Genomic DNA, 72,089 nt, shown 5'->3' on the forward strand with positions numbered 1-72,089 from the left:
ACCGACCAAACTTTTCCCCAACTGTTGCCAACCACATACTGAAATAGCTAGTTCAACTATATATACTAGCTAATTTTAAGTACGTTGTACAGTTCCACCACATCTATAGTCAGATGAACTGAACAAAATAGCCCCTAAATACTACTACTACTGCGTAGGGGCTTTGTACTACTTCTGGCTTCCTCTCCTCTGCCGAGCACGCTCAGTAAGAGGCGGAGGAGGAGGAGCCTACCGATGAGCTGGGCAACCGCAATATGGTGCCTGCCGCTGTTGCAGCTTTAGCGACGCTCACCTCGAATGCCCTCTGCTGCTCCAGACGACCCATGTCGAAGCGGTGGCTCTCCTCGTAGATCTCCTGATCCCTCGCCTCTGAGGCGGCGTGTGCCGCGGCCACGGCGGCAGTAAGGCTCTTTGTGTGCTCGACGAGGCGCTCCTCCTCCTCCCGCAGGAACTCGGTGTAGCGCGCAAGGTCGTTGACGCACGTGCGGGCATCCACCTCCGCCTCCCGCCTTCGGGTGGCGGTGGCGGAGCGGGTGATGACCCCGGCGGTCGACGGTGGCCTGGCGGCCACGGCGGCTGGCGATGGGGTGGCAGCCAAGACCACCACCTCCCGCCTTCGGGCCGCGGCGGCGGAGCGGGTGATAGCCACGGTGGCCGGTAGTGGGGTGGCGGCCACGACGGCCACCTCCCGCCTTTGGGCCGTGGCAGCGGAGCGGGCGATGGCCCTGGCTTCGACGGTGGTGTGGTGGCAACGGCGGCCTGCAACAGCTGCCCACGGGCACCGGCGGCGGAGTGTGTGGTGGGTGTTCCGCGCACACCCAACAGGGACGCCACGCGCACTACACTACGCCGGGGACTGCGCCGCCGCCGCGGTGTAGCCTCCTAGTTGGAGCTATCCTCTGATGACGGCGGAATGGCTGAGCGACGACGACGGACTGGTGCCATTGGCGATTGTGGGAGAAGCATACGAGATAAGCTACAGGGAGGGAGGGAGGGGGAAATGCGACGCAGGACTCATTGGCCGTGAGGGTTTTTATAGCAGGCCGGTAAGCATTGGGATTTTGGGGGATTTCACCGAGTCGGGCGGGAAGCTTGCGCGAGAACCTGTGAGGTTGCACGGGAACAGGCTCACCGACGATTCATTGGCGCCATCGTTCGGCCGAAAGAACGCCCCCGCGCGCTGCGCAAGCTTGCGATGTAAGCCGTCTGTGGCGCGGGGTGACAAGACATGCGAGAGGAGGACGAAAGGCCACGCACACACATGGTTAATAAAAAAACATTTGCGATTTAATTAACTACTAAACCCCCCGTCCTGATTTATAAGTATGATTTAACTAATAAAATACGAATGCATGTCGCCAAAGATTATATAGTTGGATTCGTATTTGAACATAGTTTCCAATTATATAATTTTTATAATATGCATTAACATTTTGTTGGTTAAATTTGAGGGCAAAGTATGGCACAGAATATAAAGGGGACTATAGACTAGACAGAGTTGGTAGCACACGGCCGCTCTCTATGCAGCGAAGCAACTGTCGGCCGGCTTGTAGGCGACCATTTTCTATGTGTTCAACTGCTCTATGCATGTGGTTGCTTGCGGTTCAGGCGGCCACGGTGCGCTCTGCTCGCGTCCCGCCGCACGCGCTCTGCTCTCGCATCCCTTCGGGTGCTCTGCCCTCGTCCCTCCACGTGCGCTGCCAGTGTTTGGGCCGGCGCATGATCGCGCATGTTCATGTGCTTTCGGTTGCGCCGGGCGCGACGCGACGATGCAGTTACCCGCTGCAAAAACTGCCAGGCGAACGCGCAGAGAATCCAGGCCGCCTAGCCCCCATTTATTCCTGCAGCCATTTACCTTATATCTCTCGTGTCACACGACACAATAAGCACACCCACGACGACACATACAGAGAGGACATCCAGCGGTTCCAATGGCACTCCCCGTGGCTCCAATGTCGCTCCCAGCGGCCAACGACGACAACGGCGGGCAGTTCACCACGCATCACGTAGTGGAGACCCACGTGAGGGGGAAGGCCCTCTCGGTGGTGTACATGAACGATCCGGTCTCAGTGGAGAGATCCATCCAAACTATGGAGCAGTTCCTTGCTGAGGACAAGTACCGAGTGGTCGGCTTCGACCTCGAGTACACCATCGGTCGTGCCGGGCACGATCAGAAGGTTGTCATTGCCCAGTTGTGCGTGCGACATGGCGTCCTCTTCTACCACTACCACCTTGCCACAAGGCCTTGCGAGCGTTTCTCCGTGTTTATCAACAGCACCGACTACAGTTTCGCTACGGTGGACACCACCAACGATCTAAAAGTGCTTCAAGGTTTCAGACTAGAAATACCCGAATCTTGTCAACATCCAGCACCACTACAAGGTCTGGGGCAGCGACAAAAACAACCTGAACTCCCTGGTTGACCTCGCCTCGGCCATCACCGACCCCTACTACGTGAAGATGAAGAATGAGAGCAATAAGGGCAAGAACACCTAGCACAGTGTGTGGCATGAGAGACTGGATGAACAACATGTCAAGTACACGGCTATGGAGCATACAGAAGCTACGGGATGTACATGCGGATCGTTGACATGAGGAAGTGTCTTCTTCCTGCCCTAGACAAGGGATCGAGCCATAGAGCAGTGGCAGGAGCGTCACAAGAAGTAGATGACTAGACGATCGTTTCTCCTACTTTTGAATGCATGCAATTGTTTATTGAGGTGTGTGCGAATGATTTGTATAGTCACTTATGTAATTGGATGTTTATTTCAGTTATATATATACATGTTATTCTACTGTAGATAGAGCAAATCACACATTTCAGAGTACAGACCTTTTTACCGCGTATCACACACATCTTGTTCAGTTGAACCCTTTCCATTGTGTTGCCTAATCACAGACAGTTCATCCTAGTGAACCGTATGCTGTATATCGCACACGCCTTCATCTGGCTGCCCGTTTCTTTTGTTCCTCCTCATCCCAAACAGTTAATTGAACTGAACCGTATGCCCTGCATCGCACACGCAACTAAAATCTGAACCGTGTTTGATGCATCCGTCATCGCAAACATTTTGCACCTTTTTTGACGTTTTTTTGCACCACTGTTTGCGATTATGGCATCGCACACAGTTTCGTCGAAGGGTCTCTGATCGTAGTGTCGCATTTGGACCATCCTGCAGTAGTGATTTAGAAAAGGCATATGATAAAGTAAAGTGGCTTTTCCTTCAGCAGGGAATGCTCATGAAGGGTTTTAATGAGACTTGGAGGAATCAGCTGGATTCCCTAATCCAAATAGGTAGTGTCGGAGTAAAGGTTAATGATGATATCGGGCACTATTTTCAAACTCATAAGTGCTTGAGACAAGGTGATTCGATGTCTCCTCTCTTATTCAATATAGTAGCTGATATGCTGACCGTTCTTATAGGCCGGGCAAAGGAGAACGGCCGAGTTGGTGGACTCGTTCCCCATCCGGTCGATGGGGGAGTATTCATCTTATAATATGCCAACGACACTATTGTTTTCATGGAGCATGATCTTGCAAAGGCCCGGAAATATGAAACTGGTGTTGTGTCTTTTTGAACAATTGTCGGGATTTAAAATAAATTTTCACAAGAGCGAATTGTTCTGCTCTAGGAGGGCCAAAGAGGAACATGATGCATATAGACAATTGTTCGGATGTGAATTGGGATCTCTGCCTTTCAGTTATTTGGGCATACCAATTCATCATTGGAAACTTACTAATAAAGAATGAAAATGCATCGAAGATCAATTTGAAAAAAACTAAGCTGTTGGAAGGGCAAGCTAATGTCTTATGGACGTCGGTTGGTGCTCATTAATTCAATATTAACTAGTATGCCGATGTTCCTATTATCATTGTTTGAAGTACCTAAAGGGGTGCGGGAGAGACTTGATTTTTATCGTTCTCGATTTTTTTGGCAGTCAGATGATGTTAAGACAAAATATAGCCTGGCAAGATGGGATATCATTTGCCGGCCCAAGGACTAGGGGGGTCTTGGCATTGAAAACCTAGAGATTAAAAATAAATGCCTAATGAGTAAATGGCTATATATGTTATCAGTAGAGACTGATGGTATGTGGGCTCAGATGTTACGAAATAAATATTTACAATCAAAATCTCTGGCCAAAGTTAACGCAAGACCTGACGATTCGCCATTCTGGAAGGGACTCATGAGAACAAAAGAGATGTTCTTTCGTAGGGCCAAATTCTTTGCTAGCTCCCAATCATGCTCCACTGCTCCATGCTCTCCCCGTCGTGCACCGCTATACTAGAGGACTCCCCGTGCTGCCCACTTGATGCCACTCCTCCCGCCCGAGGGAGGCCCGTCGGGGTGCGTAACCCACACCCGTCGTCTTTGATGAGCCTGGCACCGCCACCACCATCGGCGTCAACGTCGGCGCCGACCTGGGAGCACGGGAGGAGGGTCTTGAGCAGCTAGGGTTGCCCCTCCGGCGCCGCTTGCGCGAGTGATTCGGGAGGGAGATGGGAAAGGGGGTGACTGACTTTTGATTTTCAGTCAGTCAACCCAAATTAAAATCATGAATGTATTTTCACATTTCGAATCTACTCTCTTTGTTCCTTATATATAAGTCTTTTTAGAGATTCCAATAGAGACTATATACGGAGCAAAACAAGTGAATGTATATTGTAAAATATGTGTATATACATCCGTATTTAGTCCGTGTTAAAATCTCTAAAAAGACTTATATATTTAGAAATGAAAGAAGTATATATATTTTTTTGAAACTGAAAGAAGTATATTTTGGATGGTGTATGACATGGCATGTGACACTGACGGGTGGGAGCCAGTTTGGTCTGGGTTGGGACGAACCAGACCACTCCACCACCGGCCATCGCGCTTTCCCCATTCCCTCGCTGCCGCCGCCGCCCCCGCCAATCTCCTTCTCCGCGGGCGGCGCCGCCATGCTCCGGCTCAGGTGCTGCCTCCTCACCCAGCTACTCTCGTCTCCCTCCACCTCTCCCATCTCCCACCTCAGCCGTCTCATCTCCGCCGCCGCGCCCGCCGTCTCCCCGAACCCTAGCTTCGCGGTGGAGGACTACCTCGTCTCCACCTGCGGCCTCATGTCAGGCCTGCTCCTGTTGACAACTCTAGAAATGCCACAGTACCGATTCAATTTGCCAGGACGAATGACAACCGTTGATCTACCATCTAAGGGAGGCTGGTGACTCGTACCGCTTCGCAGCTTAGATCATCTTCACAGCCGTTGATCTTGGGATGGACGGCTGTAGCCGTGTCACTTACTTTTTGAAAGTTACCGCACGTTTGTTGTTTTACTGTACCTGTCGCTGTCTTTCCTTTTTACCTCGCAAGACTCCTTTTAAGCTCACCTCCAGCTTGTGGAGAGGGCATCTTTGATTGTAATTGGGCTTGGCCCTGAAGCCGCCGTGTTCCAGCTGGCGAGAACCCTAGCTACCCTCGCCTGAGTTGAATGAAATTGCTCCCAAAATTGCCCAAAATTCGAGTGATTTCCTCTGTTTGTGTGAGAATTCAGTGTCAGTCCTAGCTAGATCCTGACAATTGGTATCAGATGCGTAGTTGTTGTCCTTGGAGGCGAGATCTGAGTCCCAGATCTGATCTAGGGCAGCGTGAGGCAGCGATTGGCGGCGGTAGATCGATCGGCAGTAGAAAGGTAGGAGTAGTGGTTCCTGGAGAAAACTTCTTCAGTGTAAATTCCCACCCAACCCTCCCTTTCAGTGTTGCTCGCTCCGGCGGTGCGGCGTCTACATCGACCTGAAGGAGAAAATTGGTGCTTGTGTGGGCTGGTTTCCGGGCAACCGGTGCAAAATCCCTTCCCACCACTACCCTAGTAAATCCTCGGGCTGGATCTGCAAGGAATGACCAACAAAAGCCCTGCAGACATGGCTGGCGAAACTCAGGACACTGACATGTTGGAACTCGAATCCTTGCAGTTGGACATCAAAACACTAAGGCAAGATCGAGAAGAGGACAGGAAGGAGTTATATCACTTTACAGAGTCAGTCAATAAGAATTTTGCCAGCATCCAGAGAAACTTCAAGAAAATACAGAGTACTTTGCAGAAGTTGGCCACAGAGCAGTCGGGAGAAGAAGAAGATGAGGATGATGAAAGACCAGATCCTCTTTCTGGACATGGAAGCACTGCTATTCCCCCAGGAAGGCCGAAACAACTACCAAACAACCAACTAGCCACTGACAAACAGGACCCAGCTACGGGTGGATCTGCTATGTTGGTTGACAAAACTACAGGCAGAGAACTGAACTTGGATGGCACTCCAAAAGGACCTTATAGGCACCCAAATCATGCTGCCAACAAGCAGGAATTTCACACGCCGCAACAACAGCAAGTTCAGGGAGTGCAACACTTAAGGACAGTAGAGGAATTTCCTGAAGCAGAGGTCAGAAGGGACAGACACAGACCTTATACTCCTGAAATCAGAAGAAATATCCTTTCTGTCAAGCCTACAAAGTTAAACATTGCTGAATTTGAAGGGTTGGATGCAGATTCATGGATACAAAATATAGAACAGTACTTCTCTACATCTAGAACATCAATTGAGCAAAGAACTGAAATAGCAGTTTCCTATCTGAAGGGAGAAGCTATCCAATGGTGGAGAGGCACTGGGTTTATTGTCAGTAATACCCCTTGGCAGAAATTCTGCTCTGCAATCACACAAAGGTTTGCTGTTACATCTGTGTGTGAAAATGTGAAGGCCTTCCACAAGTTAACTCAACATGCTACTGTTGCTCAATACATTTCTGAATTTGAACAACAAATGAATCTGATGAGGAGGGACAACTCCGCAGTTCCTGACAACTATTACTTGCACAGTTTCATATCAGGGCTAAACCCCTATATTCAAAGCCATCTAGAGTGTTTAGAACGTACTGATATGCAGAAAGCTATGTGGCTAGCAAGAAGGATTGAGAAATCCTGCCCTCCTTCCACTTCTCAGAAGACATATGTTCCAAATTTCAGAAGAGGAACACAAGGAGAAATCCCAAAACCTCCAATGGCCACCAGTACAGCTCCTGCTTCTGTGATACAACAAGCAAGGGAGAAGGGCATTTGCTATAAATGCGGAGAACCTTGGTTCCCTTGTCACAAGCCGGTTTGCAAGATGTCCCAAAAATCTCAGATTCAGGCCCTGCAAGAACAAGCTGGCAATCCTGATATCATATACATAGTTGATGCAGAAGAGGTACAATCTGATGTGGAAGAGGAGCCTCCTGACAGCACAGAACTCAAAATCTCCATGCATGCAGCCACTGGCATACCTGAAGAAAAGAAGAAACATACTTTCACACTGCAAGTCAAAATTGGAAACATTGTAGGCCTGGCCTTAGTAGACAGTGGAAGCACTACTACTTTTATTTCCCCTGCCCTTGCTGCACAATCTGGGTGTTCTGCTACTCCAGTGAAACAAGTTCAAGTGAATGTAGCAAATGGGGGAAAATTATATAGTGATTTCTCCCTCCACAACATTTCCTACAACATTCAAGGAGTTGAACTGGTGTCTGATTTCAGGTTCTTGCAACTCACTGGATATGACATAATTCTTGGAGCAGACTGGATGTACAGACACAGTCCTGTTACCTTTGATTTACCAAACATGTCATTGGGAATTAAACAAGTCACTGGTGAATCAATCACTTTCTTGGATGAGAGTCTGCCCACCAGTCCTTGCACTCCCATCTTACAAGATATGGAGAAAATACTGGATAATATGCTTTCTAGAGCACTCATGTGGATGCAACCAGTGCAACTTGACACACTTTTGGAGACTGTGCAAAAACCTGAAATTACCAAAGTGCTTGAAAACTACAAGGATGTCTTTGAAGAGCCTACTGGCCTACCTCCAAAAAGAGATTGTGACCATGCAATCAACTTAGAGCCTGGAGCTCCTGTTATTAATCAAAGAGGATATAGATTGCCAGATCATCAGAAAAATGCTTTAGAAGAAATTATCAAAGATCTCCTAAAGAAAGGGATTATAAGATTAAGCCATAGTCCTTATTCCTCTCCTACAATTCTGGTAAAGAAAAAGGGCATGGATTGGAGGTTATGCATTGATTATAGAAAACTCAATTCCCACACAATCAAAAACAAATATCCCATACCAATGATAGAAGATCTCCTAGATGAATTAAATGGAGCAAAAATATTTACCAAGCTGGATCTGAGAAGTGGCTATCATCAAATCAGAATGAAAGAGGAAGATATTGGAAAAACTGCTTTTAGCACACACATTGGACTGTTTGAGTTCCTGGTCATGCCCTTTGGAGTAACAAATGGACCCCCTTCATTTACAGAGCTCATGCAGACTGTTTTGGGCCCCTTGTTGAGAGATTGTGTGCTAGTTTTCTTTGATGATATTCTGATCTTCAGTAAATCATATAAGGAACACTTGGAACATGTAGCATTAGTGATGGAAGCACTCAGGAAACATCAGCTGTATGCAAAGCTTTCTAAGTGCATATTTGCACAATCTTAAGTGGAGTATCTTGGTTATGTGATCTCTGACAAGGGAGTTTCAACAGATCCTGCTAAAGTGGAAGCTATTGTGAGCTGGCCCACACCTCAAAATGTGACACACTTGAGGAGCTTCTTGGGACTAGCAGGATATTACAGAAGATTTGTGCAAACTATGGTCTGATTTGCAAACCACTGTTTGATGCACTGAAAAAGGATGCATTTTAGTGGACAGAGAAACAAGCTACTGTTCCAGTTACTGAAGAAAAAAATGACCACTGCACCAATTCTTGCTTTACCAGATTTTTCCTTGCCTTTTATCCTTGAAGCTGATGCATCTGGTTATGGCATTAGGGATGTACTCATGCAAAAAGGGCAGCCTATTGCATTTTTGAGCAAAGCCCGAGGCCCTAAAGCTGCTGGTTGGTCAACCTAGGATAAGGAAGCACTTGCAATCGTTAAAGCAATTAAGAAGTGGAAACATTATTTTGCTTCATCTTCCCTCATAATCAGAACAGATCAACAGAGTTTGAAGTACATCCAAGAGCAAAAAGTAACTGAAGGAGTACAACACAAACTTCTCATCAAGTTAATGGGGTACAAAATTTACAGTGGAATATAAGAAAGGGAAGGAAAACAGAGTAGTTGATGCTCTTTCTGGAGTTAAACATGCCCTCATTGCTCCAGGTTCCAGTACTGCAATTCCCACTTGGATTACTAAAGTGGTCAACAGCTACAAGGATGATGCTAAGTGCTCTGAGTTGATTACTAAACTAGCAATTGATCCCACTGGTCAACCCCCATATACACTTACCAGTGGAGTACTAAGATTGAAGGGCAAAATTGTTATTGGCGCTAACAATGAATTAAGGAACTCATTGCTCACTTCCTTCCACAAATCTGAACTGGGTGGTCACTCTGGAGAGAGAGCCACTTATCACAGACTTAAGATTCTTTTCACATGGTCTGGAATGAGAAAAGCTATACAAGCATTTGTACAATAGTGTCCTGTCTGTCAACTGAACAAAGCACAACATGTTTCCCCTCCTGGCCTGCTACAACCACTTCCAGTCCCTGATTTTGCTTGGACCCATATCAGCATGGATTTTGTGGAAGGATTACCCAAAACTGAGCACAAAAACTTGATTCTGGTTGTTGTGGACAGATTTACTAAGTATGCTCACTTTGTAGCAATGAAACACCCCATAACAGTCAGAACAGTGGCTCAAGCTTTTACTGACAACATTTCAAGTTACATGGATTGCCCACTGTCATAGTGACTGACAGAGACATCATTTTCACAAGCAACCTTTGGCAGAGCCTGTTCAACAAGATGGGGATTAAACTACACATGAGCACCTCATACCACCCTCAGTCTGATGGTCAGACCGAAAGAGTAAATCAATGCTTGGAAAATTACTTAAGGTGCATGGCTTTTGCTCATCCCAGGAAGTGGCACACTTGGCTTTCCATGGCTGAATGGTGGTACAACACCTCTTTCCACACTTCTTTGCAAATGACACCATTCCAGGCTTTGTATGCTAGACCTCCTCCCATGATTGCTGAACTTGTACTCCCACCAGTAGAAGGAGATGATCACCAAGCTCAAGTGGAAAGAGACACAATAGCACAGCAGATCAAAGACAACTTGTTAAAGGCCCAAGAAAGAATGAAATTCTTTGCTGACAGGAAGAGATCAGAAAGACAATTAGCAGTGGGCGACATGGTTTATGTTAAGTTACAACCATACAGACACACCAGTTTAAGTATCCACAGGCACCTGAAACTCCACTCCAAGTATTATGGTCCTTTCAGAGTAAGGGAGAAAATTGGAAATGTGGCTTACAGGTAATAATTACTACCTGAGGGCTGCCAACTCCATCCCAGCTTCCATGTCAGCCAGCTCAAAAAGCACCTCGGTCCAGAAGCAGTACCAAACCCAAAGCTACCATTGTTAGATGAGCAAGGGAACATCCTGATACAACCTGAAGATATACTTGAAAGGAAACTGATTCCTCGAGTACAAGGTGATATCAGCATTCCTATGGTCCAATGGTGTATCAAGTGGCTCAACCTGCCAATGGAGAACGCTACTTGGGAGGATGCAGCTTTCATTCAGAAGGTTTTTCCTGATTTCCATCCTTGAGGGCAAGTCTGTTCTTCGTCGGGGGGAATTGTCAGGCCTGCTCGTGTCGACAACTCTAGAAATGCCACAGTACCGAATCAGTTTGCAGGACGAACGACAACCGTTGATCTACCATCTAAGGGAGGCTGGTGACTCGTACCGCTTCGCAGCTCAGATCATCTTCACAGCCGTTGATCTTGGGATGGACGGCTGTAGCCATGTCACTTACTTTTTAAAAGTTACCGCGCGTTTGTCGTTTTACTGTACCTGTCGCTGTCTTTCCTTTTTACCTCGCAAGACTCCTTTTAAGCTCACCTCCGGCTTGTGGAGAGGGCATCTTTGATTGTAACTCGGCTTGGCCCTGAAGCCGCCGTGTTCCGGCCGGCGAAAACCCTAGCTACCCTCGCTTGAGTTGAATGAAATTGCTCCCAAAATTGCCTAAAATTTGAGTGATTTCCTATGTTTGTGTGAGAATTCAGTGTCAGTCCTAGCTAGATCCTGACACCTCACCCCAGCGCAGGCCCGCAAGGCCTCCCCCAAGATCTCCCACCTCAAGTCCCCAACCAACCCCGACGCCGTCCTCGCCGGCCTCGGCCTCTCCGCCGCCGACGTCGCCGCCCTCGTCGCCAAGGACCCACTGTTCCTCTGCCAAAGTGGAGGGAACCCTGGCCCCCAAGGTGTCTCGCTCACCGGCGCCACTTTCCGCTGTAGATCTGTCGTGTACACCTCTTCGGCTCTTTCGACAACCTCCTCCGGCCGCTCAAGCGCAACTCCTACCTTCTTGGGTCCGACCTCGAGCGGGTGGTCAAGCCCAATGTCGCGGTCCTGCACGAGAGCGGGCTAGGTGATTGCGATATTGCCAAGCTGTGCACCTCTGTGTCATGGATGCTGACCACCACTCTGGAGCGCATTCAGGTGATGGTGGCATGTGCTCAAGGTCTCAGTGTGCCCCGTGGATCCGCGATGTTCAGGCACGCGCTGCATGCCATCGCATTTCTCAGCGAGGAGAAGATCGCCGCCAAAGTGGATTACATGAAGAAGGCGTTTAGGTGGTCAGATGCTCAGGCTGGCACTGCTGTGTCCGAGCTTCCAATGATCCTGGCGTGGTCTAACGACATGATGCAGAACAAGGCGGAGTTCCTCATCTCTGAGGTGGGGCTGGAACCAGGGTACATTGCTTATCGTCCGGCAATGCTTACTTGCAGCCTGGATGGCCGACTCAGGCCCCGGTACTATGTTGTAAAGTTTCTTAAGGAAAATGGATTGCTAGATCGCGATCGGGACTAGTATTCTGCAGTCATGCGGACTGAGAAGGTGTTCATGGAGAAGTACATTTGTCCTCACAAGGTAGCTGCGCCGCACCTCGCTGAAGAATATGCAGCAGCTTGCAGAGGCGAAGTGCCAACTAGATTCAGATTTGCATGAACCAGCAATTACGGTATTAAAGTTTGAAAATGCTTACTGCACCCCAGAGATTTTGATTCTGCGGTAAGCTGCTAGGCTTTTGTTTGCGTGTGCCTGCCTAGCTAACTAGATGTTGGTTGTCTTCCTAGAGTATGCCTATGACATGCTGGTTTGGTCATTGCTACTTGGTATCACTTGATGAAGCTAGTAATTTGTTTCATGAGAGCTGACATGTCCATGTCATCATTCATCTTGCCCATTCTCATGTCATATTGACACACATATTTGAATTAAGAGAGATTGTCAGGTCAGGCCATTGCGCCGATGCATTGAAATATCTGTGATTATATATCTGCATTTATATTTTGTAATACTGATATGGAAGGAGCAGAATATCCTCACCCCCCCCCCCCCCCCCCCCCCCCCCCGGCAGTTTCCACTGCAATTCTCTAATCTAACTTTCAATGAAAGAAGGTCCTCAGTTTGGTCATAGATATGAGAGTTTCCCCTTTTTGATTGAAAATTCTGGACCTTTTTCTTGCAGCGAACAATTTTGGACTTCTTGATGACCACAGTATGTTGATCACTGCCGAGAATGCATGGCATTTTGATATAGTTTGTTGGTTGCTTGCTCTAGTTCTTTTTACCTTAAAATCAATCATCTTCTTGTTCTGCAGTATCTTTGTTTGAAGAGATTAACTGTTGTAAACTAATTTATGGTTTACTAATTTGTATCAGTTTTTTCCTTTATTTTTCTCCTGTATTTCTGAATGGCATACCGACTGATATTCAGTCCCAGGGACAATTGATCTAAAAACTGAATGATGCATATTACAATTTCTGCCTACAGCCTACCAGAAGTACAGTCTTGGTTTTTGAGAATTTTGTAGCTGCATGTTGATTATTATTGTTTATTAGAGCGCAGGAGAAAGAGCTGGGTGTCCTTTTTATTATTATATTGCATGTGATGAAAATCAGCATTTGGATGCCATTGTACAGATAATCCGCCTCTGCCCCTTTCATTGTTTGAAGGTGGAAACAAATTTGCCCTCTCATTTTTTGGGGGGTTTTAACTTTTAAGATAAGAATAGGATATACAGTCTGTCTATTCTTGTGTAAGAAAGGAAAGCTCGGCTGCGTCGTAGAAAGTGTTATTGTTATACTGTCTGTACTTGCTCCATACCATGTTATATTATTCTTTGGAGATGATTCAGTTATTTGCCTCTCTTAAAACACATAAAAGAGCTCATTGCCTCCTCGAGTTAACGATTTGTATTCAGCAAGTTCGTGTTCTGTCTATGAAGTAAGCGATTTGTGATGACTATTGGATGTCGTTCAATCGCTTTTAAGCCATGCCAATCATCTTTTTGTGCTATGAAGTAGGTTGAGGATATTGTCCGTGGAATGATATAGGCTTGCTTGAAGGAGCCTATGTCAGGTACTTCATAATCTAGAGGCATTGTACTTTCTCCTATTTCATGTCCAGCCACAAACTTATGTTTCATCGTCAGAAAAAAAAAAACACCCTGCAGCTACCGAAACAAACTGTGAGCTGCATTAGTTTCAGTTGCACCACTGAATTCATTGGTGCTCTCACTTCCTTTTGTGAATTTTTTTTTGGTCTGGTGAGTTTTGCGTCTGGTGAATTGGTGATTAATTGGCCTAAGCAAGTTAGTACAGAACTAAATATCTGTAAAAGTACATGGCCAGTATCTGAAAAAACTTCCTCCAATGTTATAAACGAGGCAAACTTTTATTCAGGGGCAGGTAAAGAAACTGAGGTGGCGTGTCGTTGTTTTATTGTGCTCAAATTCGTTGATGTGACCTGTCAGCATTGTGCTTCTTTCAGGCAATGGCTCAAAAGTTCATATTGCTGAATGTAATTATAGATCACGTTAAAGCAGTCAAAACGTTGCAGAATGCAGCGTACGCTTTTACAGCATTTATGTTTTATTGGTGTTTGGGTTTATATATTTACTGAATAAATAACAAATATGACTGGTTCCTGCAAAGAGTTCCTTCTTTCCTATTGCGCACCTCCAAAGTGCTAGCTTTGAATTGTAGGCCTATCTCAGAATGTTTATTATACAGGGAGGTGACTGATAGGTGATAGCACAATCTGATCTTCTCAAGAACCGTAGTTCATTCAGCTGCAAGACAAAGCAGATTGCTTTACGTTCTTAGGTGCTATAGTATCGAATAAATATCCTATTAGTTTACAGGATCACATACTTTTAGGTTTTTAATGTGGTTCATGATGAAACAGCTAGAGCTTATCAGCATAATTTTTTGATGTATACTATTACCTCGGTTCGAAAATAACTGACATGCTTTAAGTTCAAATTTGAACTAAAACCATGTCAGTTGTTTCTGAACGGTGGGAGTATCATTTATACTAATTTATACTAATACTGATTTTGGGTGACTGCTCGTCATCCTCTGTATATCACTGATGCTGCATGCCAGAACAAGTTTTTAGATTTCCTTTCTAGAGATAGTTGTGCTTAGAATCAGCATATTGTCACCAGATGTGCACTCCATTTACCCTTTTAAAAGGGAAAGGAGCAGGCATATTTGATAGCGAGAGACTCCTTGACAACATCCCAATTCAAAATATCGATACAGTTATTATTGTTCTTGCAATGAAATGCCTACTTTTCTAAGCACACACGTTTTCAGCATAAGACAAAGTATAAGACAAAGTATAATTTATGTGAAACACACACGATTTTGAAACGGTCGCACACAGTTATTATGGTTTGATTGGCTCCACACTGCATAAGACAAAGTATTTGTTTCAAAATCCTGGCAGGTAATTTCGGAGTTAGGAAATTGGAGTATCTACACCACTTTGTCGAGTTTGTTTAATTTATGTGAAAATCAATGCTAATGTGAGATTCTGTTTATGTTTAGCAGGCAGAGTTAGGTCAACAGAACAAGTATATTACTCTATGCTCCCTAATTTTTAAGCATCACAATCAATTGAGGACTCAATGCAGCTTTGGGGTCCTTCTGGACCCTTAGTTTGTTCAAAAAAATAACAATTGAGGACTCAATTGGGAATTGGGTCATTTGATTTTGACCGGATCAACAATTTCTTAAGAAACTCTTTTATTTAATTCTTTCATTCATTGTGGTCCTTAATTTTTAAGCTTTTTCATTCAGTTGAGGTATCCAATTTCAGATTTGGTTCATGATTTTCACCGGGTCAACGATTTTAAAAATTAATTGGGAGCAACCGGCATATAAAAACATATGAAAAAAGAAGCAACAATATGTGATATTGTAGCCCCAAAATATTGCATGCAGACACCAGTGCACAAAATTCCCCCACATAAGTATGAGTTGATTAGCAGATAACACAAAATTACACCGCAAAAGGCCCACCAAAACACTGTATTATAAATAAAATGAAAAACAAACTCGATCATCTCCCCCTAGCCAAACCAAATACTCCCTCCGTTCCAAAATATAAGGTGTATTTGTTTGTCTGAAAAGTCAAATTTATTTAACTTTGACCAAGTTCGGGGTGAAAAATATTGGCATCCACAATGCTAAATAAAAAATATGTAAATTCATTTCATGATGAATCTAATGATACTAATTTGATATTATGGATATTAATATATTTTCCAATAAATTTAGTGAAACTTAAAGAGGTTTGACTTTAAAAAAAGCTAATACTCCCTCTGTAAAGAAATATAAGAGTGCTTGGATTTTTTTTACAGAGGGAGTACACCTTATATTTTAAAACATGTGCAGTAAAAGAATAATGAAAATCCAACAACACGAATGGTGCAACAAAGTTCGCCCTACCCTTTCTAGTCAAGGATGATTCCTTGACTCCTAGGCAAAATAGGAAACAACTAATGTGGTTGTATAGATTTTTTTTTCTTCTTCCTGAGAATCATGTGATTGTATAGATAATGCACAGATGTCAGTAAAAAAAATGTAGAGTTTGGTCAAAAAACAAACTTCCTCCAGTGAGCTAGATGTCTCCAAGTTCTCGTTTTGGATATTGAGCTAAACAATATTATGATTTGAAGATATTGGGACCAACTTAGATACCCAGGAAAAGAGCAACTAGCACAAGATAATAATACTTTAGGTCTTGAGAGGCAAATAGGAATCATAAGTACCTAGTTGTTGAACACAATGCGGCAAGAACTAGAGGGTGCTCTTGTAAAATTTACAATCAGGTCGAATTCAGGGCAAAGAACACTTAAAATCTTGATCCAATGGATGGAAGTGCATCAGCTTTTGTGTCATTGAAAGAGAAACAAAGAATAAATTCAGTTGTCTTCATTTTTTTTTTTTTTGAGAGAGCTAGTTGTCTTCATTTTGTTTTGAGAGAGCTAGTTGTCTTCATAGGAGAACCAAAAACTCTTCACTGGAGTGCAGTATGTTCGCCCAGCCCAGCCCAGCCTAGCCCATCATCAGCGAGACTGGCTCGTGGGGTCACCTTGTCAGCATCAAGGTCGAACCAGACCAGACCATTCTCTCTCTCCCTCTCTGAAAAAACAAAGAAAAAAAAATAACAGTCCAGTCCAGACCGGGAACGGATCCTCTATCATCACGAAGGGATGTCATGAAGCTACAGTGCAAATCCAATGCAAAACAAAGAAGGGATGTCACGGGTACTGTAGCGATATGTACTGTAGAAAGTTACTGTTCATAGAAAAGAAATCTGAAATTGATTTTATTGCCTCATAATTTTGTTTGTATGTAATTTATGTAAATGTATACAGTACATTTGTAACTTGCAAATTAATTCAAGTCATTTTAGTCTTAATCATATGGATGTGAAGAAGGGATGTTAGGGTACTGTAGCTTCCCTGACATCCCTTCGTGATGTTAGAGGATCTCGTTCCGTCCAGGCCATGCAAATCCTCTCGCACCAGGCCGTCGTTCCCCATTCCCTCGCCGCCGGCGCCACCGCGCCGCCGCAGCGCCATGCTCCGGCTCCGCCACAGCGTCCTTGCCCAGATCCTCCCTTCCACCTCCGCCTCCACCATCTCCCCTCTCCACCGCCTCTTCTCCGCCGCCGCGCCCGCCGTTTCCCCCAACCCTAGCTTCGCCGTGGAGGAGTACCTCGTCTCCACATGTGGCCTCACCCGACCCCAGTGAGGGAGTCCTGGACTAAGGGGTCCTCGGGCGTCCGGCCTGTCATCCATGGGCCGGACTGATGGGCTGTGAAGACATGAAGGCCGAAGACTGTACCCGTGTCCGGATTGGACTTTCCTTGGCGTGGAAGGCAAGCTTGGCGATCAACTATGAAGATTCCTTTCTATATAACCGACTCTATGTAAACCCTATATCTCTCCGGTGTCTATATAAACCGGAGGGCATAGTCCAAATAGAGGATACTCATTACCATATTCACATAGGCTAGACTTCTAGGGTTTAGCCATTACGATCTCATGGTAGCTCAACTCCTGTAACACTCATATTCATCAATATCAATCAAGCAGGAAGTAGGGTATTACCTCCATAGAGAGGGCCCGAACCTGGGTAAACATCGTGTCCCCTGTCTCCTGTTACCATCGATCCTAGACGCACAGTTCGGGACCCCCTACCCGAGATCCACCGGTTTTGACACCGACATTGGTGTTTTCATTGAGAGTTCCACTGTGCCGTCGCCAAGAGGATTGATGGCTCGCCATGTTCTCAAGGATAATATCATCTCCGGAGGAACTCTGGCTCCAGGCCAAACCCTCCGGCTGGGCGGCTTCGTCATGACCGCCGCGTCGGCCCTTAAGCCGACGATGACCTCTCAAGTCATCGAAAATCGCCTCCGCGTCGATCCCGAATATTCTGCCCGGATGGACCCAACGGAGTTATCGTCATTGAACGAACTCCTGGATCGCATGCCCGCCTTGGGGGTCGCCACAGACTACGACCGGGTTGGGCTTAAACCCGACGAGAGAGAAATTAAAACTCCACCGATCACCCACCAGATACCAGTAATCGAGGAGCGGAGCAACTCTTCTACTATATTGAAGACGAACTATGTTCGGATCTCCGATCTTGAAGGGCCGGATATTCTCCGGTAGAAAGGCATGTTCCGTCACCCGAACACGGAGTTGGACGATGAGCCTAAAAAATCAGTCGATATTTCGGAGCCCGAACTGCCAGGGCCGGTAGATCTTCAAATTCTGGATCCAAAATCGGGTCAGGGTTCGGATTTTGTTCCACCCACCCACCCGGACAAAGACGCTCTCATGAGCATCAAACAACAGCCTCAGGAAACGGTCCACCACTTCTGGGCCAGATTCCTCCTTGTCAAAGATAAGGTAAAAGATTGCCGTGACGAAGACGCGATAGCAGCATTCTGCAACAACTACGCGGACGAAGGCATCCTAAATGCCATCAATTGCCGCCGCATACTAAAGTTTGCTGACTTAGCAACTATCGTACTAAAGTACAGCGTAATGGAAAGCACCTGGAAAATTCAGGCAGCTCGTTGGGAACCGTCGGTGCCAACCCAACTCATCCCACAGGCGAAAAGGACGCACCCCCGCGGTACGCCCAGTCGAACAATCAAAAAACATAACCCAATCACGCTGCACGACACTGTTCTGGAGGGATGGCTTAGTGGCCCGTGCAAAATACACACGACGCCGGATACCGCGGCAATCCATAGCCTTAGAGCATGCTTGATACTTCGGCAGGTAGCCAAGAGCGGCGAGGACATCCTTATCAAGGACACCCCAGGACAGCACCCTCCAGCAAACGACGACACTAGAGTATTGACAGTCTTCGAGACATTCGCTTCAAACAATAAGCGTAAAAGGGCACTGCGCGATCTCATCGAAGTTTGCCAGGTCGCCACAATTGACCTCTGGAACGACACGGCCATAACCTTTAACGCCAGTGATGAACCCAAATACAGAACAGTCCGAGCGCCAGCTGCATTAGTCCTCGGTCCCATCGTGGACGGTTTTCGACTCACAAAGGTCCTCATGGACGGCGGCAGCGGACTAAACCTCATCTACGAGGATACGCTCCACAAGATGGAAATAGACATGAGCCGCATCGAGAAAAGCAGCACGACCTTTCGAGGTATCATTCCCAGTCGGGAAGCGTGGTGTGCGGGAAAAATTACACTCGATGTGGTATTCGGCACGCCGGAGAATTATCGATCTGAAGAAATAACCTTCCAGGTGGCCCCTTTCAACAGCGGATACCACGCCCTGTTAGGGCGAGAGGCCTTCATGCACTTTCAAGCCATACCCCATTATGGGTATATGAAGCTAAAAATGCCCGGGCCTAATGGAATAATCACCCTCGTCAGCGATCCGGATATAGCACTCCGCGCCGAGAACAAAACTGCATCCTTGGCCCTCGAGGCATTATCCGAGGCCCTTGCGGCTGAAGAACTAACCGCACTACGCTCCACTGTGGACAGAGAGACAAACGACCCAAATCTACCTCCTTCAAGCCAGCAGAAGAAACGGTCAAATTTCAGGTCCATCCAACAGACCCGAAGAAGACAGCCTCTATCGGAGCGCAACTCAGCCCCTCAGTCGACGCAGCACTGCGAGACTTCCTACGCGAAAATTGGGATATATTCGCCTGGCACCCATCAGATATGCCAGGAATCCCACGCGAGTTGGCCGAACACAGCCTCAACATACTAAAGGGATATAAGCCGGTCAAACAAACCCTGCGGCGCTTTTCCGAACCCAAACGACAAGCTATGGGGGAGGAGCTAGCCAAACTCATCGAGGCCAGATTCATCAAAGATATTAAACATCCGGACTGGCTGGCAAACTTGGTAATGGTACCAAAGAAGGATAAATCCTGGCGCCTATGCGTCGATTTCAAAGACCTTAACAAGGCTTGCCCTAAAGATCCTTTCCCCCTTCCTCGCATTGATCAAATCATTGATGCTACTGCAGGACACGACTCGCTATGCTTCCTCGATGCATATTCCGGATACCATCAAATCAAAATGAAGGAGTCCGATCAAGCTGCAACAGCATTCATTACACCATATGGTCCGTTTTGCTTCAACACCATGCCTTTCGAGCTCAAGAACGCCGGTGCCACCTACCAGCGCATGATCCAAACATGCCTCGAGAAACAGATCGGCAAGACAGTGGAGGCCTACGTGGACGACGTCGTCATCAAAACTAGACACGTCGAAACACTAATAGACGACTTGCGTCTAACATTCGACAACCTCTGCGCATACGACATCAAGCTTAACCCGGAAAAATGCGTCTTCGGCATCCCCGTCGGTAAACTACTGGGCTTCATCGTTTCCATTAGAGGAATTGAGGAAAATCCAGCCAAAATCTGAGCTCTGTCACAATTGGCCACGCCAACCGAACTCAAACAGGTCCAAAAACTCGCCGGGTGCATGGCAGCCTTAAGCCGCTTTATCTCCAGGTTGGGGGAAAAGGCGCTGCCCCTTTATCGCCTTCTACGGCGCACCGATAACTTCGAGTGGACAGATGCGGCGACAGGCGGATTGGAAGAAATAAAAGCCCTTTTGGCAAGCAACCCAATCCTGGCCGCGCCAAACGTCGGCGAACCAATGCTCCTATATATATATATCGGCAACACACCAGGTGGTGAGCGCCGTACTCGTCGTCGAGCGAGAACAGGACGGACACAAATTTCCGCTCCAAAAGCCGGTATACTACGTATCCACCGTCCTCACACCATGCAAATCCCGGTACCCACACTATCAAAAGATAGCATATGCAGTCTTCATGGCATCTCGAAAATTGCAACACTACTTTCAGGAGTGCTCGATCACGGTGGCTTCTGAAGTGCCCCTCAATGATATAATCAACAACCGGGATGCAACGGGCTGGATTGCCAAATGGGCCATTGAGCTCCTGCCATTTGACATCATGTGCAAACCATGTCAAGCCATCAAATCCTAGGTACTGGCTGACTTCGTCGCCGAATGGACAGAGGCCGAACTCCCTAAAGAGTACGGCACGTATTCCAACTGGGTTATGCACTTTGATGGCTCAAAAATGTTGGCAGGACTAGGGGCGGGCGTCATATTAACGTCCCCCACAGGAGATATCGTCCAGTACGTACTCCAAATATTATACACAGACTCCAACAACACAGGCGAATACGAGGCCTTGCTACATGGCCTTCGGATGGCCGTATCAATGGGCATACAGTGCCTGGAGGTGCGCGGGGACTCAAACCTCGCAATATCCCAAATTAATGGAGACTTTGATGCCAAAGATCCAATGATGGCAGCTTATCGCAATGCCGTCTTGAAGATGTCGGCTCGGTTCGAGGGGCTCGAATTTCACCACGTCGCCCGCGAAAGTAATCAGGCGGCAGACGTCCTTGCTCGCATCGGCGCTAAGCGCGACCCCGTCCCACCTAACATCTTCCTTGAAAGGCTCTTTAAGCCATCCATGGTGTGGCAAGGGGGAGATAGCAACGACGGTCCCATTCTGAACACAAACATAGATAGCGAACACGCCGATATCATCGGAGGCTCAGCCACCGAAATAACACCCTCGGCCCACCTCATCATGGTAGTAATTGCCCCGTGAACCGAACCATTCTTGGCCTACCTTCATAGGAAGGAGCTCCCAGAAGATCAGAACGAGGCTCGCCGCATTGTTCGGCGTTCGAAGGCCTATAAAGTTCACGAAGGGGAGCTCTACAAGAAAAGCACTACCGGAGTCCTTCAAAGGTGCATCTCCGAGGAGGAAGGGCGGAAACTCTTGGCTGAAATTCACGCCGGTCTCGGTGGGCACCACGCCGCAGCCCGGGCACTTGTCAGCAAGGCCTTCCGGACAAGATTTTATTGACCTACGGCTCAAGCAGATGCACAGGATCTCGTCCAGCGCTGCGTTGGATGCCAACTCTACGCCAACCAAAGCCATATGCCCCCAACCGCCCTACAAACAATACCCATTACATGGCCCTTTGCAGTCTGGGGCTTGGACATGGTCGGACCCCTTAAAGGGGGAAGCCATAAGAAAAAATATCTGCTGGTCATGATGGACAAATTCACCAAGTGGATAGAGGCTAACCCAGTTAAAACGGCTGAGTCCGGACCGGTGATTGCATTTATATCCGATGTGGTGCACCGTTATGGTGTCCCGCACAGCATCATCACTGATAACGATTCCAATTTCACAGCGGATGAGGTCAAAACCTGGTGTGCTAATCTGGGCATTAAGCTCGATTACGCCTCTATCTACCACCCGCAAACAAACGGTCAAGTCGAGCGAGCCAATGGTCTAATTATGAGCGGCATCAAACCCAGGCTAGTGCGGTCTTTGAAAGAATCAGACAAGCACTGGGTCGAGGAGCTCGACTCCGTACTCTGGGGGCTACGGACCACGCCCAACCGTACTACCGGATACACACCTTTCTTCATGGTATACGGTGCAGAGGCCGTATTGCCCTGCGACATTATACATGACTCACCTCGAGTGCGTATGTACGAAGAGAAAGAGGCCGAGTTGGATCGGCACGACAGCCTAGACGCCCTGGAGGAGGAGCGCGACGTCGCCAAAGCCTGTTCAGCATTTTATCAACAGCAGGCTCGAAGATATCAAAGCAGGGAAGTACGGGCCAAGACTTACAACGTTGGCGAAATTGTTCTACGCTTGCCGGAGAAGAAAAAGGACAAACTCAAGCCCAAATGGGAGGGTCCCTTCATAATTGACGAAGTCCTTACTGGCGGAGCGTACCGTCTTCGTGATGCATCAGATAATCGCCTAGAGCCGAACCCCTGGAACGTGGCCAGACTCCGAAGGTTTTATGCCTAGCGCCGAATTCTTTGTTCGTCCCCTTCTCCCCAGTAGTTTCCATTACTTTTTCTCTCTTTTCCACCTTTATCTTTTTGCTTTAAAGCTCTCATACAGCTCGACCGAACACTGCTGACATACACATCTTTACATATGTACGTCCACTACACCTGGGGGCTTCTTGAATAGAAGCTTGTTAACATTATTTGCCGAGCGTCAAGCTCATCATACATACGCGTTTTTCCCGTGTGTCTTTTCTTCACCATTATATGCATCGATATGACTTAAGTTTTGGCCAAGCTGGGTTGCCTAGCTCCTGTGCTTACCCCTACGTTCCCGATTGTTCGGCTAGGTGGTAAAGGGAGCACCTCTGCGATTGTTACTGTCGGGTCATCCGGATGTGTACCTCAGACTGGGTGAAACCGAAATCTAGCGTTCTTAAGGGAATATTCGGTTGGTGGATGAAAAATACTTTTTGCACTCACTCTATTGTGAACCCCCAGAAGCTGTACACACTGTGATTTTCACATCACAAGTCGGACATGTCTACTAATGCATGCACACCCAGGGAAAGAAAACTTAACGGAACTATTCTCCCTGGAAGATGTTTCTTATAATATAAATGTAATATAACATAACTAGCCGGATACAACTTGTCTGTTCAAGCAATTATGACCCCTACGCTTAGTTCCACGCATACCCCGGCCTATTCGGTTGTGACGGTATTCGGAAACACTCCGCGCCTTCAGGTCCGGAGGTTGAAGAGAAAAGGTCTGCCATGACAAATGATATACAATTCAGCTAGAATTCCACATGGTGAGGAAAGTACATAGTCACTTGAACTCAAACACTTCTTCCTCTGTACCATCTAACAGGCAGCCTAACTTACAATCATGTTGGGAATATTTGGCGGCCACCTCTACTTGGTCATATACTAAACTAACGGGAATTTCTTCCCCATTTGGCCCCAACGGTCCAACCCGGGCCATGTGATTAGGATTCAGCTTGGTATATCGCGTCTTCACCATGGCCCAGGCTTCTCGCGCACCCTCTCGGCAGGCCGATATCTTCCATAATTGGATACGCCGCCGCGCTCCCTTGAACAGCTCTACAAGCTCATCCATACTTCCCGGAGGGGAGGCGGATGGCCATAAGGCCTTGGCAACACTCCGCATGGCCAGCCGAGCATGCTCGTGCACTTCCGATAGTCTTTGCAGCAGATCACTTGCTGATACGGACACCTCCTCTTCAGGACGGCCCGTCAATATACCTGCAAGCATAGCTATATCAGTTCCATTTTTCTCCGAACTACTAAAAAACAACAAGTTCGGAAACATACTGAACATGCCGCCCCGCAGCTTCTTGTTCTCCTTTACGGAGTCGGCTAGCTGGGCCCGCACATCTTTCAACTCTTCACCCAACTTAGTGTTGGAATCCTGTAGCTTGTTTTTCTCGTCCCTGACGTGGGCCAGCACAGGCTCGCCCGTGGCGTGTTGCCTCTTTGCCACTTTTTCTCCCTCTTGGGCGATCTTCAACTTCTTCTCAAGTTGATCAGGCGACCCTATTATGCGATCAGTGGCAGTATTAGCACAATTGGTATACATTTACTGTTCCTCGATGGAGGGGAACGTTACCAATGGACGACTTCTTCAAGTCTCCCAGTTTGGCGGTAGCAGCTTTTAGCTACGCCCGACACTGCTCCAGCTCTTGGGCTAGCAGACTATTCTTCTCCGCGAGGACCTGGTTGTTCAACAATCCATAAATCAGTTGTGCGAACTGCTTTCAGTCTTCGGGGCTACGGGTATATGGTTATCCTTTTTTGACAAAGAAAACTTACCTGCACATCTATCAGATATTGCCTCGTGGCTTTTCTAAGCCCGTCTCCAGCAGCTCGGATGTATGCGTCGCCCGAGCTAAAGGCATTAAATGCCTCGTCTGAGAACTTCGGGTCTCGTAAAACAGCTCTGCAGCGCCGATGATTCATGGCGCTATCTACTTCTGAGTTGGTAATAGACATATTGTCCGAACCCTCGGCCGAAGGGCAGTCCAGCTTTGTTCCTACATCGGCCCCCGTCTCCCCGACTGGATCTAAATCTTAGTTGTTGGGAGCGCGGCCGGCCGGACCCCCGGACACAGTTCGGCGAGCCTTTTTCCTGTAATCAAACAGGCGCATAGGTCACAGTTGGACACGGCCACTGAAAAATATATTTATCCGTACCTCCTCGATGAGGGCCCGGCGGTGCCTTCACCGGCCCTCCTCTTCGAAGGCCTGCCCGGCGCAGGAACCGATTTCCTCGGTATCGTCAAACGCCTCCCCTGTAGAACGCGCGACAATGCGGTGGGTGAGGCAGAGTAAGAGCACCCTTTCGGAGAAGGTGTTTCTTGATTACTTACCTGTGAAGCGGGAAGAAGACCAGGGTAGTCGGCAATGATGGCCACTTCTGTGCCACATAGCTCGTCTGGTAAAACACCCCCTCCGCGAGCACCACAAATATATCCGGATCCTCTTCAAACCAGGGATCAAGCTCCCGGTTGTGGTCCTCCAGCTGTGGGGCAGGACTATAAAATCCCTCGGTGACCTTTCGCTAGTGCTGTCATAAGCAAACAAACTAGAAATTTATCAAAGGCAATTCGGAGATGGAAGGAGTAAAAACAGAGGTGTCGGGCCTTACCCAACTGGAGGGTTATACATAGAGTACCCGTCTATGAGTTTGATGCGAAGAAATTACTTTTCCTCCCCTTTGAACAGCTCGGCTAATATCTTAGCCAAAGCGGCAGGGGTATCCGGAACTTTCCGGCCGCAGCGAGAGGCGTCGTTCTCCCCATTGTAGTGCCACATTGGAAGCCCTCGGTATTGGAGCGGCTGAACCCCTCGCACTAAGCAGATCGCCATAACCTCGATTACTGTGAGTCCGGACTGAGTGAGCTCTTTTATCCTGCTCATCAGCTGATGAACCTCCGCGCCATCTTCCTCTTCAAGACTTCGGGGACGCCAACTATGGCGTTTCTTCAGCGGGACGCGCGCAAATTCAGGAAGACCCTTCCGAACCGGGTCGGGAAGCGCAACGTCCTCTATATAAAACCATTCGAAGGGCCATTCATCAGGTGCCTTCCTTGGTGTGCCGGATGGATATCCGGTATCGGCGACGCGCCATACTTCGGCTCTGCCCACTTCAAATATTGACCCTTCGTGATTGCGCGGGACGAGACAGAACAACTTCCTCCACAACTCGAAATGAGCCTCGACGCCCAGGAATAGTTCGCATAAAGTGACATAACCCGCAATGTGCATAATAGAGGCCAGAGTGAAGTTGTGGAGCTGGAGGCCGTAGTACTCCAGAAGCCCTCGGAGGAACTGATGGATTGGAAATCCAACGCCTCTCAGCAGGTAGGGGACAAAACACACTCGTTCTCCCCCGGACGGATTGGGAAAGTCCTCTGCCTGAGTCCCCTCATTGAAGGAAGCTAACCCCGTTCGAACAGGGACTAGATCTGCATGGGGAAGGAATCCCTGCGTTTGCAACTTCGTCAATCGGCTATGAGACACAGAACACCTCTCCCACTCGCCTTTCTCTGGGTCGGGACGAGCGGAGGAGCTGGGAATACTAGCCATGCTGGAATGATTTCTCCTAAGCAGTCTCTGGGGATTTCTTCTGCGTAGCGCTGAATGGATCTGGGATCCAATCTCTTTAAATAGGCGCTCTTCCTCGCGTGGATGGGATGTTATTCGCAAAAATACCCTGACTTTCCACATTCGCTCGACCCGTGGAGGACGAAGATTATTTAAACGTGCAGAAGCCAAGGAGACGACATTGGATCAATGGCCGAATATATTACTTGGAGATCATCGAAGGAGGAACCCGCCTTGCAATGCCGAAGACAATATGTGTGCCGAACGCCTCGCTATTGAAGACTGGTTTGGGGGCTACTGAGGGAGTCCTGGACTAAGGGGTCCTCGGTCGTCCGGCCTATTATCCATGGGCTGGACTGATGGGCTGTGAAGACATGAAGGCCGAAGACTGTACCCGTGTCCGGATTGGACTTTCCTTGGCTTGGAAGGCAAGCTTGGCGATCAACTATATATGAAGATTCCTTTCTATATAACCGACTCTATGTAAACCCTAGATCTCTCCGGTGTCTATATAAACCGGAGGGCATAGTCCAAATAGAGGATACTCATTACCATATTCACATAGGCTAGACTTCTAGGGTTTAGCCATTACGATCTCGTGGTAGATCAACTCTTGTAACACTCATATTCATCAAGATCAATCAAGCAGGAAGTAGGGTATTATCTCCATAGAGAGAGCCCGAACTTGGGTAACCATCGTGTCCCCCGTCTCCTGTTACCATCGATCCTAGACGCACAGTTCGAGACCCCCTACCCGAGATCCGCCGGTTTTGACACCGACACCCAGGCCCTCAAGGCCTCCGCCAAGTCTCCCACCTCAAATCCCCCACCAATCCCGACGCACGGCTCGCCTTCCTCGCTGGCCTCGGCCTGTCCGGCGCCGACATCGCCTCCATCGTCGCCAAGGACCTGCAGTTGCTCTGCGCCAAACTGGAGAGAACCCTGACCCCCAACGTCGCCGGGCTCACCGGCCTCGGCCTCTCGCATTCTCAGATCGGGCGCCTCATCTCCTACTGCCACGGCAATTTACATCTGACATTCATCGTCTCCAAGCTGCAGTACTACCTGCTCCTCTTCGGTTCCATTGACAACACCCTTCGAGCTCTCAAGCGCAACTTCTACCTTATCTCGTCTGACCTCGAGAGGGTGGTCAAGCCCAACGTGGCCGCCCTGCGGGACTCGGGGCTGGGTGATTGCGACATTGCCAAGGTGTGCCTCTCTAATCCACGGTTGCTCACCACCAATGTAGAATCCATCCGGACAACGGTGGCTTGCGCTGAAAGTCTTGGTGTGCCGTGTGGATCTCGGATGTTCAGACAGGCGTTGCAGGCTGTCACATTCCTCAGCGTTCAGAAGATTGCCGTCAGAGTAGAGTACTTGAAGACCATTTTAAGGTGGTCGGATGCTGAGGTGGGCATTGCTTTGACCAAGTCGCCAGGGGTGCTGAGGCATTCTAATGAAAGGCTACGGCGCACCTCAGAGTTCCTCATCTCCGAGGTGGGGTTGGAACCGGCATATATTGCCCATCGCCCGGCATTGCTCACTTATAGCCTGGAGGGCCGGCTCAGAGCCCGGTACTACCATGTAAAGTTTCTGAAGGCAAATCGATTCCTAGAGCGCGACTTTAGCTACTTTAGTATAGTGCAGAAGAGCGAGAAGGTATTCATGGAGAAGTTCATATGCCCTCACAAGGAAGCTGCACCCCACCTCGCTGATGACTATGTCGATGCTTGCAGAGGGCAAGTACCCACTAGACTCAGATTTGCATGAGCAAAGAACGGGTATGAAAATTGGTATGCATTATGTCAGTCGGTCAAGAAGAAAGCATCGCGCTGCTATGAACTTGTTCGTCATGTCATATTGACACACATATTGCAACCAAGAGAGTGTGAGATTAGAGCATCCCGCAAGTGATTTGAAATATCACTGAGTAGCATTTCTGCACACTCTGCATCTGTATGTTCTGAAATAGCCATTGCAGATTTCAATGCCATCGTCAATCTATCTTTAGATGAAAGAATGTTCTCATTTTGGCCTTGAAGATAATATGAAGTCTCAAACTTCCCTGTGGATGAAATTTTTTTGGGCTTCTTTTTGCACGGGTAACAATTTTGGATTTGTTGATGGCCAGTTGCCCACAATGTGCTGATCAATGCCGAGGGTGCAGTTCTAATCTAGCTTATTGGTTGCTTTCTCTAGTTCTTCTAAGCAGGCCATTTTTTACTAATAGTTTGTATCAGTTTTCGTTTACTTGTCTCTGGTAGTTTTGGATGGCTTCTGGGTGATATTCCCTATGTCCCAAAATAAGTGTCTCAACTTTGTACTAACTTTAGTATAAAGTTGTACTAAGGTTAAGACACTTATTTTGGGACGGAGGGAGTACTTCTCTAGGGGCATCTGATATTGAAACTGAATAGTTGAGCAGTAGGGTAATAGCATTTCTGTTTAAAGCCTACTTGTATATCACTACATAAACAGAAATTTCTAATGCCCTGGTATTTGTACTGGAGAAGCAAATTGTTGCTTGGATTGCATGGTGCTGAAAAACAGAGGACATTTCATACAATAAGGGAACTAAGTTATGGTGAACTTAAAAAGGGTTATGGCATTACCATGTTAATTTCTGCTATATCTTTTAACTAATTTTATTCTACAATAGCATTATCTATATAGATAGTGGGGGCATCATTATCCCTTAAAATATTTGTTTAGTATAGTAATAAAGTGTGTCTTATGTACCATTCTTTTTTTTGCAAATTTTGACCTTGGAAGTCGGAATAGGAAAAGGAAAAAAGTCGGATGGGATGCCATGTAGTATGAATCTTGCAGAATTTCAAACATAGGAATTACTATGTACCTCAGTGTATGAACCAACCTGTGTGAGGATGGTGCACATCTGTTTGTTCCTATGTGAAGCTGTAGAAGTTGGAAGAAATGAGATCTCTGGTGTGTGCTTGCAGTAAGGCAAAGGAGATGGTCCCTTCTCTGGTGCTTGTTGCAATTATAGAAACAGATTAATGAAATGTCAACGAGGGGAACAGGTTGATCAATGAAGCGACTTACCACCAGGTGAGAAGATGTGGTGTTTCTCCTCAAGCAAAAAGTGGCTGGGCAATAGGAGCATGCTGATTTACTGAATGTGGATGGTGCTTTCTTTCTTCCAGGTGAAATGTGTTGAAAGTGCATGTTGATGGTGCTTTTTTCTCTTCTAGGAAACGTGACAAAACGTTGGAGCTATGTCTTTGCTGTATTATACTTGATTCTGAAGGCCCTGTTTGGTGATGATGCCTTGACGCTTCATTGACAAGAATGGACTGACGGTGTCACGAGTTCTATTCAGGGAAGCTTCTACTTCTCCTTTTTGAATTTTGCAAGTTAAGTAATCCTTCTAGTATTGTACTACTATTCATGTGAATAAACTAGCATCTGGTACTTTAATCATTTTTTGTATTTTGTTGGATCTTCACTTGGGTACAAGCAGTTTTAGAGTCACACATGCATGTAAACAGTATGCATTATGCATTTTTTGTACTCTGAACTCTGAATTTGAATCAGATCTGAATGTTAACTGTGAATCTTTCAGACTCCATGTGTGAACTCTGAAACTTATGATACCCAATTCGAGTGTGAAGCATAGTGAGCATTTAGACATCTTTCAGGAGATGAGTTAACTCGAATCAGAGCAGTAAGCTAACAACAATGATGCCAGAAGCTAGCTGTCTAAAATGTTATGTACGATTCACTTCAGACTCTTCTTCAGAGCCACAACAATTATACTCAGAAGAAGAGTATTAACATTTTCAATTATCACAGCAGCATCGGTATGAGAAGAATGTTTTCAGAACATTGGTACTGGGCTTAACTAATTATGATGAGAAATCACTTTCTTATCTTAAATACATTAGTAATTAGAGGATTTTGAGCAAAAAGTTCTCCTGTCCTTTTCATAAATGTCCAATTTAGTATATTAAAATAGGCATATTTTCATAAAGGTTCACCAATAGCGAAATGTCATTTTTATAGTGTCACTGTCAGTGGATAAAACTATTTTACCTTGAAGTGTAGAGCGTGCGTTTAGTATCTAAAAAATGTATTGTAGGCATGTGATGAAATTCAACTGCAAATGCTAGCTGATTTGCATCATTCTTATATCTGGAATCTATTTCTCCAAAATTTATACATACTCATTTACAGTAGATAAATAAATTTGACTAGTGAGCTTACTGTTAGAACAGGGTTGTGCTGTGTGTGTAGTTATCATATTATATAGGGGCTTGTTTGCTTATTTCCCTTCATGTATATGTGTTGGCCTGTTGGCCCGATGGAATATATGCTCACTTCATAACATGGTATAAGAGCTAGGGTTAGGTTCCCCAGCCGCCGCCGCCGCCGCCTCTGGTCGCCGCCGCCGCTGCCGCCGGTCGCCGCTCCTTTCTTCACCGAGCCTCTCCCCTCTTCTTCCTGGTACCCGTTGCCGCTGCCGTTCCAGGCCGCTGCTGCCGCCGTCCTTCCCGGCCAGCGCCGCCGTCTCAACGTGCTGCTGTAGGATCGAAAGTATATCTAGAGGGGGGGGGGGTGTGTGATTAGACTACTTGACCAAATAAAAATCTAGCTTTTTCCCAATTTTAAGTCTTGGCAGATTTTAGCAACTTAGCACTTGTCAAGTAAACAACCTACAAATGCAAGTCTAAGAGTATAGCAGCGGAATGTAAAACATTGCACATGAAGGTAAAGGGAGGAGTTTGGAGGGAGCAAACACAATGTACACACAGAGATTTTTGGCGTGGTTCCGATAGGTGGTGCTATCGTACATCCACGTTGATGGAGACTTCAACCCATGAAGGGTAACAGTTGTGCGAGTCCACAGAGGGCTCCACCCAAGAAGGGTCCACGAAGACGCAACCTTGTCTATCCCACCATGGCCATCGCCCACGAAGGACTTGCCTCACTAGGGTAGATCTTCACGAAGTAGGCGATCTCCTTGCCCGTACAAACTCCTTGGTTCAACTCCACAATCTTGACGGAGGCTCCCAAGTGACACCTAACCAATCTAGGAGACACCACTCTCCAAAAGGTAATAGATGGTGTGTTGATGATGAACTCCTTGCTCTTGTTCTTCATGATAGTCTCCCCAACACTCAACTCTCTCTCATAGATTTGGATTTGGTGGAAAGATGATTTGAGTGGAAAGCAAGTTGGAAAAGGCTAGAGATCAAGATTCATATGGTTGGAATGGAATATCTTGACCTCAACACATGAGTAGGTGGTTCTCTCTCAGAAAATGTATGATGGAAGTGTAGGCATGTTCTGATGGCTCTCTCCATGAATGAAGAGTGGGTGGAGGGGTATTTATAGCCTCCACACAAAATCTAACCGTTACACACAAATGACCAAACTCGATGGGACCGAATAATGAAACTCGGTCAGACTGATTTAGTTCAAAATGTGAACGTTAGGATTTTCGGTGGGACCGACATGTCAACTCGGTGAGACCGATTTCATTAGGGTTAGGGCATAACGTAATCTCGGTGAGATCGATTACACAAACTCGGTGAGACCGACTTTGGTAATAAGCTAACCAGACAGTTGGTCAGGCAAACTCGGTGGGACCGATTCGCTCATCTCGGCGAGACCGAAACGTTACGAAGGGGAAACAGAGAGTTTGCATTGCGAACTCGGTGGGACCGATCGCTCATTTCGGTGAGACCGAAACGTTACGAAGGGAAACAGAGAGTTTGCAATCCTGTCTCAGTGAGACCGAGATCCCTATCGGTGAGACCGAAATGACTAGGGTTTTGTGGCAGTGGCTATGTCAACTGAACTCGGTGGCGCCAGATAGAAAGTTTCGGTGGGGCCGAGTTTGACTTTTGGTTTGGGACATATGTGGATATGAGAAAGTGGTTGAGGGTTTTTGAGGCATATCACTAAGCACTTCGGGCAACTAACCCATTAAGCAACACCTCATTACCTTTTAATAGTATTGGCTTTTCCTATGGACTCAATGTGATCTTGGATCACTAAAAGTAAAATTTAGAGTCTTGAGCTTGAGAGCTTGAGCCAATCTTTTGTCCTTAGCATTTTGAGGGGTCCACATTTCTAATCCATGCCATGCCAATCATTGAGCTTTCCTGAAACATTTATCTTGAAATAGTATTAGCTCAATGAGCTATATGTTTTTAGGAATTACCAAAACCACCCAGGGATAGTTGCACTTTCAATCTCCCCCTTTTTGGTAATTGATGACAACATATAGATCAAAGCTTCGACAAATGATCATAAGATTGAAATACATCGTCACTTTGAGAAGTATGTGATCAGCAAGAGCTCCCCCTAAATTTGTGCATTATTTAAAATTTGCTTTTGAATGCAAATGCACAATCGATTAGGATCATGGGTCACTCTTCCATGTCACATACATCTTGGTGGAGCGCTCAAAATGATAAAAATTAAAAACATGCACTCATCACCAATCAAAGTGAGTGATCATATATGGAATATAAGAGATAACATCTTCCAAGCAATCATTAAGGTAGCATATGATCAATTACATGAACAAACAAGTATCTCACACAGACAAAGACAGAGTATCAACCAAACGCATAAAAAGGTTCAACCAAAAGCAAGAGAGATACAAAGGCAAAACACTCTCTCTCAAAGCCTATGATCTATACATATTTCTCCCCCTTTGGCAACAAGTTGCCAAAAAGTTCGGAAATGCATAGTGATATGCGTCTCTCAGGCTTGGTCTTCGGGAGGTGGTGTAGAGAGAACTCCGAGGACGAAGGCATCTGTTGATGTAGTTGGAGCTGGTGGAGTGGCTGCTGGAGGTGGCACTAATGCTGTAGCTGCTGGTGCAGATGATGTAGCTCTAGAATCAGGTACAGGCACTGCAGCAAACCTCTGTCCTACAGGCACTCGCCAAAAAGCATCAGTAGTTGCCTTCCCTCTCCTCTCTTATGCTTCCTCCTGGAGCTGCTCAACTGTTGTTTGGATCTCAGTTACCTTCACATCAAGATCATAAAATTTTGTCTCAACAATCCTCTCCAAGCTCTCCTGATTCTGAGTCAGGGTGGCCAAGCCCTTCTCAATCCTCAAAGTAGATTCGATCATATATGCAAGCTGATCTTGCTTGCTCTTCAGGAAAACTTGAGATGCTTCCTCTAAACTAGGCATCTTGGCAGCTTTCTTAGCCTTAGCTTTAGCTCTCTTCTCTTGTACTTGAGCTAATGATGGTTCCTCCTCATTCATCACAACTGTATTGTCTTCAGATTCAGGATATAGGGGTAGATGCTCCTTATCCAACAAATATGTACCTGTGCCCATCTTGGAGTTGATGAGCTCCTGAATATGTGGAGCATACCCGCAGCTTCTATTTTGGTCAGCAGTTCTCCTCTTGATTGTCTCTACAATCAGACTCATGACTTTGAACTTTTGAGGGACATCAAAAAGTTGTCGCAGGTTGATGGAATGTCCTCTGATCATCTTGTGATCTCCTAACTTGGGTAGCAGAGTGTTCCTTAGGATGGTGTTGATGGTAGGCAGACCAGACAACAAGTAATGTACTGATCCAAGCTTGTGAGTCTCCAAAGTTTTATCTGGGATCTCTTTGTACATGTTTTGCCATAGTGTTGTGGTCTTTCTTCTTCTTGGCATACACATCCAAGTCATCTTCATGTTCCTCTGGGGCATTGATCAGCATGGCCCATTCTTCAATAGTGGATTGGTACCTAGTACCTTCAGACATCCATATGATCTTCCCATCTGGGTAAAAGTGAGCAGTGGAGTAAAACTGCATGATCAGCTCATCATTCCATTTTGTGAGCTTTTGCCCAACAAATTTGTCAACTCCACATGCTTTGAAACTGTCATAAACTCCTAGGAAGTGACCTTCCTTCGCATTGATGTAACCCCAATCAACCCATCTCATGTCACATACAATTGGCTTCTTGTCAAGCAAAATTGTCTCATAGAAGTCTTCCTGTTCTTTGGTATGAAATATGTAATCAACTGCAGCCCTCCTCCTCACAACATAGGGATCAGACTGTCTCCACAATCTCAGTCCAGCATCTTTTCTGATGTGCATGTCTTCAGCCACAGGATGAGCATCATTGTGGTCTGGAATCTTGGGTTTCCGTTTTCTCAAAATAAGAGACTCATCATCCTCTTCTTCAGCTTGAGGCACTGGGGCCTTGTTCTTCCCTTCAGCAGGAATACTTCTAGTGTTTCTCTTGGGCTTTGGGGGTTTCTGAGCTTGAGCTTTGGGAGCAGACTTGGGCTTAGATGGAGCAGCCCCTGACTTGATAGCATCTCCCATAAGCTTTTGAGCTTTGGGTGCTGGAGCATTATCCTCTTCTTCTTCTTCTTCTTCTTCAGAATCTCTTACCATAGTTGATTTTCCAAGAACTTTTGCAGTAGTGGTTCTTGCCCTGTTCTTTTTCTTATCATCTCCTGCTGCTTCACCATCATCTGATTCTATGGTAAATTTCATGGTTTCCCCCGTTGGAACTTTCCTTGGCTTGGACATTGGGATTCTTCTGGTAGGTGCCTTCTTCTTCAAGCCTGGCTTAGTTGCAGCAGATGTGCCATATTCTTTCGTCAGCACTTTCTTCTTTGAGGTGGCCTCATCCTCAACAACCACATAATCCTCATCCTCAGAGTCTAAGGTTCTCTTCCTCCTGGTTCTGGTGGCTGCCTTGGGCAAGTTGCTAGGTGTGCTTCTACTGCCCTCATCATAGCTGCTTGAGGGATCTGAACCATCACTCAACTGCACATGTTCTTTAGATCTGTTCTGACTGTCACTCTGGTCAGACATCTCGGCAATCTTACTGACAGCAAACCCTGTGAATATATGTAGATGAGGTAGAGTGGATGAGCATCACAAAGTGTAGAGTTTTTGCAAAACAGATGACTCAAAAACTTAGTTTTAGTTCTCCACATAAAGCATTTCGGAGCTACTGATCTGTTAAACTCGGTGATACCGAAGCAATTTTGGAGCCTAAACTAGTGAACTCAGTCAGACCGAGTCACAGTTCGGTGGCACCGAGACTGCTAGGGTTTCGCAGAGAGTCGAACTCGGTCGCACCGATGTGCAGTTTTCGGTTAGACCGGAAATGCATGTGCTATGGCCTGAGACAAATCAATGAGACCGATTTCTACAACTCGGTCAGTCCGAGATGCGTTCGGCGGAGACCTAACCCTAAATTTTCAAATCCAATCTAACCTAAAGGAAGTTTTCAGTGGATGGATTGTTTGCATACGTGGTCATGAACATGGAAAAGCAATGTGCTATGAATCAGAGTTAAAGGAATAGCACACAGAGTCGAACCCATACCCTAGTTCGGCTGGAGTTCACTACGGCGGCAACGGCGGAGCAGAAATCCGTTGACGGCGATGGAAACCAGCGGCGGGAGGTCGCTGGCGGCGAGGAGACGATCCGGAGACCCGAGGAGGCAGAGCAGGACACACGCGCGGGCTGAGGAGTTTGAAGAAATTTCCAAAATCTCACCCGTGGGTTTATATATCCTGACCCTGTCGGTGTGACCAAGTGGAACAACTCGGTGGCACCGAGATGCAGAATCGCAAGCGGTTACTGCAACTCGGTGTGACCGAAAAGTTCAAATCGGTTGCACCGAGATGGAAAACCTAGATCAACTTAGTGAACTCGATGTGACCGAAGTGAATGACTCGGTCATACCGAAATGCAGAAAGAGGTTTTGGAAGTTTAAGTCTATGACGAATCGGGGACTCCAAGTGCTCCATACACAGAGTGGTTCGAATCTGACTTGATCAAACTTTGTGATGTAGCATGAATAGAGTTTGAGACGAGAAAAGCATAGATAGCTAGAGGGAGTTCTTAGGCATTCTTGTCCATCCATTTGGCAAAAGTGAAAAAGCCAAACATTCAAAGCAACAAATAGATGTCCTCGAATGAGTAAACTATGCAATCAACATGCTCACACAATAAAATGGCAAATGAAATATGTGACAAAGCATGCACAATCACTCTAGCATCTTTCAAGCAATTTGGCGATGACTAGGTCATCTATATATGAGTATATTGACTTAGGAGTCAAATGAGAACATTTGATCATAGGTCATACTCATCGTTTAAGCACAAGTGGGGTTACCACTTTTACATAAAGCATTGTTGTGTTCACATCATTAGAGTTGCTTTAGCTCAATTGGTTAGAGTAAAGCTCCCCCTAGATATGATATCCCCCCTTAGAGGGATGAACTAACCTTGGGTTTTGTCGATGATGACTTCATGTAGGTTTTGAAGATGTAGATGCTCAATGTTGATGTAGATCATTTGGAGCAATCCATTGGAGTGAGTTGCACTTTCAATACCTACACGGGTTAGTCCCACAAGGAACAAACAAGGATCTCCATAGACATAGAGTGATGTTCACATAAGATAATGTCCATGAAAGCATTAGGTTACCTTGTCCCGTGTCTTACCAACAAGAGGGTTTGTGACTCCATGAACTAGTGCAAGATATGGAAGTTGTTTGCACAAGTCCTTGCCAAAAGATATGAGTGAAGTATGTTGGCGGAGTCACCCTCAAGAACTCTCTAGTTCTTTTTCTTCGGGATCCACACCATCTTGATGGGAATCCTTGGAGTTGTAGTCGTACTTGATGAAGTGGAACTTGATGTAGTCTTGGGAACCCACTTGACCAAGGCCTTGGGAGCTTCTTCAAATGCATCAATCTCCTCTTGAAGCTTGTCCTTGCCTTTTTGCTTGTGGTCTTGTGGTGGAAGATCATCTTGAGCTTGTGTTCCTTGGAAATAAGTGGGATCATACTTCTCCTGTTGAGGAACAAATTTCGTCTTGGGGTATTGATCTTCTTCCCACTCAACTCCATTGGCATTGAACTTTCGTTCAAAACCAATTCCTTGATTCTTCTAGTGCCTTCCTTACCACTGCATATCAGATGTGGGAGCACCTTCGGCATCGCTATGAGTCTACAGGAGATGCCATGTATCTCTCTGTTGTTCGTCAAGAGCAACAACTACAACATGGAGATGCTACTGTGGATGATTTCTACAAGGAGATCTCGGCGGTGCGGCGCCAATTGGACTCTTTGGGAGCTAATGTTTGTCGCGGATGTCAGTGTTGTGTGCGGCAACAAGCTAAGCTGGAGGTTTGTCGCCTCTACGACTTCCTCACTCGCCTCCGGCCGGATTTCGAGCAGAGTCGTGCTCAACTATTGGCACGCCATCCTCGGCTCTCTACTCTGGCAGCCCTTGCTGAGTTGCGATCTGAGGAGGTGCGTCTACGGAGCATGGCCTTGTTGCCATCCTCTTCAGCAGTCCTAGCTGCCCTCGTTCCACCACCGCTGCCTGGTGTGCCCTCTTCTACACAGGTGGCAGCAACCTCCACTAGTGCTTTCTGCAACTACTGCAAGCAGGATGGTCACGTGATCACGGAGTGCATCAAAAGGAGGAAACAGGGTCGCCGAGGTGGCTGTCCTCAAAAGGACTCGGGAGGCTCCTCTAATTCTCGTGAGGGCTCCCTTGAGAAGGTTCGCCAGGAGATGCTCACCTTGCTGCGTCGCCTTACTGCTTCTGCACCATCCTCAGGTTCTGCTGGTTAGACGTCTGGTCCACCACCGCACTCTTCGTCAGCTACATCTTTGCCCTGGATTCTTGATTCTGGGGCCTCCTTCCACATGACACCACACAGAGATCACCTTTGTGCCATCAACTCTGTGCCTTCTCCACTTATGGTTCAGACTGCAGATGGCACTTCTCTTCCTGTTGCCGCAAGAGGGACTCTTTCCACGTCTTCTTTTCATGTCCCTGCCGTTTCTCATGTTAATAAACTGACTATGCAACTTCTATCTACTGGTCAACTTACTGACTTGGGTTGTCGTATTATTCTGGATTCTGACTCTTGTTGTGTTCATGATCGTCATACGGGGACTCTAGTTGGGATCGGTCCTCGGTGCCATGACTCTCAGTGCCTTTGGGAGCTCGATTGGCTGCGCCTTCCTTCCGCTGCGTCCTCTAGCCAGTCGGACATCACCACCCCTTTTGCTTCAGCTGCCACCTCCACCACATCCTTCGCTCAGTGGCATCATCGATTGGGTCACATTTGTGGCTCCCGCTTGTCTTCTTTGGTTAGGAGTGGTGTTTTAGGGTCTGTATCTGGTGATAGTTGACTAACTTGTATGGGTTGTAAGCTTGGCAAGCAGATACAACTCCCCTATCCCTCTAGTAATTCTGTTTCTCAATGACCTTTTGAACTTGTTCACTCTGATGTATGGGGTCCTGCCCCCTTTGTTTTGAATGGGGTCACAAATATTATATAATTTTCATTGATGATTTTTCTCGCCACACTTGGATCTACTTTATGTCCTCCTGTAGTCAAGTGCTTCAAATTTACAAGTCATTTGCTACCATGGTTCGCACTCAGTATGATTCCTCTGTTCGAGTTTTTCGTGATGATTCTGCTGACGAGTACCTATCTCATGTGCTTCGTGGTTTCCTTGCTGAACATGGCACCCTTCCTCAGTATTCCTGTCCTGGTGCCTATGCTCAAAATGGGGTGGCTGAACGCAAACATCGTCATGTCCTTGAGACTGCTCGGGCTCTTCTTTTATCTTCTGATGTTCCCCTGCACATTTGGGCTGAGGCTGTTTCTACCGCTGTTTATCTCATTAATATTCAGCCTTATGTTGCTCTTCAGGGAGGGATACCAGTTGATCATCTAGGTGATGGTCCAGCTGATTATAGTGGTCTATGCCTATTTGGTTGTGCCTGTTTTGTTCTAATCCCACCCTCATGAACGCACCAAATTGACTACTCAATCTGTTGAATGTGTTTTCCTTGGCTACAGTTTGGAGCACAAAGGTTACCGTTAATGGGACCCTATTGCTCGAAGACTGAGAATCTCCAAAGATGTCACTTTTGATGAGTTTCGCTCCTTCTACCCTCGTCATTCTTCTACTGCCACCACCGAGTCGTTAGTCGAGCCTCTCTCTTTTTTGACTCTACCTGATTCTTCACATTTATCGTCACCTAGTAGGTCCACTCCTAGCCTTTCACCTATGTCTGCTCATGAGCTTCAGCTTACACAGGATGAGGTTTCTATTCCTGACTCTCCTACCCGGGTTGAGCCATCCACTCTCTCTCATTTTCCTATTACCTACTCTCGTCATTCTCATCACCCTTCTCCCTCTGATGCGCCACCTTCCACTTCCCCTCTCTCTCCGCTTCCTTTCATCTACTCCCGTCGTGCTCAACACCCTTCTCCCTCGGATGCACCCACTTCCACTTCCACTCCTTCCCTGTTGGGTCCCATTCCTTCAGAACCACCTACCCCTCCTGCTCCTCGGTATAATCTGCGTGATCGCCACACTCTCCAGCCTCCTGCGTACTATGTTGTTGCTGCTACTCTTGTTGAGCCATCTACGTATCATGAGGCTGCTGCTCATTTTGAATGGCAGCATGTTATGGCAGAGGAGATTCATGCTCTTGAGCGCACATGCACTTGGGACCTTGTACCCCTGCCTACAGGCGTTAGACCCATCACTTGCAAATGGGTCTACAAGGTTAAGACACATTTAGATGGTTCTCTCGTGCGCTACAAAGCTCGTCTTGTTGTGCGTGGCTTCCAACAGGAGTATGGTCGTGACTATGATGAGACTTTTGCTCCTGTTGCTCACATGACCACTGTTCGCACTCTTTGGCTGTTGCTGTTGTTCGGCAGTGGTCCATCTCTCAATTAGATGTCAGGAATGCCTTCTTGAATGGTGAGCTGCGAGAAGTGGTCTATATGCAGCCGCCTCCTGGCTATACTGTCTCTGATGGCATTGTCTGTCGCCTTCGGCGCGCTCTTTACGGGCTGAAACAAGCTCCTCGTACCTGGTTTGAGCGTTTCTCCACCGTCATCACAGGGATCGGGTTCTCTGCTAGTGCTCACGATCCTGCTCTGTTTATTCACACTTCTCCTCGCGGTCACACCCTTTTACTACTCTATGTTGATGACATGATTATCACAGGGGCTGACCACCAATTCATTGATTTTGTGAAGAAACGTCTACATGAGCAATTCTTGATGACTGATTTGGGTTCTCTTCGCTACTTTCTTGGACTTGAGATCATTTCTTCCCCTGAGGGTATTTATCTCTCTCAAGAGAAGTACATCCAAGATCTTCTCACTCGTGCCTGCCTCACTGATCAGCGCACGGTTGACACTCCTATGGAGTTTGGTCTCCATCTTCGTCCTGGTGAGGGTGAACCCCTTGCAGATCCCACACGCTACCGCCATCTTGTTGGGAGCCTTGTCTATCTAGGCATCACTCGTACTGACATTTCTTATGCTGTGCACATTCTGAGTCAGTTTGTCTCTCCTCCCACTCAACTTCACTACAGTCACCTTCTTCGTGTTCTTTGTTACCTTCGTGGTACTGTGACTCGTCGCTTATTCTTCCCTCGCTCCAGCTCTCTTCAGCTTCAGGCCTACTGTGATGCTACCTGGGCCAGCGATCCCACTGATCGTCGCTCTCTCTCTCTCTCTGCCTATTGTGTTTTTCTTGGCTCCTCCCTGGTTGGCTGGAAGACCAAGAAGCAGACTGTTGTATCTCGCTCCAGTGCTGAGGCTGAGCTGCGAGCTATGGCGTCCATGACTACAAAAATTACTTGGCTACGATGGCTTCTTCAGGATTTTGGTGTTTCCACTGCTGCACCGACCCCTCTGCTCTCCGATAGCACTGGGGCACTCAGCATTGCCCGTGATCCTGTTAAGAATTAGCTCACAAGCACATCGGTGTTGATGCCTCCTACACATGTTCTCAGGTGCAAGACGGAATTGTGGCCCCTCAGTATGTGCCCTCGGAGCTTCAGCTTGCTGATTTTCTGACGAAAGCTCAGACACGGTCTCAACACAGCTTTTTCCTGTCCAAACTCGGTGTCCAAGATCCCCCTTGAGTTTGAGGTGGGGGGTGTTAGAACAGGGTTTGTGCTGTGTGTGCAGTTATCATATTGTATAGGGGCTTCTTTGCTTATTTCCCTTCATGTATATGTGTTGGCCTCTTGGCCCGATGGAATATATGCTCACTTCATAACACTTACTACATGAAGACAATGAGCTGACAGCTGCTAGCTCCTGAGTCAAAGTGCTCTTTCATTCATTTGGTCATTGCTAGCTCCTGAATCAAAGTGCTCTTTCATTCCTTTGGTCGTTGCTAGCTCCTGTTGACTGATAATTTCTTTCTTTGATGGCATGGTTTTGAACTTCTTCATATTCATCATGTCATGTTGACACCACATGTTGGAATGGAGATATTATGAGATCAGGCCGTCCCTGCAAATGATAAATGACCTCGGCTGATTGTTGTTTCAGAAATCTCTTCCTTCCTACTGGGGGAAAGGAAGATGGCGACTGTTGGGATTGCTGGGACACTGATGGGGGATCCAGAAGGCCAAAAATTATGGACTATTTTGAGTTGCGACCCCAGTTGAGTGGTCTTCCAGGCTTGCTACTGGAATAACAAGCGTTCGAGCCTGGTGGAGGCGACGGAGGGCAAAAAAGGGAAGGGCCGCAACAGCGCGCAGAGCTCATGGCGTCTGAAGTGTTCCAATCCATGGAGGCAGCACTAGTAGAAAACAGGGCTTTGGTCACAGGGCAATATTAACATTAGTCCCGGTTCAGTCACAAACCGGGACTAATGTGAGCATTGGTCCCGGTTCGTGCGGCTAAGGCATTAGTCCAGGTTCACCTGAGCCCTTTAGTCCCGGTTTGAGACACGAACCGGGACTAAAGGGTGCGATGCCCTTTAGTCCCGGTTCGTGTCTCAAACCGGGACTAAAGATTAGACCTTTAGTCCCGGTTTGAGACACGAACCGGGACTAAAGGGCGGGCTCATTTTCAAACTCTACCCCCCCCCCCCCCCCCCCCCCGATCGCCTTTTCGGTTTTGTAAAAAGCAAAAGAAAATGATAAAAACTTCAAAAATTAAAATCGTTCCAGATGTAGTTATGTTACTACATGTACTAGTTAGGAAAATTAAAAAACTTAAATTTGGACATGTTTTGCAAAAAGTGTAGGGAAAATGTAAAACGGCTATAACTTTTGCATACGATGCCAGAAAAAATGTATAATATATCAAAATGTTCAGCACGAAAATCCGCATCCGATTTTGACGGCCTATGGCCTGTTTGCATAATTTTTAGAATCCGCATCCGATTTTGACGACCTATGGCCTGTTTCTAAAAGGAAAAAAGTTATGCTCAAATTTCTGTTTTTTTTTTGAATTTTTGTTAAATCTGGTCAAACTATGGTCAAACTACTTATTCAAGAAGTATTAGTGTTACTAAATAATTATTCAAGAATATTAGTGTTACTAAATAATTATTTTAGTTTTTTTGAATTTTGGTCAAATCTGGTCAAACTATGGTCAAACTGTGGTCAAATAATGGTCAAACTAATTATTCAAGAAATATTAGTGTTACTAAATAATTATTTCAGTTTTTTTGAATTTTGGTCAAATCTGGTCAAACTATGGTCAAAATCTGGTCAAACTGTGGTCATAGTATGGTCAAACTACTTATTCAAGAAATATTAGTGTTACTAAATAATTATTGTTTTTTAAAACAATAGTTTCAAACTCAAACAGTGAAACATGTGACTTCATGCTCAAGCTAAATTCCTGAGGGTTAATAGGATTGACATCTTACTATTGTCAGGAAAACAACAAGTGCAGACTTGGAAACGAGGGAGAATAGAATCCGAAAGTTAAGCGTGCTCAGGCTGGAGTAGTGAGAGGATGGGTGACCGTCCGGGAAGTTAGATGATTTGGAATGATGAGGGGTGATTAGAGATTAGAGGTTAAATTGAGCAGTGATGAGGGGTGGTGATTAGAGATTAGAGGTTAAAATAATTCAGAAATTTGAAATTCAAAAAAAATTTGAATTTTTTTTTGAAAAAAATCATAAATCCAGGCTGCGGCCACGTGGACGGCCTTTAGTCCCAGTTCATCTAAGAACCGGGACTAAAGGGGGAGGCTTTAGTAACGACCCTTTAGTCCCGGTTCCAGAACCGGGACAAAAGGCCCTTATAAACCGGGACAAAAGGCCCTTTTTCTACTTGTGCAGGAGCTTTTCTGGGTGGTTGTATTTGTATTGCTCTTCTCTCTTGTATCTTTTGTGCGCCGAGTCTCTACTACGTACTGGTTGGTTCATCTCCGGTTAATCTTCTGTTACTGATGTAGAGTAAGTATGTTACAATGAAAACCTGAAAAAGAACCTAACGACCAACTTTGCTTCTAGAATTGCAGAATAATTGCAAAATTCTGGAACCATGGCAATTCAGGTTACTCTGAATCTACCTCCCTGGCTTACACCCAAGTGAACAAGCTACCTATAGCAAGTGAAATATTTTATTTTCTGAATCTATCGTGCCTTAATTGGTAAAGTCTGATTTTTATTTTTCTCCTCTAATGGCAGCTGCAATTTGACAAGCAAATTTCATCAGTAATGATGTACTAGTATTGTTCTTTACTTATACCTGACTTGTCTCGAACCGGCTACCTCACGTTGTGAAGTACTATTCAGTAACCACACCGCCACCGACCCTCACGCGAATACTTACATTGTTTTCCTTCTTTTCTTTTTTCTTTTTTTTTCTTTTTTCTTTTTTTCTTCTTCCTGGTTCAAAGAATTTTTTAAAATTTGTGAATTCTTTCTTCAAAATGAATGAACTTTTTTCTCAAAATTGATGAACTTTTGTTTTCAAATTTGATGAATTTTTTTCAAATTCGATGAAGTTTTCTTCAAAAGCGTTTAGAGCACATTTCATACCACAGCCACAAAAGAGTGCTACCATTGAGTTGCAGGCAAGAAAGTCGACCACCACAGCTACGATGTAGCCGAAATGGAAAACATCATGAAACCCTAGTACCAAACCTACGGTTCCAGTAATCCATCACCACTATCTACCACAATATCATATGGTCACAGATCGACACTCTGCAATGCTACCATTATTCATAGATCTATCCCTAGCACATGCTCATAGACCTAAGTTATATCGAGTAGGGAGGGGAGTGATAGAACTTACAGCCAATGGTGAGCAGAGAGGTGACGCGAAACTCATCGGAGAAGAGGAGGATGGCGAAGTGCAACCATTGTCTACTGCCGACCGGAGAAGATGCGCAGTTTACCTGCTAGTTGGTGACGAAATCGCCCGAGATGGAGAGCGTGAAGGGGGGAAATGGTGGCAGGAAATCAGGATGAGCTGACGTGGGCTAAATAGGGTGTCCGATCTGGCAGGAGGTGTCCCGATTCCTCCCACCGCTTTTTCGTGAATGCGCGCGAGCTCACGCCATCCCCTCCTCGCATCAGCTCGGCGTCACGTTCCTCTTCTCTGCACGCCGCAAGCCTGGCTGAGAGAAAACCGATCGATTCAGCCATTCCCAGCGGGCCTGCTTGGGAGATGCTCTAAACTTCGTGTGATGCGAGCCAAACAGTGAACACAGTCGACCAAACGGGTCAAACTGCAACAGGCCGTTGAGTAAACAACTAGGTACCACCATGCATGTTTTCAACTCATTTTGCGTAACTGGAGGGGAAAAAACCTGTTACAACCGTGTTTGCTTGGCATTGTTCCACTCGATGAACGGGTTTAGATCTTAATTGCATGTTGTGCGTGTATTCAGGAGAATTTAGTGTGATTATATATCACTTGTAAACCTTGGCCAGATCGATGCCGTTCTGTATTGGAGTACAACATATGAACATATTATGAGGGTATATCTTTTTATTCTATTTAAATAATAAAGAAAAAGAACCATGTATTTGAGCTGGATATGAGGAGCGTCCTACGATCGTTGCAGCATCGATGCTAGGGTTTTGCGCCCCTGGCGATCAGGAGGCGACCGCCCCGCCGCCACCACCGCCGGGCGCCGTTCCGGCCGCGGGTGGCTCGTCCTCCATGTCTCTGCCTCGGTGAGACAATGGAACCGTCGCGGCCCCGTCCGCCCACAGATCGCGCACCCTCTCAGGTCATAGCGGTCCTGCCGTTGCTAAGCCAACGTCGAGGTCTGGAAGGCATCCGGAAGGCTCACATCGTCCGGATGGATTAGGGCCTCATGTCCCCTCCCGCAATGAATCGGATGATTCTGCCTGCATAAAGCAGCCTGGGGTGGAAGTCGTGAAGCACCAGAAGCCGTCAAAGCCTCCAGATCGATCTAAGAGCATCTCCAGCAGCGCTCCCAACAGGCCCCCAGGCGACTTTTTCAGCGCCGGCGCCGAAAAAACGCCCCAGTCGCACCCCAGGACGCCAAATCCGCCGGTTTGACCCGTTTTTGGGACCGGCGATGGCAGGCTGAACCCGGCGCACTGGGGGGGGGGGGGGGGGCGCTACACCGTCAGGCGAAAAGTCAAATCTTTCTTCCAGATTCGCCTCCCACCCCCCGCGTGCTCGGCCTCCAACCGGCTGTATCCCGGCGCCGCCCACCGCCCGCCACCGCTAGATAGCCCATCCCCGCCGGAAAAAGAGCAGAGGTTTCACCGAGGTAGCCTCTCCACCACCGGCTGGGCGATTTTTCCGGTGTTTCCGGCCGCGGAGGGGCGGTGTAGCGGCGGGTGCGCGCCCACCATGCCCGCAAGGTGTTCGGCGATTTTTGCCTGCCACGGCAATGGACTCGGACGACGAGGAAGCGCTCGCCGCGCTGCTGGAGGAGGAAGCCGAGGCAGACGTCCAGAAAGAGGAACATCTCATGGTCCTCGCCGCCCTGCTAGCGAGCAATGAAAAGCCGCGGCGAGGTGGCTCGGCGCCGGGGCGGATGAAAGCAAAGAACCGTCATCGTCTCGAAGGCTACTGCATGCTCTACTCCGCCGACGCTCCACTGCACGGCGACAAAACATTTCGGCGCCGTTATCGGATGAGCCGAAAGCTCTTCCTCAGGATTGTGAATGCCATCCGGGAGTTCGACAGCTACTTCAAGTGCAAGACGGATTGCACCGGCAAACTTGGATTCACCTCGATCCAGAAGTGCACGACAGCAATGAGGATGCTTGCATACGGAGCTCCCGGTGATTCACTCGACGACTATGGGCGCACACCACCATTGAGTGTTTCTACAAGTTCCGTCGGCCAGTGGTGGCAGTGTTTGGACCGCAATACTTGCGAACACCCAATGCGGAAGACACTGCTCGGATCTTAGCACAGAATGCAGCAAGAGGATTTCCTGGGATGCTTGGAAGCATCGACTACATGCATTGGAAATGGAAGAACTGCCCATTTGCTTGGCAGGGGATGTACAAAGGCGCCAAAGGCGGTTGTAGTGTGGTACTTGAGGCGGTGGCCACACAGGACCTCTGGATTTGGCACTCTTTCTTTGGTATGCCAGGAACTCACAATGACATCAACGTGCTGCAGTGCTCCCCTGTCTTTGCCAAGCTTGTTGAAGGTCATTCTCCTCCGGTGAACTTCGAGGTCAACGGGCGGCACTACAACAAGGGGTACTACCTAGCTGATGGCATCTATCCAAGATGGTCTACATTTGTGAAGACTATCTCAAACGCTGTGCCAGGAGGCAAGAAGTCCCACTTTGCCAAGGTGCAGGAGGCTTGCAGGAAGGATGTCGAGCGGGCATTTGGTGTGCTCCAATCTCGATTTGCTGTTGTCCGATACCCTGCTCAGACCTGGTCGAAAGATCAAATGTGGGAGATCATGACTTGCTGTGTCATCTTGCAAAAAATGATCATCGAGAGCGAGCAGGAAGAGCCAGTGTTGACACTGAACCATACTACAGGCAGGGTCCTCTAGCCGAAGTTGATCACCAGCTACCGGGAACCTGGACTGCCTACCTCAGTATGCGTTAGGAGATCCGAGACCCACAGGTGCATCATCAACTAAAGCAGGATCTGGTGGAGCATCTATGGCGGCTCAAGGGCGACGCCGGGCTCGATGTGTGATGAAATATGAGTTTTTATTTGTTGAACTATATAATTTGTATTGAACTATTTGTTGTTGCACTATTTTGTTGAACTATTTGATTTTCTGTGATGAACTATGTGATAAAAAATATTTATGTTAAGAATTCAACACCGAACCATGCCGAATATGGGCCGATTCTCGCCCATATGGGGCCTTTATTCGCCAAAAGTGGGCCGAAAACTGGACCAATATCGGCGCCTGGGGGCGACCTAGGGGCGACGGCTGGATGCCCAACCGCCCCCAGCGCCGATTGTACCGCCGGCTCGCCCCCAGGCGGCGATTTTTATGCCTCTTGGGGGCCAACGGCTGGAGATGCTCTAACCTAGGAGCTGTCCCGCCGTCGTTCCCAGCCGCAATGTCTACGTTTGCGACGTCCGTGGGCATGAAGCCGAGCCTGGCCAAGGGGAACCCAGAGGATGGTGGGGGCGATAAAGGGGCACCCTCTGCGGTCACCGCCCGCCCGAAGCCTTCCTCCGGGAGAACTTTGGCCCCTACGACGTTGAACCTGGGAGGGAAGACACTAGCGATATGGGGCCTGGCCATGTCAGCTCGCCATAACATGCAAACATCAGAGCACAAAAGTGGAAACCTGGCCGTTGATGAATTTCTGGCAGAACAGATGCGTAACATGTCTGATGGTGGTGATGGCGAATTGGAAGATAAGGAGTCCAACGCTACTGCCGCCACAAGTCTGAATGCAAGCAAGGGCGTCCAGGATGTGTCGCCTCCCCAACCCAGAAGCTCGGACATCATTCCACCGCTACGTGACCTATCATATGAAGCTAAGATGGCCAATGCAAAGCTATTTGATGACCTGTCCACTCTGGGCAAACGCAATGCAGGAGATGACCATGTGATACGTCCAGGGGAAGTGGATGGCAGCCAAGCCATGGTGGTGTATGCCAACACAGCCACCTCCGCTGACCCTTTGCTTTCAGGTACACCAAAAAAATGCAACACTGTGGAGGCAGTCGGCCTTGGGGCCGCCGGCGACCTGACGGGGCGAGCTGAGCCCCGTCAGGAGCAATGAATATTCTAAGCTAGAACTGTCGATGGGGTGGGAACCCTCGGATAGTTCATGATCTTGTGAGCCTAGTGCAGGCTCATTCCCCTAGTGTCGTCTTTCATTGTGAAACTAGGCAGTCTAAGAATAAAATGAAGAGGTACCATGCTCGGTTAGGTCTAAGTGGTTTTGATGCTTCAGATAGTGTTGGTCTTAGTGGTGGTCTTGCTTTGTATTGGCATGAGTCGTTGAGTGTAAGTGCATCTAGTGCCCCTTAGTGATTTCGGTGTATTGAAGACTTATAGGTTAAGGGACTAGTGTATTTATGAGTGTACACAGGTCTATAAGTCTATGAGGAGTTTGATATTTACAGAGAAAGTCGACCCCTAAAAATGAATGTCTTCGACTGAAGACTTTGGATTTCTGAAGACTTTCTGAAGACTTTGAAAGTGAAGAAATTGGTGTGACCTTGAAGACTTGGCATTCATTCGAGGAACATGAAGCGTGAAGACTTTTGTTTTCTTAGTTTCATTTTCTCTTTCTTGAGTCATAGGAAACAGTGTACTGTTAAAGGGGGTCGAGGAAATCCTAAGGAAAAATTTCCAAGTGATGCTCAACTCAAATCCTACACCTACCAATCCCTTCGAGTGAAGCCATTGGAAATCTCATACAGCTCAGTCAATTTCTTCAGTGACAGAGACGAAGTTCTTCTAGTCTTTGAGGAATTTGTTCTGTCTGAGGAGTTAGGAATTCGCCAGTGCGGATTGCCTACACAGTGAGGAACATGATAGCCCCGAGGAATTTGATACTCAAAATTCGGACCGTTGCTGTGCTATGCGCCAGCTGTCCCAAAATATCTACCCACCTAACGGTCATATCATTGAAGGGCATTTATGTCTTATCATGTCGGGCTGCTCCCTAGGCTATAAATAGCCGCCCCCTACAACCACTAGCTGGTTGGCTGCTCCGAGAGAAACTGACACTTGTCATTTGAGAGCATCCCATCCTCCGAGGACTTTAGTGAAAATCATCAAGTGAGGAAACCCAAACCCAAACACCTACAAACCCAAAGTGATTGAGCATCACTGAAGAGATTGATCTTGCGTAGATCAGACGCTTGTTACCTTTGAACACTGTGCTTCTTCCAGACGGTTAGGCATCATGGTCTGAGCATCCAAGAGGAAATTGTGGATCATCGAGTGACCGAGTTTGTGAAGGTTTGGAAGTCACCTGAAGACTTACCACGAGTGATTGGGCGAGGTCTGTGTGACCTTAGCTCAAGGATAATACGGTGAGGCCTGTGTATCCTCAGGTTTAAATACCTAGCCGCTCCAACCAGACGTACAACTGACACAGCAGTTGGAACTGGTCTACCAAATCATTGTCTTCACCAAGCTTACTGGTTCTATTTCCTCAACTCTTTCATTTCCTCATTACTGTGTTGTGTGCCTGTTCTTATCTGTTTGAAGACTTTGACTGAAGACTTTCTCAATTTCCTCAGTTCAAGTTCTTCAGTTTGTTTGTCTTCTTCCTGTGTTATCCTGTGTTTACGCTTTCTGTACTCTGTGCTTGTCTTCATTTCATCATGATGACCATGCTTATGTTCTGTTATGTTTACATCTGAGTACTTATTCCGCTGCAAGTAGTTCTTCGCTTAGGAATTTCCTCACCCTGAAATTTCTCAGTGAAGAATTCTTAAAAATCGCCTATTCACCCCCCTCTAGTCGACTTAATGCACTTTCAATTGGTATCAGAGCAAGGTACTCCCTTGTTCTGTGTGATTTTGGTTTAACCGCCTGGAGTTTTAGTTATGTCGACCGCAGGTATGATCAAGGTCTCTGCTGGGTGTCCTACCTTCGATGGGACGGACTACCCCTACTGGAAGAATAAGATGCGAATGCATCTTGAGGCAATTGATAACAATCTCGGGTACGTTGTGGAAAATGGTGTTCCCTCAGTCACACCTTCTCTGAATGCTGCTGATATGAAGAGATTCAAGCAACTCGATTCTAAAGCGAAGAACATCATATGTGGCCATCTAAGCAAAGGGCAGTATGGAAGAGTAAGTGCTTTGGAAACTGCTAAGCTTATCTGGGATAGGCTGTCCAAAGTCAACGAAGGAGTCTCAACACAGCGTGACTCTCGAGTTGACGTTGTTCGCAATCTCTTCAACCGCTTCAAAAGACTCGACAATGAAAATGTTCAACAAACCTTCGATCGCCTCACTGACATCTCAAATGAGCTTCAAGCACTTGGTGCCACTGACATCACCGACCATGAGGTGGTGAAGAAATTGCTGAGATCACTTGATTCTTCATTTGATACTCTGGCACTGATGATACAAGAACGTGGAGATTACAAGTCACTTGATCCCGCTGATATCCTCGAGAGGCTAAACACTCATGAGTTCCAGCTTGCTGAGAAGAGAGATCTCTATGGTTCGAGCTATGGCAGATCACGTGCCCTGAAGGCCAAGGATGTCTCTGAATCTAAAGGTGAAGATTCTGGTAGTAGCCTTGGTGATCCTGAAGAACTGAGCCAGGAGCTAGCACTGCTCGTGAAGAAATTCCAAAAGTTCTCAAGACGTTGTCGCTTTGGAAAATCCTCAAGGAGCAATGATTCCTCATCCAGTGACTACAAGAAGAGGCTATGCCACAAATGCAAGAAACCTGGTCACTACATTCAAGATTGTCCTCAGTGGGAAAAGGAATCAAAGAAGAAGAAATACAAGGATTACAGTTCTGATGACGCGAAGAAGAAGAAGAAGAAATCTTCAAAGTCTTCGTCATCAAAATCATCAAAGTCTTCATCTCACAAGAAGAGCAGCTCCAAGAAGGCTCGGGCATTCATTGGCAAGGAAATGGACTCTGAGGCTGAATCTGAGGAACATGAGGAAGAGGAGGTATCTGAGGAGGCCGAGTCTGGTGTGGCAAGCCTAGCTCCCGCTACTGCATTTGTCAGCAAGTCCATCTTCAACTCTGAAGAAAATGGCTTCACCAACAAGGCTGATGAAGGCAATGATGACTACGCTCCCACCTATTGCTTCATGGCAAAGGGTGCCAAGGTACTCAAATACCCCTCCTCTGAATCAAGTGAGGATGAATCTGATTAAAACCTCAAGCCTAGCTATTCTAAACTTGCTAAGATTGCTGTGAAACAACAAAAGGCTTTTGAAAAAGTTCAAAACATGCTAGACAAAAGTGATGATATGTTAGGTGAAGAAATGGATCGCACTAAAACTTTGACTGAAAATCTTCAAAGACGTCAGTCCTAGTTTGACAACCTTCAAAGTGAGAAGCTTTCTTATGAATTTCTTCAAAGAAAGCAAGATCTTGCAAAGCTAAGGGAGAGTTATGAAGATCTTCAGAAGGAGCGCGATTCACTACTTGCTCCACATATCAGCGCTACCCAGGAAGAATTCAGTCCTCCATGTTTGAAGTGCATTGATCGTGAAACTGCTAGTTCTTCACCTGAATGTTCTTCTGCTACAAATTCTTCACATGTCTCTGCTATCACTAATTCCTCATCTGAGGACATTGCTAGTATCACTGATGATGCATGGCTGAAGGAATTGTATATGACAGGCATGTACAAAAGCCTCAAAGGGCATCAGACTCTTTGTGATGTGCTTAAAAGCAGATTCTCAACAAGAACCCTAGGAAAGAGGGTATTGCCTTTCAGAGGAAAATCAATGCTGATGGAACATATTGGAAGCCTGAGTAGTACCCCAATACCTCATGGGTTGCTGCAAAGGGACCTCCAGTAGATCCATCTAATCTATCTGGCTTTACATGTGAATCTCCTGATGAGTCATTTGACTCTAACTATAAACTGTTCAAAAATCAGAATGGTGAAGTATTTGCTAGATATGTTGGTACTAACGGCAGGAACGGTTCCCCTATGTAGAAAATCTGGGTTCCCAAAAGGTTCCTTGAAAATCTTCAGGTGAATGTCATCATGACACCACCAGTGAAGAATAGGAACCCCAGGTCAAATTCTTCATATGGATCCAAGTCCTCATACGGACCAAATTCCTCACGTGGATCAAATTCCTCAAAAGGATCAAAGTCCTCATATGAACATCATCGTGCTAACACCTCTGTTTCGTAGGGAAGAGCTAAGGGCTATGAATATGAGCATTACTCCTCTAACCATTACGTTCATAAGTCCTCGAAGAATTTCTCTGCTTATTCATATGCTTATCCTAACTCCTCTTATGTGAAACAAAGTGGAATGGCTTCAATGCCACCATTCTCTTATGGAGCTCGCAGAATGATGAACTCTTTGCCACCCCTTCAGATGTGGGTGGTGAAGAAAAGGAACTAATCTCTTTTGCAGGGACAGGTCTCCAGACGCACTTAAACGTCTGAAGAATTTGCTGGAGACCTGTAAATGCCTGAAAGGACGCAGGCTAATCATGAAGAAATGAACTTTCATTTCTCACGTCCTCATTTTGTCTTATCTGTTCCACTGCTTGATGAACTTGATCTGATGAATTCGATGTCATATTCTTCACTGATGAAGTATATGAGTTCGTAAGCTGCACTAATTCATCTGTAGGATGACCAACCCAAAGCCACTGAGTGGGTCCTCGATAGTGGATGTATGAACCACATGACTGGTGACAAGAATCTATTGACGGATGCTCCCTTATCTCCATCGCATCTGAAGCATATCATCTTCGCTGACAAAGGCAAAAGCAAGGTATTGGGTCTAGGTAAGGTTGCGATCTCAAAGGATTGACACATGGACAAAGTCATGCTTGTCGAGTCCTTAGGATACAACCTCATGTCTGTCTCAATGCTTTGTGATCTTGATATGGTTGTTGTCTTTGGCAAGTATCATTGTGTTGTGATCATGGAAGCTGACAACTCCAATGTCTTCGAAGGCTTTAAGAGAGGAGATTTGTATATTGTTGATTTCTCTACAGGACCTCAACCAGCTGTATGTCTACTTGCAAAAGCTTCAGAAGGCTGGCTATGGCATGGACGACTTGGTCATGCTGGCATGAGGAATCTGCACACGCTCGCGAAGAAGAAGCATGTCATTGGCGTTGAGAATGTCAAATTCCTCAAGGATCACTTGTGCGGAGCCTGTGAAGCTGGAAAAATGACCAAGGCCAAGCATCCCGCGAAGACTATCATGACTACTACTCAACCATTTGAATTGCTTCACATAGATCTCTTTGGTCCAAATCATTATTCAGCAGTTACAAATGATGCATCTCTATATGGCTTTGTTATTGTTGATGATTACTCTCGTTACACATGGGTACATATTGTCACTTACAAACATGAAGTGCATGAAGTCTTCAAACGATTTTCCTCGAGGGCATCAACCAACTTTGGTGTGAAGATCAAGCACATCAGAAGTGACAATGGAACTGAGTTCAAGAATTCTGGTCTTGATGACTATCTTGATGAACTTGGTATTACTCATGAGTTATCTGCTCCTTACACTCCTCAGTAGAATGGCGTCGTGGAGCGCAAAAACAGGACTCTTGTTGAGATGGCTCGCACTATGCTTGATGAGTACAAGACGCCTCGTCGTTTCTGGATTGAGGCAATTGATACTGCGTGCCACATCATCAACAGGGTATATCTTCACAAATTCTTCAAGAAGACTGCATACGAACTCCTCACTGACAAGAAACCCAATGTGAGTTATTTCAAAGTCTTCGGTGCTAAATGTTGGATTAGAGATCCCCATCACAACTCTAAATTTGCACCGAAAGCACATGAGGGTTTCATGCTTGGTTACAGAAAGGACTCGCACACCTATAGAGTCTTCAACAACGTTCACCACAAAGTTGTTGAAACTGTAGATGCGCGGTTCGATGAAACTAATGGCTCGCAAAGAGAGCACCTAACTTCTGTGTTAGATGAATAGTCACTTGAGGAAACTATCAAGTTCAAGGCTACTGAGGATGTCATTCATATCGAAGAATCTGTTGAAGAAATCATTCCAGAACGTGAAGAACGTCATGCTGATGCACCTAAAGAAAATGGTGCTGAGGAAAATGCTGATCAAATTCCTTGACGACAACCCGCTCATCCTCGTGTTGCAAACGAAGTGCAGATTGAGAAAATCATCAGCGACATATACATTCCAGGTCCTCTCACACGCTCAAAAGCTTCACATTTGTCTAACTTTTGTGGGCACTTTGCTTTCGTCTCTATCACAGAGCCCACTAAGGTAGATGAAGCATTTCTGGAGCCTGAGTGGATTCAAGCTATGCAAGAAGAATTACACCAGTTCGAGCTCAGCAACGTCTGGGAACTGGTCAAACGTCCAGATCCGCGCAAGCACAATATCATTGGCACAAAGTGGATCTACCGCAACAAGCAAGATGAAAATGGCCTTGTGGTGAGGAATAAGGCATAGCTTGTAGCTCAAGGCTACACACAGGTTAAAGGAATTGATTTCGATGAAACTTTTGCACCTGTTACTAGACTTGAGGCTATTCGCATATTACTTACTTATGCTAACCATCATGATATCACTTTATATCAAATGGATGTGAAAAGTGCATTCCTCAATGGTAAGCTTGAGGAAGAAGTATATGTTGCTCAACCCCCAGGTTTTGAAGATCCAAAGCATCCTGACAAAGTCTTCAGACTCAATAAGGCCCTCTATGGCCTCAAGCAGGCCCCTCGGGCGTGGTATGATACTTTGAAGGAATTCCTCATGAAGAAAGGCTTCAAACCCGGTTCACTTGACCCAATGATACGTCTCCGTCGTATCTACTTTTCCAAACACTTTTGCCCTTGTTTTGGACTCTAACTTGCATGATTTGAATGGAACTAACCCGGACTGACGCTGTTTTCAGCAGAATTGCCATGGTGTTATCTTTGTGCAGAAACAAAAGTTCTCGGAATGACCTGAAACTTCACGGAGATTATTTTTGGAAAATATAAAAAATATTGGCGAAAGAATCAAGGCCAGGGGGCCCACACACTGTCCACGAGGGTGGGAGGCGCGCCTGCCCCCCCCCCAGGGCGCGCCCCCTGCCTCATAGGCCCCCTGGAGCTCCACCGACCTCCACTCCAACTCTATATATTCGTGTTCGGGGAGAAAAACCAGAGAGAAGGATTCATCGCGTTTTACGATACGGACCCGCCGCCAAGCCCTAAACTCTCTCGGGAGGGCTGATCTGGAGTCCGTTCGGGGCTCCGGAGAGGGGAACCCGTCGCCATCGTCATCATCAACCATCCCCCATCACCAATTTCATGATGCTCACCGCCGTGCGTGAGTAACTCCATCGTAGGCTTGCTGGACGGTGATGGGTTGGATGAGATTTATCATGTAATCGAGTTAGTTTTGTTAGGGTTTGATCCCTAGTATCCACTATGTTCTGAGATTGATGTTGATATGACTTTGCTATGCTTAGTGCTTGTCACTAGGGCCCGAGTGCCATGATTTCAGATCTGAACCTATTAAGTTTTCATGAATATATGTGAGTTCTTGATCCTATCTTGCAAGTCTATAGTCACCTACTATGTGTTATGATCCGGCAACCCCGAAGTGACAATAATCGGGACCACTCCCGGTGATGACCGTAGTTGGAGGAGTTCATGTATTCACTATGTGTTATGCTTTGGTCCGGTACTCTATTAAAAGGAGGCCTTAATATCCCTTAGTTTCCGCTAGGACCCCGCTGCCACGGGAGGGTAGGACAAAAGATGTCATGCAAGTTCTTTTCTAAGCACGTATGACTATATTCGGAATACATGTCTACATTACATTGTTGAACTGGAGCTAGTTCTGTGTCACCCTATGTTATAACTGTTGCATGAATAATCGCATCTGGCATAATTCTCCATCACCGATCCAATGCCTACGAGCTTTTCACATATTGTTCTTCGCTTATTTACTTTTGCGCTGCTACTGTTACAATCACTACAAAACCCAAAAATATTACTTTTGCTACCGTTACCGTTATTTCCATATTACTTTGCTACTAAGTACTTTGCTGCAGATATTAAGTTATCCAGGTGTGGTTGAATTGACAACTCAACTGCTAATACTTGAGAATATTCTTTGGCTCCCCTTGTGTCGAATCAATAAATTTGGGTTGAATACTCTACCCTCAAAAACTGCTGCGATCCCCTATACTTGTGGGTTATCAAGACTATTTTCTGGCGCCGTTGCCGGGGAGCATAGCTCTATTCTTTGAGTCACTTGTGATATATATCTGCTCGTCACTATGAAGAACTTGAAAGATGAGAAAACCAAAATTTATCCCTCAACTATGAGGGGAGGTAAGGAACTGCCATCTAGCTCTGCACTTGATTCACCTTCTATTTTGAGTAAGCTTGCGACACCTAAACCTGCTTCTGCTATTAATTCTGATATGTCGCATGTTATTGATGATGCCACTTCTGCTATGCATGATACTTCTGATGAAACTACTTCTATGCTTGATACAACTGTGCCACTTGGTGAATTTCTTGATGAACAACTTGCTAGGTCTAGAGAGAATGAAATTATTGAAACTGATAATATTGATGAAAGTGATGATGAAGACTCCCCCCTAGATATGAATTGCCTGTTGTGCCTGAGGGTTATGTTATGGATGATGAAACTGCTAGAGACTTTCTTGCTTGCAATGATAGAAGTGATCTTAAGAAATTATTAGCTAAGCTAAAACAAAAATCTCTGAATGCTAGAATGATATATGATCCTGCTTATGCTACTTCACCTATCTTTGTTACTGATAAGGATTATGAATTCTCTGTCGACCCTGATATAATTACTTTGGTTGAATCTGATCCTGTCTATGGCTATGAATCTGAAACTGTTGTGGCACATCTTACTAAACTAAATGATATAGCCACTCTGTTCACTAATGATGAGAAAACTCGCTACTATTATATCCTTAAGATATTTCCGTTCTCATTAAAGGGTGATGCTAAGATATGGTTTAATTCTCTTGATCCTGGTTGTGTGCGTAGTCCCCAGGATATGATTTATTACTTCTCTGCTAAATATTTCCCCGCTCATAAGAAACAAGCTGCTTTAAGGGAAATATATAACTTTGTGCAAATTGAGGAAGAGAGTCTCCCACAAGCTTGGGGGAGGCCTCTCCAATTACTTAATGCTTTGCCTGATCATCCTCTCAAGAAAAATGAAATACTTGATATCTTTTATAACGGACTAACCGATGCTTCCAGAGACCACCTGGATAGTTGTGCTGGTTGTGTTTTCAGGGAAAGAACTGTTGATCAAGCTGAAATTCTACTGAATAATATGTTGACTAATGAAAATAATTGGACACTTCCAGAACCAACTCCTAAGCCAACTCCGAAGAAAAGGGGTATTCTATTTCTCAGTCCTGAAGATATGCAAGAGGCAAAGAAATCTATCAAGGAAAAAGGTATAAAAGCTAAAGATGTTAAGAATTTATCTCCTATTGAAGAAATACATGGTCTTAATTTACCAGGTGTTGAAGAAATACATGGTTTTAATCCATCACCTCTTGAAGAAACACATGGTCTTGATAACCCGACACAGGTAGTAAAGGTAAATTCTCTCTATAAATTTGATGAAGGTGATATTCCTCGTTATAAATCTGCTAGCCAATGCTTAGATCAGTTTGATAATTTTATTGTCAAACAAGAAAACTTCAATGCTTATGTTGGTAGACAATTAAAACACAATGCTTATATGTTGAACACTTGGGTGATTATATGTCTAGAGGTAAAGGTGAACTTAAACTCATTAGTAAACATGCTTCCATGGTTACCACTCAAGTAGAACAAGTACTTAAGGCTCAGAATGATTTTCTCAATGAATTGAATAGTAAGAATAATGACTTTGCTGTTAGAGTTGCACTAGAGGGGGTAAAGTGACTCAGGAACCTTTGTACCCTGAAGGTCACCCTAAGAGAATTGAGCAAGATTCTCAAAGAAATAATGTTGATACACCTAGTCCTTCTAAGAGGAAGAAAAAGAAAAACGATAGGACTTTGCATGCTTCTAGTGAACCTGTTGTAGACACACCTGAGAATCCTAATGATATTTCTATTTCTGATGCTGAAACACAATCTGGTAATGAGCATGAACCTAGTGATAATGTTAATGATGATGTTCATGATGATGCTCAACCTAGCAATGATAATGATGTAGAAATTGAACCTGCTGTTGATCTTGATAACCCACAATCAAAGAATCAACGTCATGATAAGAGAGACTTTGTTGCTAGGAAGCACGGTAAGGAAAGAGAACCATGGGTTCAGAAACCCATGCCTTTTCCTCCCAAACCATCCAAGAAAAAGGATGATGAGGATTTTGAGCACTTTGCTACAATGATTAGACCTATCTTTTTGCGTATGCGTTTAACTGATATGCTCAAAATGAATCCTTATGCTAAGTATATGAAAGATATTATTACAAATAAAAGAAAGATACCGGAAGCTGAAATTTCCACCATGCTTGCGAATTATACTTTTAAAGGTGGAATACCTAAGAAACTAGGAGATCCAGGAGTACCAACTATACCTTGCTCCATTAAAAGAAACTATGTTAAAACTGCTTTATGTGATCTTGGAGCCGGTGTTAGTGTTATGCCTCTCTCTTTATATCGTAGACTTGATTTGAATAAGTTGACACCTACTAAAATATCTTTGCAAATGGCTGATAAATCAACTGTTATACCTGTCGGTATTTGTGAGGATGTGCCTGTTGTGGTTGCAAACGTTACTATTTTAACGGACTTTGTTATTCTTGATATCCCCGAGGACGATAGTATGTCTATTATTCTTGGAAGACCCTTTTTGAATACTGCAGGGGCTGTTATTGATTGCAACAAAGGCAATGTCACTTTTCATGTTAATGGCAATGAGCATATGGTACACTTTCCGAGGAAACAACCTCAAGTCCACAGTATCAATTCTATTGGAAAAATTCCATCGATTATTTTTGGAGGTTTTTAATTTCCTCTTCCCACTGTCAAGAAGAAATATGATATTCTTATTATTGGGGATGTGCATATCCCTGTTGAGGTAACATAGTGTTATTCGAAATTTCTCCGGTTCCATGTTATTCAGAATGAGTTTGTTAACAAGACCTGATCAACCTCGTTAGTGGATTCCTTTTGATGAGCATGAGATGGATGAAGTTAGAAAGCACAACCTTCTGTACCCTCCTTTTACCTTCTGTTATTTAGTTGAAATAAAGTAAAATTAGTATTTTTTGTATGTTTTCTGATTTATCCGTGCAATAAAAAATACCCCGAAAATAAAAGTTCTCCAAATGCCCCGAAATTGAAATATGATTTTTTCTGGAATATTTGAGAATATCTGGCACTGAGAACACAGCAGGGGGAGCAAGCACCTGGCCACGAGGGTCTAGGGCGCGCCCACCCCTACAGGGCGTGCCCCCTGCTCGTGGGCCCATGGTGGCTCCCCACCACTTATTCCTGCACCCACACACTCCTTCCTCCCAAAAAAATCACCAACCAGCTCAAGCACGAGTTCTAGCTCATTTTGCTGCGATTTTCGATCTCCTTGCTCAAAGCACCTCTCACAAAACTGCTTTGGGGGATTGTTACTTGGTATGTGACTCCTCCAATTATCCAATTAGTTTTTGTTCTAGTGCTTTATTCATTGCAAATTTGTGCTGCCTAGGTGACCATGTTCTTGAGCTTGCATGTCAAATTTATATGGTTCCAAGTAGTTCTAATGCATGATATAGTCTCTAGGCACTTGTGGGAGTAGTTGCTATCAATTTTGTTGAGTTTGGTTCACTTTTATTTGAAGTTACTAAAATTTTCAGAAATTTTTCAAAGGAAGAAATATGTTTAGGAAAATGTACCAAGGTGGCCCTTCAAGGAAGCAAGGACCCAGGCTTGCAATGCGCGATGCCGACGATGAACCACCAAGGGAAGCTCAAGGGCGGGCTTGTAAATGACCTTCAGAGGACTTCATGGATCGAGCAGGAATCAAGGAAGAATTCAATGAATATGTGCGTAACGTTGATCTTGTGAGCTTCGAGGCAGATAAGTGCCGCAAAGGGGAGATATGTCATAACCAGGGAGGAGGCAAATGAGTGTGAGAGGAGGACGAGGGCAGCTCACCTCCAAGCTGCAACCCACGATGCAATAGCCGCTGCATCTTAGTACGACCCCAACTATAACTTTGGATATCCGCCAGGCTAGCCGTGGCAATAGACCAACTTAGGCCAAAAGCCTAAGCTTGGGTGAGTACGTATTTCTCACCGACATTACATTTATGTTCACACACTCATTGCTAGTTGTCGGTGCTCATTAATTTTCACTGTAATATCCATGCTAGTTTATTTCATTTTCCTTGCTTTCTTCTTGTGTGTTTGAAAAACTTTAAGAAAAACCAAAAAATTAGTTGTAGCTTTTAGCTAGTTTACTTTTCATGCTGTAGTAGTAACTAAAAGAAAACCCAAAAATATTTCCCGTTCTTCTTTTGCTTGTTGGGAGCTTTCCCGTGTAAATAGTTTTATTTCATTTCTTTTCTTTGGGGGTCGATAGGAGAAGACCATAATGAAATTGTTGAAGTGGCTCTTATATGCATTACTGTTGATTTAACCAAGAGCCCATATTGCCTTGTCTTCTCCTGTTTATTGAATGCTCGCAGATTCCAGCTTAGTCCAATGCACGTGCACTATTATTATTATTCACATCGTTCGGTCGTGCAAGTGAAAGGCAATTATGACGATATATGATGGACTGATTGAGATGGGAGAAGCTGGTATGAACTCGACCTCTCTTGTTTTTGTAAATATGATTAGTTCGTTGTTCCTGATTCAGCCTATTATGAATAAACATGTTTGCAATGACAATTAGAGATTATAGTTGCTTATGCCATGCTTAATCAGCTAGGAGTTTATAATGGTTTACCTTGCGTGCCAACATGCTATTAAAATGGTTGTGATGTGGTATGATAGGGTGGTATCCTCCTTTGAATGATTCGAGTGACTTGACTTGGCACATGTTCACGCATGTAGTTGAAACAAAATCAACATAGCCTTCATGATATTTATGTTCATGGTGGATTATATCCTACTCATGCTTGCACTCAATGTTTATTAATTTTAATGCATGTTCATGACTATTGTCGCTCTCTAGTTGGTCGCTTCCCAGTCTTTTGCTAGCCTTCACTTGTACTAAGCGGGAATACTACTTGTGCATCCAATCCCTTAAACCCCAAAGTTATTCCATATGAGTCCACTATACCTTCCTATATGCGGTATCTACCTGCCGTTCCAAGTAAATTTGTATGTTCCAAACTCTAAACCTTCAAATGAAATTCTGTTTTGCATGCTCGAATAGCTCATGTATCAACTAGGGCTGTTTGTATCTTCCATGCTAGGCGGGTTATTCACAAGAGGAGTGGACTCCGCTCCTCACTCACGAGAAAATGGCTGGTCACCGGGATGCCCAGTCCCATGCTTTATGCAAATCAAATCAAAATAATTGCAAACAAAACTTCCCCGGGACTCTTGTTAGTTGGAGGCACTCGTTGTTTCGAGCAAGCCATGGATTGATGCTTGTTGGTGGAGGGGGAGTATAAACTTTACCATTCTATTTGGGAACCGCCTATAATGTGTGTAGCATGGAAGATATCGCCATCTCTCGGTTGTTATGTTGACAATGAAAGTATGCCGCTCAAAATATTATTTATCTCTATTTCAAAATCGAGCTCTGGCACCTCTACAAATCCCTGCTTCCCTCTGCGAAGGGCCTATCTATTTACTTTTATGTTGAGTCAGCACCCTCTTATTAAAAAGCACCAGCTGGAGAGCACCGCTGTCATTTGCATCCATTACTATTAATTTATATTGGGTATGACTATGATTGGATCTCTTTTACCACGAATTACAATGTTTAGTCAGTCCTTGATCTTTAAAGGTGCTCTGCATTTATGTTTTGTGGTCTCAGAAAGGGCTAGCGAGATACCATCTTGTTATATCATATCATGATTGTTTTGAGAAAGTGTTGTCATCCGAGATTTATTATTATTGCTCTCTAGTTGATTATGCCATTGACATGAGTAAACATGAGACCTAAGTGCTATTGTGAATATGGTTAGTCATAATCTTTGCTGAAAACTTGAATGTTGGCTTTACATATTTACAACAACAAGAGCAAACAGAGTTTGTAAAAGTTTTTCTTTATCACTTTCAGTTTGTCGACTGAATTGCTTGAGGACAAGCAAAGGTTTAAGCTTGGGGGACTTGATATGTCTCCATCGTATCTACTTTTCCAAACACTTTTGCCCTTGTTTTGGACTCTAACTTGCATGATTTGAATGGAACTAACCCGGACTGACGCTGTTTTCAGCAGAATTGCCATGGTGTTATCTTTGTGCAGAAACAAAAGTTCTCGGAATGACCTAAAACTTCACGGAGATTATTTTTGGAAAATATAAAAAATATTGGCGAAAGAATCAAGGCCAGGGGGCCCACACCCTGCCCACGAGGGTGGGAGCCGCGCCTGCCCCCCCCCCCCAAGGCGCGCCCCCTGCCTCGTGGGCCCCCTGGAGCTCCACCGACCTCAACTCCAACTCTATATATTCGTGTTCGGGGAGAAAAAAACCAGAGAGAAGGATTCATCGCGTTTTACGATATGGAGCCACCGCCAAGCCCTAAACTCTCTCGGGAGGGCTGATCTGGAGTCCGTTCAGGGCTCCGGAGAGGGGAATCCGTCACCATCGTCATCATCAACCATCCTCCATCACCAATTTCATGATGCTCACCGCAGTGCGTGAGTAACTCCATCGTAGGCTTGCTGGACGGTGATGGGTTGGATGAGATTTATCATGTAATCAAGTTTGTTTTGTTAGGGTTTGATCCCTAGTATCCACTATGTTCTGAGATTGATGTTGATATAACTTTGCTATGCTTAATGCTTGTCACTAGGGCCCGAGTGCCATGATTTCAGATCTAAACCTATTATGTTTTGATGAATATATGTGAGTTCTTGATCCTATCTTGCAAGTCTATAGTCACCTACTATGTGTTATGATCCGGCAACCCCGAAGTGACAATAATCGGGACCACTCCCGGTGATGACCGTAGTTTGAGGAGTTCATGTATTCACTATGTGTGAATGCTTTGGTCCGGTACTCTATTAAAAGGAGGCCTTAATATCCCTTAGTTTCCGCTAGGACCCCGCTGCCACGGGAGGGTAGGACAAAAGATTTCATGCAAGTTCTTTTCCATAAGCACGTATGACTATATTCGGAATACATGCGTACATTACATTGATGAACTGGAGCTAGTTCTGTGTCACCCTATGTTATAACTGTTGCATGAATAATCGCATCCGGCATAATTCTCCATCACCGATCCAATGCCTACGAGCTTTTCACATATTGTTCTTCGCTTATTTACTTTTCCGCTGCTACTGTTACAATCACTACAAAACACAAAAATATTACTTTTGCTACCGTTACCGTTATTTCCATATTACTTTGCTACTAAGTACTTTGCTGCAGATATTAAGTTATCCAGGTGTGGTTGAATTGACAACTCAACTGCTAATACTTGAGAATATTCTTTGGCTCCCCTTGTGTCGAATCAATAAATTTGGGTTGAATACTCTACCCTCGAAAACTGCTGCGATCCCCTATACTTGTGGGTTATCACCCAAATCTTTTCACTAAATCTTATGATGGTGAATTGTTTGTGTGCCAAATTTATGTTGATGATATCATTTTTGGCTGTACTAACCAACGTTACAGTGATGAATTCGCCTATATGATGAGTGAAGAATACCAAATGTCTATGATGGGAGAATTGAAATTCTTCGTAGGTCTTCGAATTCGTCAACAACGCAATGGCATATTCATATCTCAGGAGAAATACCTCAAGGATGTATTGAGGAAATTCGGCATGCAAGATTGCAAAGGCGTCAAAATCCCTATGCCCACAAATGGCCATCTATGCACTGATGAAAATGGTATTGACTTCGATCAAAAGGTATACTGCTCCATGATTGGTTATTTATTGTACTTATGTGCATCTAGGCCAGACATTATGCTTAGTGTTTGCATGTGTGCCCGATTTCAAGCTACACCGAAGGAATCACACCATAAGGCTGTGAAGCATATTCTTCGATATCTAGCTCACACACCAACACTTGGATTATGGTATCCCAAGGGCTCGACTTTTGATCTCATTGGATATTCAGACTCTGACTATGCTGGTGATCGTGTGGACCGCAAGTCAACATCTAGCACATGCCATTTCCTCGGACGATCCTTGCTCTGTTGGTCCTCAAAGAAACAGAATTGCGTATCACTGTCTATTGCTGAAGCTGAATACATTGATGCTGGTTCTTGCTGTGCTCAACTGCTATGGATGAAGCAAACTCTCAAGGACTACGGCGTCAGCATGAAGAATGTGCCACTCTACTGTGACAATGAGAGTGCCATCAAGATTGCTCATAACCCAGTTCAGCACTCGAAGACAAAGCACATTCAGATTCATCATCATTTTCTTTGTGATCATGTGTTGAAGGGCAACATTTCTATTGAGCATGTGAAGACTGAAGAACAGCTAGCCGAGATCTTCACAAAGCCCTTGGATGAGAAGAGATTTAGCAAGTTGCGGTGTGAGCTAAATATCTTAGAATCTTCGAATGTTCTTTGAAAAGGACACCCATCCTAACACTTATGCAAAATTGATGACTTATATGTGCAACACATGAAAAAACCTTTTTCTTCAATCAATGAAGACTAACACTCTAAGTGTGAAGAAATTAATGAAGAATTTGATTCTCAGAACCCTACGACAATTGTATGCGGTGTGTGAAATCATCATTCTTATACGGTGGGTTACGCCACCACCAAAAGTTGAAAATCTTCAATTTGAGTTTTTCCTCAGTTGTTCAATCTCTTCGACTTTGCAATGTCTTCACCTTTTCCATCATTTTTCTTCATTGGCTATATATTTATATGAGTTTATGTCCTCTACAGCATTCACTTATTGCTATTTATTCATGTTGCCCTTTCTGCTAAGTGAATGTGATCGGACCCTTCCCCCTCTATGCTACACTCAACCCAAACTATTCACAAATTCTTCATGTGTGTTCTATCTGAAACTCGTTCAAAATCTTCAGTGTGTCCTTGTCAGCTAAAGAATTTGCGAACGAAACTTTAAAACTTAGCTTATCTAAATTTTCGACTTTGCCGCTCAAACCGTTCCACATTCTGTGAAATGTTTATCTATTCACCCACGATCTCACACAATCGCCACCTCTCAGTACGTGGGTGACACATGTCAAGCGAATGAGAAGGGTCAGGGGCACGTTCGTCCAATTTCTTCGGGTGAACAATTTTTCACTTCGACTATAAATACCCCTCCCCTTCCTCACTTCGTTTCTACTCCGCTCGACCTCTCTCCCGCTCGAGCTTTCCAAAACCTAGTGCCGCCGCTACTTCATCGTCACCGGTGAGGAAGAGCTTCACTGCCTCGACCTCGTCGCTGTCGTACTCACGCCGGCTGCGGATTTCTTCACTCCGCTGCTGCCGTAGCTGTCTTCCTCTGCCAAGTTAGGGCGTGGAAGATCTGAACCGACGAGCTTCACATCTACACTTCCCAGTTCGTCGTGTTCTTCGTCCAGGGTAATTAAAAGTTACTTTTACTGCCCTCTTTGATTCAAATGTTTTCTACAAAATCTTCAAAAGGTGTTTATTCTCCAAATCTTCACACACTGAACACCTCACATAACATCTGTTCTTGATCTATTTCCCTAAGCAACATTTTTCTTCAAGATTCCTCAATTGTGTGGATTTTCAATCTATACAACTTTGGAACCTAAGTCAAAGAACGCTTAGTCAAAATTCTTCAAGACTCATCTGGTCAAATTCCTCAAACTTGTTCTTATTGCAAAACCTTCTGAGAACGCATATGACCTCTCCAAATTCCTCGCAACTATACTCTGTTCACAGGTACACATGTCCGCTGCTGAATCACTAGGTTCTCATCAACTTAACTCATTTGCAGCGTTCCTCGAAGAAAAGTTGCACACCTCTTCAGAGAATTCCATTGCTCAAATTCCTCCGCTGAAGAAAATGGCTAACGGTAAGAAGCCACAGAAGGGAGGAAAGAGGCCTGAGGTCAATACTACTTTCAAGATTCCTGATGACATATACAAGGATTATTGCACTCCTGATGAGGCCAAGTTTGGCAAGGAGGAAAAAATCAGCGCAAGGTGCGCATACAAAGGATAGAGAGGAGATGAGCACGGGAATGGAGGGAGTACAGATATGTTACTCCCAAGTATATGAAGAAATTCACTCTTAATCCTCCATGCCCAAGACCTCCATTGGCACCTGGCCAAGAAGATGACCCCACCAGCCTCAAGCGTGGTGAGGACTATCCTGATGAATGGGCCAAGCGCTAGGCCAAGCTAGCCAAAATAGCTAAGGAAGCAGTGAGGAAATTTAATGAAGACTCTGCTGCTGCTACTACCACTGCTGAGGCCTCTACAAGCAAGCCAAAGAAGGCCATGGCAAAGAAGCCTGCTCATAAGCCAAGTGCTTCACCCCAAATGCCCTCACAGCCACGTTCCTCAGCAATGCCCGCACGGCCAGATTCTTCAAAGCCCTCACGGCCAATTCCTCATGCTGCTCCAGCTCCTCCAAAGTCCTCAGCTCCTCCGTCAAAATCCTCAGCACCTATGCATCTCGCCACGTGCCAAAGGACAACAGGCATCTCTATTGCCTCAGGAGCTTCTGCTAGTTCTTCAGCTCCACCCAATTCATCAACTGGCCCCTCTCCGCTGAAGAAAAAGGCCACTGCTGGACGAGGCCCTAGACCAAGTCCTCACAACAAGCAGGTCGCCTTTCAAGTACCGTCCGAAGAAGACGAAGCTGATGATGAGGAACTTGCCGAAATCATCAGAGATAGGCAGCTCAGGGCCACTAGAGCCAAAGGCAGCAATGTGCCATTGATACTGGATCCGAAGTTGATCCTAGACTTCATCGACCTATGGCACAAGGACCCCAACACACCTTTGCCGGAGATGAACCTCACTCCTGGTCAAAGTCATGTTTTGACTGCCTTCATTGACGAGGAAAAATGGAAATTTGAACAGGGAAGGAGGGTGAAGAAAGCGTAGTACAAGAAAGACCACTTTTTGAAGCAATACGTTCCGAAGCTTTCACCTGAAGAACTGGTTGCTCTTCATTCTGGGATCAAGCAACTAAGTGATGAATTTGATCGCTACTATGCTGACTGGCTTGGTGCCAAAGTCAGATTTGTCAAGATAACTGAGAAGTTCACTTCCAATGTTGCAGCCCCAACGTAACAAGAAAATCCTCAGGCTGAGGCATCTGCTCAGCCTACTGAAGAGCATGCCAGCACCGCTGATGAAACTCAGGCTGCTGAAGAAACTCAGAGTACCAGGGCTGATGACTGCATTCCAGCCGCTGAAGAAATTGCCAGGACTGTTGGGGAACGTAGTAATTTCAAAAAAATTCCTACGCACACGCAAGATCATGGTGATGCATAGCAACGAGAGGGGAGAGTGTTGTCCATGTACCCTCGTAGACCGACAGCGGAACCATTATCACAACGCGGTTGATGTAGTCGTACGTCTTCACGATCCGACCGATCAAGTACCGAACGCACGGCACCTCCGAGTTCAGCACACGTTCAGCTCGATGACGTCCCTCGAACTCCGATCCAGCCGAGTGTTGAGGGAGAGTTTCGTCAGCACGACGGCGTGGTGACGATGATGATGTTCCACCGACGCAGGGCTTCGCCTAAGCTCCGCAACGGTATTATCGAGGTGTAATATGGTGGAGGGGGGCACCGCACACGGCTAAAATATCGTATATCAAGTGTGCTTAGAGGTGCCCCCCTGCCCCCGTATATAAAGGAGCAAGGGGGAGGCCGGCTGCCCTAGGCGCGCCAAGGAGAGGGGAGGAGTCCTCCTCCTAGTAGGAGTAGGACTCCCCTTTCCTAGTCCAACTAGGAAAAGAGGGGGGGAAGGAAAGAGAGGGAGAGGGAGAGGGAAAGGGGGCTGCGCCCCCCTCTCCTAGTCCAACTAGGATTCCTCCTGGGAGGGGGCGCGCCACCTCCTGGCTGCTGCCCTCTCTCTCCCCTCTAGGCCCACTAAGGCCCAATACTTCCCCGGGGGGTTCCGGTAACCCTCCGGCACTCCGGTTAAATCCGAAACTTCTCCGGAACACTTCCGGTGTCCGAATATAGTCGTCCAATATATCAATCTTTATGTCTCGACCATTTCGAGACTCCTCGTCATGTCCGTGATCACATCCGGGACTCCGAATAACCTTCGGTACATCAAAACATATAAACTCATAATATAACTGTCATCGTAACTTTAAGCGTGCGGACCCTACGGGTTCGAGAACTATGTAGACATGACCGAGACACCTCTCCGGTCAATAAGCAATAGCGGAACCTGGATGCTCATATTGGTTCCTACATATTCTACGAAGATCTTTATCGGTCAGACCGCATAACAACATACGTTGTTCCCTTTGTCATCGGTATGTTACTTGCCCGAGATTCGATCGTCGGTATCTCGATACCTAGTTCAATCTCGTTACCGGCAAGTCTCTTTACTCGTTTCGTAATACATCATCCCGCAATTAACTCATTATTCACATTGCTTGCAAGGCTTATAGTGATGTGCATTACTGAGTGGGCCCAGAGATACCTCTCCGACAATCGGAGTGACAAATCCTAATCTCGAAATACGCCAACCCAACAAGTACCTTTGGAGACACCTGTAGAGCACCTTTATAATCACCCATTTACGTTGTGACGTTTGGTAGCACACAAAGTGTTCCTCCGGTAAACGGGAGTTGCATAATCTCATAGTCATAGGAACATGTATAAGTCATGAAGAAAGCAATAGCAACATACTAAACGATCGGGTGCTAAGCTAACGGAATGGGTCAAGTCAATCACGTCATTTTCCTAATGAGGTGATCCCGTTAATCAAATGACAACTCATGTCTATGGCTAGGAAACATAACCATCTTTGATTAACGAGCTAGTCAAGTAGAGGCATACTAGTGACACTCTGTTTGTCTATGTATTCACACATGTATTATGTTTCCGGCTAATACAATTCTAGCATGAATAATAAACATTTATCATGATATAAGGAAATAAATAATACTTTATTATTGCCTCTAGGGCATATTTCCTTCAGTCTCCCACTTGCACTAGAGTCAATAATCTAGATTACACAGTAATGATTCTCACATCCATGGAGTCTTGGTGCTGATCATGTTTTGCTCGTGGAAGAGGCTTAGTCAACGGGTCTGCAACATTCAGATCCGTATGTATCTTGCAAATTTCTATGTCTCCCACCTGGACTAAATCCCGGATGGAATTGAAGCGTCTTTTTGATGTGCTTGGTTCTCTTGTGAAATCTGGATTCCTTTGCTAAGGCAATTGCACCAGTATTGTCACAAAAGATTTTTCATTGGTCCCAATGCACTAGGTATGACACCTAGATCGGATATGAACTCCTTCATCCAGACTCCTTCATTTGCTGCTTCTGAAGCAGCTATGTACTCTGCTTCACACGTAGATCCCGCCACGACACTTTGCTTAGAACTGCACCAACTGACAGCTCCACCGTTCAATGTAAATACGTATCCGGTTTGCGATTTAGAATCGTCCGGATCAGTGTCAAAGCTTGCATCAACGTAACCATTTATGATGAGCTCTTTGTCACCTCCATAAATGAGAAACATATCCTTAGTCCTTTTCAGGTATTTCAGGATGTTCTTGACCGATGTCCAGTGATCCACTCCTGGATTACTTTGGTACCTCCCTGCTAAACTTATAGCAAGGCACACATCAGGTCTGGTACACAGCATTGCATACATGATAGAGCCTATGGCTGAAGCATAGGGAACATCTTTCATCTTCTCTCTATCTTCTGCAGTGGTCGGGCATTGAGTCTTACTCAATCTCACACCTTGTAGTACAGGCAAGAACCCTTTCTTTGCTTGATCCATTTTGAACTTCTTCAAAACTTTGTCAAGGTATGTGCTTTGTGAAAGTCCAATTAAGCGTCTTGATCTATCTCTATAGATCTTAATGCCTAATATATATGCAGCTTCACCGAGGTCTTTCATTGAAAAACTCTTATTCAAGTATCCCTTTATGCTATCCAGAAATTCTATATCATTTCCAATCAGCAATATGTCATCCACATATAATATCAGAAATGCTATCGAGCTCCCACTCACTTTCTTGTAAATACAGGCTTCTCCAAAAGTCTGTATAAAACCAAATGCTTTGATCACACTATCAAAGCGTTTATTCCAACTCCGAGAGGCTTGCACTAGTCCATAAATGGATCGCTGGAGCTTGCACACTTTGTTAGCTCCCTTTGGATCGACAAAACCTTCCGGTTGCATCATATACAACTCTTCTTCCAGAAATCCATTCAGGAATGCAGTTTTGACATCCATTTACCAATTTTCATAATCATAAAATGCAGCAATAGCTAACATGATTCGGACACACTTAAGCATCGCTACGGGTGAGAAGGTCTCATCGTAGTCAATCCCTTGAACTTGTCAAAAACCTTTCGCAACAAGTCGAGCTTTATAGACAGTAACATTACCATCAGCGTCAGTCTTCTTCTTGAAGATCCATTTATTTTCAATGGCTTGCCGACCATCGGGCAAGTCAACCAAAGTCCATACTTTGTTCTCATACATGGATCCCATCTCGGATTTCATGGCTTCAAGCCATTTTGCGGAATCTGGGCTCACCATCGCTTCTTCATAGTTCATAGGTTCATCATGGTCTAGTAACATGACCTCCAGAACAGGATTACCGTACCACTCTGGTGCGGATCTTGATCTAGTTGACCTACGAGGTTCAGTAATAACTTGATCTGAAGTTTCATGATCATTATCATTAACTTCCTCACTAATTGGTGTAGGTGTCGCAGAAACTGATTTCTGCGATGATCTACTTTCCAATAAGGGAGCAGGTACAGTTACCTCATCAAGTTCTACTTTCCTCCCACTCACATCTTTCGAGAGAAACTCCTTCTCTAGAAAGGATCCATTCCTAGCAACGAATATCTTGCCTTCGGATCTGTGATAGAAGGTGTACCCAGCAGTCTCTTTTGGGTATCCTATGAAGACACATTTCTCCGATTTAGGTTCGAGCTTATCAGGTTGAAGTTTCTTCACATAAGCATCGCAACCCCAAACTTTAAGATACGACAACTTTGGTTTCTTGCCAAACCATAGTTCATAAGGCGTCGTCTCAACGGATTTTGATGGTGTCCTATTTAGAGTGAATGCAGCCGTCTCTAAAGCATAACCCCAAAATGATAGCGGTAAATCAGTAAGAGACATCATAGATTGTACCATATCTAATAAAGTACGATTACGACGTTCGGACACACCATTACGCTGTGGTGTTCCGGGTGGCGTGAGTTGCGAAACTATTCCGCATTGTTTCAAATGTAGGCCAAACTCGTAACTCAAATATTCTCCTCCACGATCAGATCGTAGGAAATTTATTTTCTTGTTACGATGATTTTCAACTTCACTCTGAAATTTTTTGAACTTTTCAAATGTTTCAGACTTGTGTTTCATTAAGTAGATATACCCATATCTGCTCAAATCATCTGTGAAGGTGAGAAAATAACGATATCCGCCATGAGCCTCAATATTCATCGGACCACATACATCTGTATGTATGATTTCCAACAAATCTGTTACTCTCTCCATAGTTCCGGAGAACGGTGTTTTGG

At 45.6% G+C, this 72,089-nt stretch overlaps 2 protein-coding genes across 2 annotated transcripts; both read left to right on the forward strand.

The window, feature by feature from the left end:
* Positions 1-5,899: 5,899 nt before the first annotated feature.
* Positions 5,900-8,512, forward strand: LOC120966802 (uncharacterized). The gene has a single exon (XM_040393347.1). The coding sequence runs from the start codon at positions 5,900-5,902 to the stop codon at positions 8,510-8,512; it is 2,613 nt and encodes an 870-aa protein (XP_040249281.1).
* Positions 8,513-25,097: 16,585 nt separating this feature from the next.
* Positions 25,098-28,165, forward strand: LOC120966803 (uncharacterized). The gene is made up of 2 exons (XM_040393348.1): positions 25,098-25,182; positions 27,183-28,165. The coding sequence occupies exons 1-2, from the start codon at positions 25,098-25,100 to the stop codon at positions 28,163-28,165; spliced, it is 1,068 nt and encodes a 355-aa protein (XP_040249282.1).
* Positions 28,166-72,089: the final 43,924 nt, after the last annotated feature.

Source organism: Aegilops tauschii, chromosome 6, assembly GCF_002575655.3.
Source record: "Aegilops tauschii subsp. strangulata cultivar AL8/78 chromosome 6, Aet v6.0, whole genome shotgun sequence".
Taxonomy (NCBI): Eukaryota; Viridiplantae; Streptophyta; class Magnoliopsida; order Poales; family Poaceae; genus Aegilops; species Aegilops tauschii.

Excerpts from the sequence above, each read along its gene's own strand:
- LOC120966803 (XM_040393348.1), top strand. The coding sequence starts at position 25,098 with ATGCGGTGGGTGAGGCAGAGTAAGAGCACCCTTTCGGAGAAGGTGTTT. Across the intron at positions 25,183-27,182 it reads GAAGCGGGAAGAAGACCAGG|GCCCTCAAGGCCTCCGCCAA; the intron begins GTAGTCGGCAAT and ends ACCGACACCCAG.
- LOC120966802 (XM_040393347.1), top strand. The coding sequence starts at position 5,900 with ATGGCTGGCGAAACTCAGGACACTGACATGTTGGAACTCGAATCCTTG.